The 69099-nt window shown below is 37.5% G+C and overlaps 10 protein-coding genes and 1 long non-coding RNA gene across 14 annotated transcripts in view; 6 read left to right on the top strand and 5 right to left on the bottom strand.

Annotated features, from left to right (window-relative positions):
• Positions 1 to 1943: 1943 nt before the first annotated feature.
• On the top strand, positions 1944 to 13517 carry LOC117634243 (trafficking protein particle complex subunit 8). 2 transcript variants are annotated; one of them, XM_034368238.1, is made up of 28 exons: positions 1944 to 2344; positions 2463 to 2557; positions 3184 to 3283; positions 3494 to 3598; positions 3782 to 3944; positions 4246 to 4363; positions 4450 to 4512; positions 4635 to 4715; positions 4854 to 4948; positions 5052 to 5202; positions 5394 to 5480; positions 6270 to 6389; positions 6460 to 6588; positions 6674 to 6771; positions 6879 to 7002; positions 7597 to 7704; positions 8679 to 8820; positions 9085 to 9195; positions 9322 to 9382; positions 9941 to 10016; positions 10133 to 10312; positions 10413 to 10523; positions 10876 to 11037; positions 11141 to 11299; positions 11497 to 11730; positions 11959 to 12132; positions 12382 to 12494; positions 12654 to 13517. In XM_034368238.1, the coding sequence occupies exons 1-28, from the start codon at positions 2182 to 2184 to the stop codon at positions 13195 to 13197; spliced, it is 3867 nt and encodes a 1288-aa protein (XP_034224129.1). In that variant the 5' UTR covers positions 1944 to 2181; the 3' UTR covers positions 13198 to 13517. The 2 variants fall into 2 exon arrangements, with proteins under 2 accessions (XP_034224129.1, XP_034224130.1); XM_034368239.1 differs by lacking the exons at positions 1944 to 2344; positions 2463 to 2557; positions 3184 to 3283; positions 3494 to 3598 and having other exon boundaries at positions 3829 to 3944; positions 4595 to 4715.
• Positions 13518 to 14339: 822 nt separating this feature from the next.
• LOC117635670 (syntaxin-121-like) lies at positions 14340 to 16050 on the top strand. Its single transcript, XM_034370006.1, has 2 exons — positions 14340 to 15323; positions 15507 to 16050. Exons 1-2 carry the CDS (start codon positions 14768 to 14770, stop codon positions 15929 to 15931), a joined length of 981 nt encoding a protein of 326 aa, XP_034225897.1. The 5' UTR covers positions 14340 to 14767; the 3' UTR covers positions 15932 to 16050.
• A 1408-nt stretch (positions 16051 to 17458) lies between these two features.
• On the top strand, positions 17459 to 19466 carry LOC117634705 (syntaxin-121-like). The gene is made up of 2 exons (XM_034368896.1): positions 17459 to 18123; positions 18881 to 19466. The coding sequence occupies exons 1-2, from the start codon at positions 17595 to 17597 to the stop codon at positions 19231 to 19233; spliced, it is 882 nt and encodes a 293-aa protein (XP_034224787.1). The 5' UTR covers positions 17459 to 17594; the 3' UTR covers positions 19234 to 19466.
• A 327-nt stretch (positions 19467 to 19793) lies between these two features.
• LOC117634522 (putative deoxyribonuclease TATDN1) lies at positions 19794 to 23686 on the top strand. Its single transcript, XM_034368666.1, has 12 exons — positions 19794 to 20020; positions 20152 to 20172; positions 20255 to 20355; positions 20469 to 20526; positions 20649 to 20692; positions 20818 to 20898; positions 21051 to 21121; positions 21241 to 21351; positions 21574 to 21656; positions 22292 to 22508; positions 23087 to 23170; positions 23433 to 23686. The coding sequence occupies exons 1-12, from the start codon at positions 19999 to 20001 to the stop codon at positions 23497 to 23499; spliced, it is 960 nt and encodes a 319-aa protein (XP_034224557.1). The 5' UTR covers positions 19794 to 19998; the 3' UTR covers positions 23500 to 23686.
• Positions 23687 to 23909: 223 nt separating this feature from the next.
• On the bottom strand, positions 23910 to 26067 carry LOC117636038 (33 kDa ribonucleoprotein, chloroplastic). Its single transcript, XM_034370465.1, has 4 exons — positions 25500 to 26067; positions 25299 to 25400; positions 24870 to 25181; positions 23910 to 24592 (listed from the first exon to the last, which is right to left on the bottom strand). The coding sequence occupies exons 1-4, from the start codon at positions 25941 to 25943 to the stop codon at positions 24341 to 24343; spliced, it is 1110 nt and encodes a 369-aa protein (XP_034226356.1). The 5' UTR covers positions 25944 to 26067; the 3' UTR covers positions 23910 to 24340.
• Positions 26068 to 26629: 562 nt separating this feature from the next.
• LOC117634830 (nuclear transcription factor Y subunit A-10-like) lies at positions 26630 to 32650 on the bottom strand. 2 transcript variants are annotated; one of them, XM_034369077.1, is made up of 6 exons: positions 32371 to 32650; positions 31368 to 31699; positions 29024 to 29115; positions 28839 to 28907; positions 28034 to 28174; positions 26630 to 27551 (listed from the first exon to the last, which is right to left on the bottom strand). In XM_034369077.1, exons 2-6 carry the CDS (start codon positions 31624 to 31626, stop codon positions 27147 to 27149), a joined length of 966 nt encoding a protein of 321 aa, XP_034224968.1. In that variant the 5' UTR covers positions 31627 to 31699; positions 32371 to 32650; the 3' UTR covers positions 26630 to 27146. The 2 variants fall into 2 exon arrangements, with proteins under 2 accessions (XP_034224968.1, XP_034224969.1); XM_034369078.1 differs by lacking the exon at positions 32371 to 32650 and adding an exon at positions 32248 to 32330.
• A 14602-nt stretch (positions 32651 to 47252) lies between these two features.
• Positions 47253 to 48320, bottom strand: LOC117635366 (MADS-box protein SOC1-like). Its single transcript, XM_034369696.1, has one exon. The coding sequence runs from the start codon at positions 48318 to 48320 to the stop codon at positions 47253 to 47255; it is 1068 nt and encodes a 355-aa protein (XP_034225587.1).
• Positions 48321 to 57144: 8824 nt separating this feature from the next.
• On the bottom strand, positions 57145 to 57912 carry LOC117633448 (agamous-like MADS-box protein AGL80). The gene has a single exon (XM_034367066.1). The coding sequence runs from the start codon at positions 57901 to 57903 to the stop codon at positions 57226 to 57228; it is 678 nt and encodes a 225-aa protein (XP_034222957.1). The 5' UTR covers positions 57904 to 57912; the 3' UTR covers positions 57145 to 57225.
• A 2971-nt stretch (positions 57913 to 60883) lies between these two features.
• On the bottom strand, positions 60884 to 61570 carry LOC117633437 (agamous-like MADS-box protein AGL80). The gene has a single exon (XM_034367049.1). The coding sequence runs from the start codon at positions 61555 to 61557 to the stop codon at positions 60946 to 60948; it is 612 nt and encodes a 203-aa protein (XP_034222940.1). The 5' UTR covers positions 61558 to 61570; the 3' UTR covers positions 60884 to 60945.
• Positions 61571 to 64245: 2675 nt separating this feature from the next.
• Positions 64246 to 66816, top strand: LOC117633453. Its single transcript, XR_004586662.1, has 3 exons — positions 64246 to 64489; positions 65378 to 65441; positions 66545 to 66816. It is a non-coding gene; the product is annotated as an uncharacterized LOC117633453 (long non-coding RNA).
• A 134-nt stretch (positions 66817 to 66950) lies between these two features.
• Positions 66951 to 69099, top strand: part of LOC117633452 — a 4740-nt gene continuing 2591 nt past the window's right edge. For both annotated transcript variants that reach the window (XM_034367071.1, XM_034367070.1), the window contains exon 1: positions 66951 to 68409. In XM_034367071.1, coding sequence (XP_034222962.1) covers positions 67014 to 68409 — 1396 coding nt within the window. In that variant the 5' untranslated portion in view covers positions 66951 to 67013. The remainder of the gene's footprint in view (positions 68410 to 69099) is intronic.

The raw sequence follows: 69099 nt of genomic DNA, 5'->3' as shown, positions 1-69099 counted from the left end.
GTCCGAAGAAATACATTTTTTTTTCTCTATTTTTTTAATAAAAAAATTCCCTATTTTTTAAATACATTTTTGTCAATTTGGTTCTTCTTTGGTACATTTGTGAATTGAGGTTTCTACTGATAAGGTCTTAATAAAATTTAATTGTATTAGAAGGCTTGCATTTCATAGATTTAAACATTGAGGTTCCTTATTAAAAAAAGAATTGAAAGAAAACCCCAACTTCTAAGAGAGAGAGAGAGAGAAAGAGAGAGAGAGAGAGAGAGAACGCTTTGATTCTAGGGGAATGTCAGATCTTCAATGTTCTTATGCTTTTAGTGAACCTATGTCGATCTACTCTTCTTTTGGCAGATCTATTGTCTCATATATGGGCTGACTTTGGTTGTGTCTCATCTTGCAAGGCTGCTCTTTGAGGTGTTGCTACTTGATCATGGTAGATCCAGTGTTCATTGGTGCATTGAGGCAATGGATTAATTAGGTCGCGCTCTCTATGTCATGCCCCGAAGGAAGATTAGCGGTGATTTGTTTTTCTTTTGCTGACTTTATTTTAGTTTTTTTTTATTTTGGTTTAGTTTGTTCAATAAAGTCCAAAAACTCTGAGTTTTCTGTGTTTTTATGTCTCATGATTCCATAAACTTAGTGGAATTTGTTGGGCATTCTTAGTCTCTTTAAGAGCGTCATGCCGGTTAGCAACTAGTTTTTGTCTTTGATCATTGGACTAAATTCGAGGAAATTATAGTGGTTGAAACACATTTCATAAAGGGATATTTGTAGAAATGTCACCTGAACTTATACATCTGTTTCAATTTGTCACCTTAAAGAAAAATTTAAGCCAAATGTCACCTTAAGTTTTCAAAATTCATGATTTATCACCTGACTTTAACATCATCTAATTTTCCATCCATTTTAAAGGGTATTTTAGTCTTTCCAAACAAGAGGGTTTACATAGCTTTATATTTAAATTATATAAAAAAGATGGTTTACATATTAGAAAGACTAAAATACCCTTCAAAATGGAGGGAAAATTGGATGATGTTAAAGTCAGATGACAAATCATGGATTTTGAAAACTTAAAGTGACATTTTGCTTAAATTTTTCTTTAAGGTGACAAATTGAAACTGATATATAAGTTCGGGTGATATTTCTACAAAAATTAGAAAAGTTATTTTCGAGTGTGATTCTCTTCGTTTCAATTTCTCAGTCATTGAGGAAGTTTTACCCATAGTTACTATATTATTATTGGGATTGCTCTATTGACAATATGTGTCCTTTGTACTTTTTATTCTTATTGATCTAATAAATTTCTATCATATTTTTATCCAAAAAAAAACCTAAATAGTTTATTTAATGTCTAGTATACTTATTCATTTTTTATCGTTAAATATGTTATATTAATCATGTGTAAATTAAAGCACGTAGTTATGACTCGTAAATCATAATCATGAAGGAGTAAGTTTTGAGAGGGGGAGGTGTTGAAGTTTTTATTGGAAAAAGTTGGCATAGGTTTTTACAAGCATGATCAAGAAGATCTTTTGACTTTCCATTACACATAGGCCATTTGATTTACTTAATATTCTCTCATTTTCTCATTCCAAATAGTTTTCGTCGTTAACAAAAAAGCACTATCCAAATGCATTTGCCTATACTTTGGCAAAAAGAACATTGCCTATAAATTTACCCATACAAGATACCAACCATCAAGTTTTGATATTCATAACCTACATTAGGGTCTTGGTCTTTCCTTAAAAATAATCATTGGTAATTGATATCTGATAGAAAATTGGCTCAAATGAAAGCTATAAAAGAAGAAGGATTTTATGTGACCTGAAAAATTAACATGGGCTTATCCACCGTCAAATCCAATAAGCCCAAATACATGACCCAAATACGAAAAATTAAAATAAAATTAAAAACAGCCAGCTAGCTCTTTACGACAGTCCATACTAGTACCCACAAAACGAAGTCGTAGCTTTTCTCATATGCAGATTCATTTTTGCAACGAAGCGCTCCTTCTCATCAGCTCTCATTAATCTTCCATCGACGCCCGGGATCTGAGCGAGCCAAACCCCGCGCGACTCACCCCGAGCCGCATCGACCCGGTGAGTGGCTCAGTGACGTCATTGAGCCCGAGTTGAGAGGGTCGTCGTCGTCGTCGTCCTCACCCAATTTCAGAGGGGAACAAAAATGGTGGATCCGGCGAATACGCCACTTGGCAGAATGCTGTTGGACGAGATCAGTCCCGTTGTCATGGTGCTCCGCACACCTCTCGTCGAAGAAGCTTGCCTCAAGAACGGCCTCACCTTCATTCAAATGCTCAAGCCCTTCTGCTTCTTCAACAACATCGACGGTGAACACACCACACTCTTTTTCACTTTTCTGCTAATTTATGCATTTACGTATATGTAATTGTATGTTAGGGTTTTTTCGGGTGGAAGTTGAGACTCTTTTGTTTGGTTTTGGTGCAGTGCCCGTACGGACGGCGAGTGATCAACCTTACCGGCTTCAGAAGTTCGGGTTGCGGTTGTTTTATGAGTCGGATATTCGGCAACCGAATTTGGAGGTAACTTTCTGATTGTCTTGTTGAGCTGCTGTGAAAATGCGGGAACTGAAAGAAAATAAACCGTTTGAATTTAGGATTTTCGTTGGAATTTGGGAAACCATAAACCTTCACTTCAGCTGCACTATGATTGTGCGGGTAGTTGAAAATACCATTTTGACTAATGGGTATGCCCGAAGCCTAAATTTTTTAAAGTTAGTTTCACTCAAGTTTTCTGGGCAACTAATTTGACTAATGGATATTAGTAGGCTTCTATTTATAAACATTTAATTCGAAGTTTGAAAGTGCGAACATCTAGGAGAGATGGAATAAGGAAAAGGGAGAAAGAATGATTGTAATTGTAAAGATATTTAAGCTCAACTTGAAACAATTACAAGTTGAACTTGTTAAATGTTATATGTCCCTTATTGGCCAGTTCAATCTATCATGTACTGTGTTACTGTCCACCATGATATGTTTCTTCCATGAAACAAGGGGAGGGGGGGGAAGAAGTGCCCTGTTGAGGTGTAGGTGGATTTTGGTATTTGAATATTAGATCCATTGTTCATATGTCGTTTTATGGCTCAGATTAATTTTCTCTGGAGTTCTCAACTGTCAGAGCCTGAGATATATTGTTTAATCTTACCTAGGTAGCCAAAGAGAGGTTGAAACAAGTCATAACCCAGGCTGCAGAGAAAGATCTTTCTGAATTGTGTTCCGACTTGCCTCAAATTAATAATGCAGTGTCCAGTAAGTGATATTCGTTATTTAGATTCGTGGTTGAGCTCTCAAGGGTGTTGTGTTGAATTTTAAAAAGTTGTTATTTTATTTTAAAGAAATGATTCAGCATTTATCTTTCTAAGACTATCCTATGCTTACTTGTATAATTGGAATTGAGACGAATTTTTTGTCGTTTACCGGATCTGCAGTTTTAGCAGTGATTATGGTTTTCCTTTGCAGGATCTGAAAATGAAGTTTTACCATCATGGTTTCAGTTTTTCAACAAAGAGCTTGTACATACTGTGTCTTTTTCAGACCATGAAGCTTTTGATCATCCTGTGGCATGTAAGGTGTTGAAACTTAAGAAGTACCTATTATCTTGCTTATTTAGTTACAATTTAATGTCAAGGCTGAGCAAGCATGGTCCACGCTATCAGTCATAGACTCATAGTTCTTAATATGATATTTTCTTTTTTTGAGAATTAATTGCCATAGAGTTGTAAGTTTCTTGTTTGATTTTACTTGCAGGTCTTGTAGTAGTTTCTTCAAAGGATGATCAGCCTATCAACAGATTTGTTGACCTCTTTAACACCAACACGTTACCCTCCCTTCTTACCAGTGGGGCAATGGACCCAAAGATTTTGAAGCATTATTTGCTAGTGCATGATAATCAAGATGGCCCTTTGGAGAAGTATGTATCTTTCCTGGCTTTCTAATCATGCTAGAAATTGAATTAATAATCTGCATAGCCATGAAATAAGGAATAATTTTGATGTTGGTTTTGTTCTCTTTGCTAAGATGGACATTTTGTTTCTCTGTCCTTGTACTTCTTTCTACTCTTTTTTGAACAACAATGTTGTAACTTTTCTACTTGACAAGTTAAACGTGTTGATAAAAATGGATAAGAGTTCTAAGAGAAATTGGAACTTTAGAAAATCAAAGGTGACATCCATGGAAAATTGATATTGTTAGAGTCTTATTTATTTTTGCAGGGCAACTAAAATTTTAACTGAAATGAGGAGCACCTTCGGCTCTGACTGTCAATTACTATGCATTAATTCTTCTCAAGATGGCGTGGTTGAACATCAAGATTATCCCTTGGTGCTTTATGTAATCTATTCTCTAATACTCAGATCTTACCTTGTTCTTCACCGGTTTGCTATAGATATATTACCTAACGGTATCATTATTGACAGAAATCTGATGATTTACCTAGTCAACCTCTTCGTTGCTTCCTTAATGTTGACGATTTTAATGAGGTAAAGTGCTTTTCATTCTCATTAACTAATGTTCTTACAATACTATTTAAGGTTGATAATTCAAATTTTTTGCTTACGTCAGAATTTTGATCATGATATCCAATTTGTACAAACTGGGACAGATAAAAGATCTTATGCAAGATTTATCAACTAAACACATTATTCCTTACATGGAGCAAAAAATTCGTGTGCTCAATCAGCAGGTATGTATCTCAATAATATCACCTTTAGTTTTTGGGAGTATTTTACTTTCCGGTTTACAGTCTGTCTAATCCTTTCTTTTATATATGCACTTACACACATATTAATTATTTTTTTTTATCCAATTCTATGGTTTTCAGGTTTCTGCAACAAGGAAAGGTTTTCGGAACCAAATAAAAAATCTATGGTGGAGAAAAGGGAAAGAAGACGTGGTGGACTCTCCCAGTGGCCCTACGTATGCTGTACAAGAGATTTTATTTCGTTGTTGATGTGTTAGTGTGTGTTCCTAATTATGTCCCTTTATTCTTCTAATATGGGTTTTACATTCCTTGTTCTAGGTATACCTTTAACTCCAATGAATCTCAGATTAGAGTTTTGGGTGATTATGCCTTCATGCTACGTGATTATGAACTTGCATTATCGAATTATCGTCTAATCTCCACAGATTACAAGCTTGATAAAGCCTGGAAACGCTATGCTGGCGTACAGGTGTGTTTAATTTCTTCTGGGTTTTTTCCCCTAAGTTTAAATTTCCTTTTTGGATTTCAATTTTACCCATCTGCTGACATATCCTTACATTTGATATCTCTCTCTTTCTCTTGTGGCTGAAAAGTCTATATTTTGTTTCGTGAATGGTCTCACGGCGTAACAAATCTGACTTATCTTATTTTTTATTGCAGGAAATGATGGGGCTTGCGTATTTCATGTCAGACCAGTCAAGAAAGGAGGCAGAGTATTGCATGGAAAATGCATTTAATACCTATTTAGTATGTATTTTTCTCCCCACTTTCTAATCAATTGCCAATTGTTTCTTTGAGGTTTGAGATTAAGAATCTTTGCTCCGCCACCGTTCATTTGCAACTGAGACCAAGTCCAAGATGTGTCACCCCGTAATAAAAGCCCTTGAGAAATAGGTATCACATAACCGAATGCCTTTCCCAATCTCAAGGATAAAACTTTAGCTAAAATCATATAGATGCTAGTGACCAAACTTATAGGTCTATGATCCATGAAATGAATCGATGAAGTTTTAAGAATCAAGCATATTTTAGTGGCATTAGTGCTCACATCACAACCCCACTCTTAAAATACTCAAAGTCTTTAGTTAGATCATCTCTAGTCACTACCCAGCAATCTTGAGAAGCTGTCATGGAAAGACCCATCCAACCCAAGGGACTTATCCCTTCCACAATCAAACATAACCCTCCAAGTTTTGTCTTCCTTCAAAGGCCTTGCAACCAATATGCACTCACCTCATCACTTGGATACCAACCCTACCCATCCACCTAAAATCCAACTGTCTCGTCCATAGTGTATAACCTCCCAACAAAGAAGCGGCGTACTTCATTTACAATTCCTTCTTTGCTCTCAATGAGCATCTCAGGTTTGCATGTGCATGAATTGTTCTGCAGGTTTTCTGGAAGGAAATTTTGAAGTACTGTTGATTTATATTATAATATCCACTTGCAGCTTCTTCCCCATATTTCCTGCCTTATTTTCTTCTTTCTGGTTGGACTCTGCGTAACTTATTACACTTGTCATTGGTGTTCAAGCAGAAAGTTGCACCATCTAGTCAGCAAAACGCAACAAGGTGTGGTCTTTGGTGGGTAGAGATGTTGAAGGCAAGATATCAGTATAAGGAGGCTGCCACTGTTTACTTCCGTGTTTGCACTGAGGTAATGTTAATTTTTCAATATAGTGAGTTATTAAGACTCGTTTTCTTACTACTGACTAATTCTTTCTCAGGAGCCGCTACATTCCGCTGTAATGCTTGAGCAAGCATCTTATTGCTACTTGTTGTCCAAACCACCTATGTTACACAAATATGGATTTCATCTTGTTCTTTCTGGTGACCGTTACAAGAAATGTGATCAGGTAGCTATATCTCTAAGTTATGCAAAAGTAACTTGTTTAAGTGTTGCGTCTTTTGAAGAATAGGTTTTTGCCTTTTGCTCTTCAGATCAAGCATGCAATTCGCACTTATAGAAGTGCCATGTCTGTTTATAAAGGAACTACATGGAGCCATATCAAAGACCATGTTCATTTCCATATTGGACAGTAAGTTGTATGGACTTAGATGCAGCTTTAGTTTGTGTATAATTTTGTATGCCAACTTCTTGTTTTACAATCTATAGAGTTTTTTTCATACAATTTCTGTGATTCAGGTGGTATGCTCTTCTTGGGTTATATGATTTGGCTGCAAATCATGTGTTGGAGGTCCTGGCCTGTAGTCATCAGTCCAAGACAACGCAGGAGTTATTCCTGAGGGACTTCCTTCAAATTGTTCAGGTCAGTACTAGTAATCTTTGTATTCTATGCGTAATAGAGAAGGTAAAAGTGCAAAGTCCTTAAAAGTAACTTGTATTTGCTCTGATAAACAAACTTACCTTTCATCTGCTAGCTCTCTAGGTCTAGTTTAGTTTAGCATGAATTTTTATTTCCTTGACCTACATTCAGAATGAGTTAATGGCTAACATATATTTAGTACTTAAAAAAAATGTACGGTATTTTCTTCTCATCCCAAACTATGGTGGGCATAGATGTTAGGTAGTTCCTAACTGTTTCAGAAGGCTGCAGACACCCAAAGCATTTGTAAAGTTAAATATGATCCTGACAGGTAACAGGAAAGAACCTCTCAGTCTAGACATCCATTGAACTGTTCAAGTTAGAAACAAAAGTATGGGTAACTTCTTTAGCAAAAATTAGTAGACTGCCCTATTTTATGTTTTACTTTTTTACGTTGGCACTTTCTGCTTTTGTTCTTTTCTGAGATTGAGCAATCTAAATTTCTCAAAAAAAATTTAAGCAATCTAAATGACTACAACGTAATCCTTCAGCTAGCTTTTACTGAAAACTGACTGAGCTTTCTTTTGGATCATGTAGAAAACAGGGAAAACATTTGAGGTATTAAAGCTTCAATTGCCTGAGATCAATATCTCATCTCTTAGGGTCATTTTTGAAGATCATCGGACCTATGCATCATCTGCAGCTGTAAGTTGTATTATAAATTCTTTTCTAGTTTATAAATGTTCTATTCAATGCCCCCTCTTTTTCTCTGTCTCATTTCTTCATAATTGTATTACTTCTTTCTCTCATTTGATGGTGCTATTAGTAGGCTTGTAAGTTTATTTGTAGAATATGAGGATGATGTTCTTATTGTAAATAAGGGTTACATATATATATATATATATATATATATATATATATATAAGGATGATGCTGTAGGAATATGTTTGGTACAACATTTCAGTGAAACAACAATTGTTGGAAATATGACAGCTCTTGTAAGCCTCGAGTGCTTTGTAATGTTAATGCATATGTGTTTTGAGGCTTTCTCAAGGTGCATGCATTCATTCATTCAATGATGCTGTTGTACCTTATTAAGTCATCATGTATTTTTATTGTGACATATGTTGTTGTCACTTTATGTGTTCCTTTTGTGATGGTGTAGAGATTGCCACACTGTACGACACAACAAATAGAATTGCCTGAATGTGTCGTTTGACATGCATGACTGTTTTAGCGTTCTTCTGCTGCTGCAGTTCATTGTAGAACCATTGTGTAACTCACACACACACACGACATGGTTGGGTAAATGTCTATGGATGGTTTGCAAATCAATTTCTTATATTTTTACTGATACATAATACTTTGTAGCTTTTCTAAATTGTGAACTGGTTTTCCCGGAACTTCAATAAAAGAATTTTGAGAGCACTGTATATGAAGTTCTAAATGTGGTAAACGTCATAAGATGCACTAATGAGCATGGATTACTTGTTGAGAAGTCATGTAAATTGTGCTATGGTCATGGTCACTGATTATGTGATCATACCTTTTGTATTTGTTCAATTTCTATTTGATGCTGATGAGAAGCATTTCTTTCTCATGGACTTTCTTGAATGACTTTTTAAGTTGGTTTAGACTGCGGATTGTAATTAGCATTATTTTGTTCCAAAACATTCCAGGCAAGTGTCAAGGAAAAAATATGGGTCTCCTTAGAGGAGGAAATGATTCCAAATTTGTCAACTGCCAGAACTAATTGGTTGGAGCTGCAATCAAAGCTTATACCAAAGAAGTACAAAGAGTCGAATGTTTGTGTTGCAGGAGGTATGGAGGTGACTGAATATTAAATGAAGTTGCATGATTGATTTATATAACAAACTGCGTCCTTCTTAATGGTATGTCTTTGTGGCTCATTGCAACTGTATGATCTGCTGATGTCAACAATGTACTTTGGTGCCTAGTGATTAAGTAATGAAGCACATTCTTCTTTCATTCATATGGAAGAAGGAAAAGCTGTAGTAAGTAGGGTTCTTTTACACTTCATTGAGATACATACCCTAATATTTTGTTCTTCATCACCATATGCAGAAGCTGTCAAGGTTGATATCGAATTCAAAAATCCGTTGCAAATCCCCCTCCTCCTGTCTAGTGTATCCCTAATATGTGAGCTTTCAGAAAACTCTGATGAAATGCAATCTGGTAATTCTCTCACTCTCTTTTTCCCCCCAAACGCCACCACTACACCAATTTATCTGTTTAAATTGATTATTTGTAAGTAGTAAGTCCTTGTCACAATCATAGACTGATCATTTCTTTATGATGCAGATGCAAATAGCTCGATGGCAGGGGTTCAGAATGATGGTGAATCAACTAAATTAAACCATAGGTGCGTACACAATTGTTTATAATTACTTCCAGTCTTTTCAAAGGCATTGGTGAGGCATCTGATGTTTCCTCTCCTTTTCTCTGTTGGCTATACAAGTATCTACCTGTAGAAAAATTCTAATTCGGTCAGTAATATGGCTGACTGCATGCCTCTATATTTGGTCCCCATTTGCACAACTGGTTGCTTTTTAGTACGGACCGGTTTGTTGTGTTTGTAAAATGAGTTTTGGCTTTGCCGAATTTGGGCCTTATATTGGGATGATATTAACATGCTATATTGCATGTTTTTAATGGGTTCTAGGCTGCCTCATGGACTTCTAAAGGTGGGCCTGTTTGCTCTTAAACCATAACCAGTGTATATTTCTTATTTTAAAACTTTGAGGCCCAAAGGTATACTCCTGAATGCTTTGATAATTGGGCTTTGCCTTGCAGGTAGTAAAACACCTCAATCACGCCTTTGTCTTTGAAGAATTTCTTACTTGTCTATATCATTATCCCTATTCCAGTTCTCATCATATTTGCACCCGCTAAGTTGGATTTTTTTGCTGGAGTTTTACAGGGATGTAAACTTTGAGAGTTCTTTATTTTCTGTGTCGGATGTTGGCTTTTCATTAAGGGGAGGTGAAACAACTGTGGTGAGTACTTCATTTGAGTTGTCAAAGTAATGCCGAACAAAGTGTTAATATCATCTTCGCGGTAAATTTTAAATGCTTCTGGAATTCTGCTCATTGACAGTTCCTGTTACTTTCAGGTGCAACTAACGGTTACGCCTAGAGTAGAAGGCATTTTACAAATTGTTGGTGTAAAGTGGAAATTGTCAGGTTTTGTTGTTGGTTTCCATAAATTTGAGACTAACCCTGTGAAGATGATAAGAAAGCGAATACAGAAGGCTAAGCATCATAGTGATAATTTAAAGTTTGTAGTCGTTAAGGTGCTTGCCCTTGCCCCTCCTTTTTGTTCCACCTTCAGATTTGCAATGTAAACTAAGTTTGGGCATCTTTTCCATCTAACTATATTCTTTCCGATGTCAGAGTGTACCAAAGCTTGAGGGTGTCATTCATCCACTACCCAAAAGGGCATATGTGGGAGATTTACGGAATCTTGTGTTAGAGTTGAGGAACAAATCTGAATTTGCGATTAAGGTATGGGTTTTTTTTTTTTTTTCACTCTATGTTCTCAATGATGATCCTTGGTTGGTGGTTTGTCCATGTATGTTTCTGTAGAATGTATCTTGCAGTGTGTTAACTTTTATGGATAGTTTCTTTTCTTATCATTTAGGAGGTAGTCTAGGTAGTCGGCTTGAACTATGTTTGATCACTTTGAGTTGTATTGTTATGTAGATACCGTTGCATGAGGTAATGATTACACATTATTACATTCATGCTCTTGAACAACAGATATACCCTGCTCGCCTTTATGTCATGCAGGGGTTAACTTTGTGTATTGATGCATCCAATGTGTTTATTGTGCTTATATGGCTTAATATGCTTGCAGAATCTGAAAATGAAGATTAGTCATCCTAGATTCCTGAATATCGGGAAGCGAGAAAGTTTGAACATAGAGTTTCCTGCTTGCTTAGAAAAGACAAATTCTGATCATTCTGGTGTTCCTGCTAACCCTACTGACGTTTCTCATTCCATGTTTCTATTTCCCGAGGTCAGTACCATTTTGTCCTGATGTTTATCTTTTCATGATCTATTATGAGTCTTTAACTAGGCATTATCTGGTCTTATGATCTTTATCTCTTTCTATACTTCAGGACACGATAATTCAAGGGGAAACACCATTATTGTGGCCTCTTTGGTTTCGGGCAGCTGTTCCTGGGAACATTTCCTTGTGCATAACTATATATTATGAGATGGGAGATATTTCAAGCACCATGAGATATCGCACTTTACGCATGCATTACAACTTGCAGGTGTGTGCATCAATATCGATTGTGAAAGTTTCTTGATTTGGTTCACTTTTCTAAGTATAATTTGACTGTTTTCCTATTATTGTGAAGGTCTGAGTTATATTGAGTTGGTGATTTACACATTCCTTTGTAAATCAATGTAATATTTTCAAATGAATGCCTACCTTCAAATATGTTAATTTTAAAATTCATTTTCATAGGTATTGCCCTCATTAGATGTGTCATTCCAAATCAGTCCTTGTCCATCAAGATTGCAAGAGTTCCTTGTGCGCATGGATGTTGTCAACAAGACAAGCTCAGAGAGTTTCCAGGTTCATCAGTTGTCATCCGTTGGGCACCAATGGGAAATCTCATTACTTCAACCTGTTGATGCCATCTTTCCTTCACAATCTTTAATGGCTCATCAAGCGTTGTCGTGTTTCTTCATGCTCAAGGTTTGTGCGGATGCAGATACTGTGGTTTCGTCTTTTTATATAATTGTTCTATGTGACTTGCCATTTGATTTACATTTTTGCATAACACCTCACAATAATTGCAATGTGGTTAAGAAGACCTAAGGGTCTGGTTAATATATAGAATTGTATTTGTTTTGACATCAGCAACTTAAGCTCTTATTTTCCTTTCCCCCCCTTTATTCTAATGAATTACCTTTTTGGATTCAGAATCATGGCAAGCCATCAACTTCTGAAGATGAGATATCTTCTCATTTCCGACTTCAGGGAACTGATGTGAGATTGGGTACTCAGGGCAGTAGTGGACCACATTTGGATATAGCTAGCTCTCCCCTGGCAGATTTCCACCATTGTGAAAGACTGCACCAAGAAATTTTACATAAGGTTGATAGATTTCTTGCTATAACAGTTCTAACATCTTTCTCTGTTCAATATTACTGATCATATCACTTAGATTTGGTTGTTTCCTGAATCATCATGTCTTGAAGGGGAACTAAAGTGCTGGATAATAATTAGTCCTTGTTGATTGTGATTTGGGCATCAGACGTATATGACCCATTAATATGCTTTTGTACATTATTGATGCTTTTCGGCATTTAACCATATTGAGCTTTTTCTTTCTGTGTGGATCAGGGAGACACCAGTACAGTTGACTTCATATTGATTTCTCGGCCTCTGAAGAATGACAATAATCCTGTGGGTTCTGATCCATCACATCTTTTTTCTCATCATGCATGTCACTGCAGGCAAGTATTGTTTCAATATGAAAGGTTTTGATTATGAATCTGAAAACTATCTTGTTTGTTTTTTCCTTTTCTATCTTTCGCTATCTTTCTTTGCTTAACTCTTATTTCCAATTTTAAGGTTATGTTATGCTGACATATGTTTGGCCGTTAATTGTACAGTACTGCAAGCACCAGTTCTATATCATGGCTAGTTGACGGACCTCGAACCATATATCATGACTTCTCTGCTCCTTTCTGTAAAATAAATCTTAGCATGACTTTATTCAACTCATCGGATGTCGTTGCGTCTGTACACATAAACACCTTGGACTCCAGTACTAGTGATAATTTAAATGATGCAACTCCAGTTCAACCGGCCACGTCTTCTGACAACCAAGAAGGGTGGCATGACCTCTCCTTAGTGACTGACATCAAGGTAACGTCTGATGTCCTTAAAGTCCGGACAAGTAAATCAATGCCGGTGGAGAGTGTCTCCCCGTTTATTTGGTCTGGGTCGAGCTCTACCAGAGTCCAACTTGAGCCTATGTCAAGAACTGAAATTCCTCTTCAAGTTTGTGTATTCTCTCCCGGGACATATGATCTGTCAAACTATGTTTTGCATTGGAATCTTTTACTTTCTAATGATCAAGGAAACCGTGATAGAAGATCGTCTGGGAAATGCGAGGGATATCCCTATTACCTTACAGTGCTCCAGTCAGATTAAAAATTTTCTTTCATTTTTGCTTCCTTCCCTATTCTCAATTATAGGAATCACGGGTGTACTATGTTATGTATCTTTGGCCTGTAAGTTGTTATGTTTGTGTATCTTTTGTTTTTCTTCGTTTTCTTCTTTTTCTTTTTCACCAGAATAGGAATATTATGAAAGGCTTAGGAAAGGTAGGAGATGAAATGAAATTGTTTTATGTTCTCTGAATAATAATAGCAATGAATGTTTAATTGGTGTATTGCCAAATTATTGTACACGAATGTGCCATTTTGAATAGAAAAATATGATATCTACGCATTTTCATGCGTATTTTGTTACTCGGAGAAATGTACGCTCGGTTTCTTTAAGTCGGTGGATTGTTTATGTTTTTGGCCAAATGAATCTTTTTATGCTGCACTTGTGCAAAGACTTCCTTAGGAGTAATGCACGGGGTTCATTGTGATCCCTAAAAAATGTTCTTTTGTGTTTGAAAACTGTCTTGGTAGTTGGTAACCAAATAGAACCAAATAAGATTGCAACCTTCCCCACAAAAGTGAGACCATATGAAGTCAAAAAAGCTTATTTTAAAATAATATTATTTAGGAAGGCATCCTTTTAAGTCCATCCATGCTTGTATGTTCCATCTACAATCACATTCCATATCGCAAACAGCCAAATGGGAGTTTTGTTTTGTCATGCAGACAACGAAACATCATAGAAGACTAAGGCCGAATGAAGACGGCACCAAGTCTCTTGTTTTAGGAAAATATTTGCAAGCCATCCCTCTATATGTGCGCGTAATTTATTTTTTGTGCTCTTCATTTGGATGGAGTGATTCCAAATCGGGGATTTGGATGACATTATGAGATTAAATTGTCTGTTTAGATTACTATAATTATGTATCCCAATATTTGAATAAGAGGAAAAATGAAAAGAAAGAAAAACAAATACATTTCAAATTAATCCTTACATATAGTAATTTCAAATTCATTTTAAATGTACTATCTTATTATTTCAAATATATCATCGTTGAATTGTAATCTAATCTTACAATTTAACCTTATAATGTCATTCAAATCATAGAATCTGCGAGCCAATTAATTAACCAATAATTAGGATAGGAGTTCCCTAATTTCCTTCTTTCCCACACAAACAAATCACAATTAACATTCAAATTAATCGAAGCCAATTTTCCCAATTTCCTTTTTCCCTCACGCGTTTTTTAGTCCCAAACAAGTAACAAGCCCAATTGCTGCAGAGTCATCATTAGATTCATAGATAGGACTGGGTCTCCTCTGTCAAAGAGACAGAGAGTTAGTTTACCTTCTAAGAAACAACCTCTTTCATTTTCAAAACAAAATCCACAACACCGCGTCCACGTCTCTACGTCTCTTCTCTTCTCTCGTCCTGCAGAAGAAGACTCAGACACCTCGTTGACTAATTACTCCTAAACCAAACACCCCTCTGCCCCTTCCTCTTCAAAACCTCACCAGATTTCGTCTCTCCATTTACTCCCATTCTACTATCCATTCAATCGGATTTCGATTTCCATTTCGATTTTGATTTTTGGATTTGAGAAGCAGCAGCCATGAACGACTTGTTCTCGGGCTCGTTTTCGCGGTTCCGGAGCGAGCAGAACACGAACGACGATCACGTGATCGAGATGTCATCGGCGGGGGCGAGCACCGGCGGCGTCAACCACGACAAGTTCTTCGGCGACGTGGAGTCCGTGAAGGACGAGCTCAAGGAGCTGGAGCGCCTCCACCAGAACCTCCAGTCCTCTCACGAGCACAGCAAGACGCTCCACAACGCCAAGGCTGTCAAGGACCTCCGATCTAGCATGGACGCCGACGTCACCCTCGCCCTCAAGAAGGCCAAGGTCCTCAAGGTCCGCCTCGAGGCTCTCGACCGGTCCAACGCCGCCAACCGGAGCCTCCCCGGCTGCGGACCCGGTTCGTCCTCCGATCGGACCAGGATCTCCGTCGTCAACGGCCTCCGCAAGAAGCTCAAGGACTCCATGGACAGCTTCAACTCCCTCAGGCAGAAGATCTCGTCCGAGTATAGAGAGACGGTGCAGCGCAGGTACTTCACCGTCTCCGGCGAAAATCCCGATGAGAAAACCCTCGACCGCCTCATCTCCACCGGTAAGGGCAATCCGTCACTTATTTTTTTTGCTCTTTCCACAATTTCTTTCCTCTAAAGAATTTAGACTCGAACTTGATGCAAGTGGGCGGATTCACGGCGGTTGCCAACCGGCCTAATCCACGTCTGCCCCTTCTTAAAATTTTGTTGCTTGATTTATAATTGGATTTTAATTAATTTTGCAGGAGAGAGCGAAACGTTTCTGCAGAAGGCTATACAGGAGCAGGGGAGGGGCCAGGTTCTGGACACGATCCATGAGATCCAGGAGCGGCACGACGCCGTAAAGGACATGGAGAAGAATCTGCAGGAGCTGCACCAGGTGTTCCTGGACATGGCGGTGCTGGTGCAGGCGCAGGGGGAGCAGCTGGACGACATCGAGAGCCACGTGGCGAGGGCCAACTCGTTCGTGAGGGGCGGGACCCAGCAGCTGAACAAGGCCAGGTTTTACCAGAAAAACACCCGCAAGTGGACTTGCTTCTTGATCATTTTGCTGCTGGTTATTGCGTTGATTGTTATTCTGAGCTTGAAGCCCTGGAACTGGAACAATGGAAATAATAATAATAATAATAATAATCCCACGCCTTCTCCACCACCACCAGCATCAGTATAGGAGAGACTAGTTTTGTCACATTGATTTCATATATATTTTTTCTTTATATTTTTTTGAATTGGTGGTGTTCATTTCCTCCGTAATTAAATTACATGTCTTCTGGGTATGGCTTGCTATTTTCTTGGGGTGTTTATTATTTATTTATTTACATCTTCTATTTTCTTTTCATTATGCACAAAATAATAATGAGGTTGGATTAGGTGAAACAGTGTTTTCAGTGACAGATGTGAGTGTAGAAGCTTCGTGGAGTTGTGGTCAAATGGGCAGAGCCATATTGACTTTAATTTCTTAACTTCAAGGATGGGGCAACTGGGTGATCAATCAATACCTTTGTGAATGCTAATAAATGTAGCAAAATAGAAAGAAAAAAAAATAAAAAATAAAAAAATTAGACAGCTTTCAACATTTTTGTTGGTTTAGATTCTGAGAATTTAGATGAGTGATAAATTGGTACCTAAATTAATAAATATCAACGTTAGAAATGGTTCAAAAGAATTCATCTGTTGGATTACTGGGCATAAGAAAACGACTTGAGCTTATAGTTATTAGTTTAATGAATACAAGCGATGGTCTATTCATTAAAAAAAAAAAAGGGGTATATCCAATTCAAAATTTTAATGACTTTTATAGAATTTAAAAGTTGGGAGATATTTTACTGAAAAAAAAATTTGGAGATATTCAATTTAGATTTTTAAAGAGTTTATAAAAGTATAGTGATATTCAATTGTGACTTTTAAAAAATAGTTAAAAGTATTTAGTTTACGAACCCAAAACGAAATTGTGAACGCTAATTCCACATCAATTAAAAAAATTACAATTTATAAGTTCATAACCATCAAAATGAAATTTAGACAGAAGTCACAAAACTATGAGCAAAACCATATGGGGATAAGTGAATCCCAAAAAGGATTTTGAACTGAGCTTACGTCCCAAAAAGGATTTTGAACTGAGCTTACGTCCGGAGCAAAACCAGTTTTTGCACATATTTTATCAAGTACAAAAACCCGGTTGTTTTATCACACCTTGTAATATTAAAACCAACTTTTAACATTATGTTCTTTGTCAACCGAAGTTGTTACGAATAAACTTTTAAATTATTGGAGGAGGTCGGTCTAATTTTGTACACAACTTGGATCTTCCTAAATTAATCCAACTTGCATACATAAACACACATATAAATATAGGAAAATAAGTGTCAAATAATTCTCAATGTAATGGTACTTTTCTTCTCAATATTAAAAAAACGTGTTTATTTACTTCGCATCGCGGGAACAAAATAGCCAAATGAAACCTTCAGAAAATAATTATCATGGGACGAGGTAGATTACTTTTTAGGATTAACTAGTCCGCACAACAATAGTCCTGAATTGCTCCAAATAGACACTAGAAGGGTGGAAAATACATGAGTTCTTTCCTTTGGCTGCTAAAGGAACGTACTTGGTACCTGGTACTTGGGATATCTTTGAACCCTTCAAAGTTAGAAGAAGTTCATCAAACGCTGCCAAGACTTGACCACCAAGTCAAAAACGACTGCCATAAACCATTCTCTGTGCATAACATCCCCAACACAAACCAAAAAATTAATTTGAACACGCAGAAACTCAGAGAGAGAGCCACCACCAATTTCTGAGTTTCCAATCATTTCCATAGCCTCCCGGAAGAAATGAACGACTTGCTCTCAAGCTCCTTCTCAGGGCCCTCGCCGGACCACCATGTCATCGAAATGACCCCTTCGAAAGGTGACGACCTCGGCAAGTTCTTCCAGGAAGTCGACGCTGTCCAGAGCAAGCTCGACGAGCTGCAGAAGCTCAACAAGAGTCTTCGGAGCTCCCACGAGCAGAGCAAGACCCTCCACAACGCCAAGGCTGTCAAGGAGCTCAGAACCCGCATGGACGCTGACGTCCACCTCGCCTTAAAGAACGCGAAGATCCTTAAGGTGAGGTTGGACGCCTTGGATCGGTCCAACGCCGCCAACCGGAGCCTGCCTGGCTGCGGCCCCGGATCATCGTCGGACCGGACAAGGACATCTATGGTCAACGGGCTGAGGAAGAAGCTCAAGGATTCTATGGACAGCTTTAATGACTTGAGGCAGAAGATATCGTCTGAGTATAGAGAGACTGTTCAGCGTAGGTACTTCACCGTTACCGGAGACAACCCTGATGAGAAAACCGTTGACCTTCTTATCTCCACCGGTAAGATAACAGTTCCAATACCATATTTTGTCAAATATTTGAATTTACAATATTTCCTTACATAGCTTTGTCTTGCCCGTTAGAAAATAAAGTTTACCTTTCAACAAAGGTTGGCTGATCAAATTTAGTCATCAAATTGGTTCACTAAATCAAATGAAAAAAGTTATTAGCCGGGCGTATCTCACATCACGTGACATGTTGATAAAGTACGTCAAATTCACCCTAAATTATCACATGCATACTCATGTAGAACGGTCAGAGTTTTTTTTGTTTAAAGAAAAAAACATTAGAACATGAGGAAACTGTCACACCGTAACTTAATATTACAAGTCCATTCATATTATAATATATGTATTTATTTGTTAATACTCGAATATAAGTTTATGACGTCAATTATGTTATTTATTTACATTATAATATATGAATTAGTAATTAATAATATGTAACTGTGTGAGCATAAAACTAAAAAATTTGTCACGAAATTTGAATTTGAAACCTCTCTTAACATTGGGAAGAAAGATATAACTAACGAATAGTTAGTTAGTACATATATACATATATTGTTAGAGTTTATATATTTGTAAATACAGTTAGTATATAATTTGGGTGAATTCGATATTTCATATCAACATGTCACATGTTACATGGTACAACATCTTACTTGTTAGAAGTCATGATTGAAATTTAAACAATTGATACAACGCCACGAGCAAAATTATATGCTTTAGAATTAATTAGATGCAGCAACTACATGCAGGTGAAAGCGAGACATTTTTGCAGAAGGCAATCCAAGAGCAAGGAAGAGGGAGGGTTCTGGACACCATATCCGAGATCCAAGAGAGGCATGATGGTGTGAAAGCCATGGAGAGGAATCTGAATGAGCTGCACCAGGTGTTCATGGACATGGCAGTTCTGGTGCAAGCTCAAGGTGAGCAGCTGGACGACATTCAGGGCCACGTGGAGCGAGCTAATTCGTATGTGCATGCCGGCAATCAGCAGTTGCAGAAGGCCAGGTTCTTGCAGAAAAACACCCGAAAATGGACCTGCTATGGCATCATAATCTTGCTCATCATCGTCGGCATTATTTTGGCCTCAACGCTGCCTAATTAAGTACATAGATCATCGTCTGCGTGCGGTCGTCCATCTATACTCTTGTTTTTATTTTCCCATATATATATATATTTAATGCTGGAGGTGCTCTCTATGTATATTGTAAGTATATTTGATTTTTGGATGGGATATTTGTATGATATGTAGCATTTTTCTCTGTTAAAGAATTTGTCTGATCAATTTTTTTTAATTTCCAACTAGTTTAATAGAATTTTGTAACAAAGTATTCTCCTTACGACCACTTCTCAAAAGAGTCATTTTATTTATAAAATATTATTGATCACATTGTTAACCACTTCTTGAATAAAAATGAATCTCACCGGTATGAGTGGAGGCCACTTTTACATATATATATGGAAGCTAAAATTATAGTGACTGCATTATTTACCGTATCTGGAAACAACATAAGCCTACTTCACCCTCTAACCCTAGATCCCCCAACTCCAAACACCAGACTTGGGAACTAAAGCATCAAACTATAAAATAAATAAAAAAGTTTATATATTGAGGCACTATGTTGAGGGTCAATCCAACCGTATGATAATATTGAACTTGAACATATTCAAAGCTCGATTGTTGAAACCCTGACCCGAAATGGGCCTAAACAGACCCAATTGTATTAGTTTATAATTATGACCGATTTCTGTTCAGAATTTGGGCTCTAAACCAGACCAAACCGGAGCTTTCCTGTCACAAACCAAAAGCAAAACGAGATTTTAGTAATATCAGCAGGTCTTTCCTTTCCCTCTCGCTATCAGCTTGGCTATGGCGACAGTCCGCATGATAGGCAAGTAGCTCTTCCAAAATCCTTTCTTTCTACGTCAATACCTTCATTCATTCATTCGCACACGCAGTTAACAACTCTCTCTCTCTCTCTCTCTCTCTCTCTCTCTGCGGTTTTGGTGACACCAAATACAGATATAGCCGTCAACTTCACAGGTGAGGCATTTCATCAAACACTTCTCATACCATTTTGGCTTCTTAAATTCGAGTATCGAAACTGAATTTAAAACGAAATCAGATGGCATGTTCAAAGGAATCTACAATGGGAAGCAGTGCCACGTCTCGGATATAGCTACGGTTTTGAGCAGGGCTTGGACTGCCGGCGTCGACCGCATCATCGTAATTCTCTTTCTCTCTTTCTTCTTTTATTCTCTTTTTGAGCATATAATAGTTAGCTAATTATTATGGTTTAATGCGCTCTGAAATTAGAATTAGGCTTATGGATAATGTAGGTCACTGGTGGATCACTTGAGGAATCAAAGGAAGCTCTAACAATTGCAGAAACCGATGGTTTTTTTTCACTTGCTCCGTTTTGTTGCGATTACTATATTGTTGTATATAAATATCATTGTCAAGTTTCAAAAATGTATCTTTTGAGCAACAAATGTGGGGTTTCCTCTGGTTTTTTGCAGGAAGGCTTTTTTGTACAGTTGGTGTGCACCCAACTAGATGCAAGGTTTGCTCATTTTTATATCATAATTGTGTGGAAATAGTTGAAATGTACATTTGTTTGATTTTGGGTTTGGATTATAGATGCTTGTGAGTGAATTAGGCTTATTGTGTATTGTGTATTCTGTTTAGGAATTCGAAGAGAGCGGGGATCCAGATAAGCATTTTCAGGCCCTTTTGTCATTGGCCAAAGAGGGAATAGAGAAAGGAAAGGTATGCCCCATACCCAACGGCCCATTCTATTTATCATGAAGAAAATAAGGCATGCACTATCAGGTTCTTAAAAAGAGTGGTCTGTTCAGATATTGATATCAGGAAGTAATATATTTTATGCTGCTTAATTTGTTCTCCCTTGTGTTTGTAAGGTGGTTGCAATTGGTGAATGTGGATTGGACTATGATAGGCTTCAGTTTTGCCCAGCAGAGATTCAAAAGAAGTATGTGGTTTCTGAAAGATTTTCTTTTTCTCCATTTTCTGCTTGTTCCCTATTACTTTTCTTTCGATCAAATGGTACATTCTGTCGTTCCCATCATTTTTCTGTATTGCAAAATCTAGGTATTTTGAGAAGCAGTTTGAATTAGCACATGCCACTAAGCTGCCCATGTTTCTGCATATGCGTGCGGCTGCTCCAGATTTTTGTGAAATTGTGGAGAGAAATAGGAGCAGGTGAGAATGCTGTGAGCACCATAATTCTATAATCAAAATGTGCTTTTTAAGTTATCCCTATTTATTTTCTTTCTTTTCTCTTTTTAAACTTTCGCCCACCCTCAAATTCCCTAGTTCTGGTTGACGGGGAAAGTAGAATAAAACTGAAAAAATGAGTTGACGGGGGAAGCAGTGTCTGTGCTTTGTGCATGAACTTGTTACATTTCCTCTGCTATTTCACAGATTCAGCGCAGGGGTGGCCCATTCATTTACTGGTAGTGCAGAAGATCGTGATAAACTTCTTTCCATCAACAACATGTATATAGGTGAAAATGTTATTAAAAATAGCATATCTTAAAATATTAATCTGTCTATCCCTGTTTAAGTTTACGATGTCTAGTTCGTTCTCTAACATTGTTTTAAACTGAATTTCTTTGAATATGATATATTCAGGTTAAATATGGAAAAAAGGAAAAGAAAATAAGATGTACTATGCCTAGAGGATTTCATAAAAGTTGATGGTTAGGCATGGCTTTTGATCGGTCAGTTTCTGCATTTGTTAGTCGACTCCAATTCTCCAAAAGAGGGAGAAATAAATTAGATGAAAGGATGAAACAACTTTGGGGCTTTATGAGAGATCAAGATGACCCCAATGTAGGCCAAACTGGGGGTAGATGCAAGAACAGATGATGGATGTCTTAAATCCCCTTAATAATGTAAAAAGACATGCTGCTAGTCTAGATTGATTTACCAAAAGGAGTGATATTGGGGTTGAGCAGAAAGTTAATGTTTTTGTATAGAGGGGATTTTGATTTGAACATTTACTTTTTTAGTAGGATCAGGAAAGTCAGTGTCCTATATACTGATTTCTCCTCCATAGTTAAACAACACCTTCTGTTACATAATGAACATTTTATGTTGATTTAGATGGGGCTCATGAATACCTTTTTGTACCAAACAGGTGTAAATGGTTGCTCTCTGAAGACAGCTGAGAATCTCTATGTTGTGAGGAGCATTCCTATTGAGAGGATGATGATTGAGACAGATTCTCCATATTGTGGAATCAAGAACACAAGTGCCGGGATTAAATTTGTAAAGTCCACTTGGCCTTCTAAGAAGAAAGAGAAGTACGATCAAGAGTGCATTGTTAAAGACCGCAATGAACCGTGTTTGGTTCGGTAAGTGGAAATGTTTTTCTACCACCATACCATGAACTTTTTATTTTCTTTTATTTCCTTATGTGAAAAAAAGAAGAATAATGAACCTGTAATGTGTATGCAGAAAACTCTTACAGCATGAGTTGAACTGTTATACTGTTCAGTGAAAAGTAATTTCACCTAATTAGAAATCATATACTGCTCCTGTAAGAAGTCCCAGTACTGCATAGTTTTTACAATAAGATATCTAATAATCTTATGTCACAAGGTGTTATATAAGAACTGAAGGTGTGTGATGTGTCTAGTAGGGAAATTATATTTGTCAGATGGAAGTGTTTTATAATGGACTACCCATGTATTTATCTTTGGTGGGACAACCTTACTGTTGGGAAATGTGAATATTTTACATTCTTGTTTGCCTCAATATTGCATTCTAGATCTTCTGTCTTCTCTTTCGTAACTTGACATGTAGTTTGACCTTGGTGATTTCAAATTCTATGTCAACAGGTGTCTCTTGGCATGTTCCTTTCAAGTGGTTTTTGTTTTAAGCTTCTAAATTATGTATCTGCTTCTTAATTCAACATGGTTGTTGTTTTCAGGCAAGTTCTAGAGGTGGTAGCTGGTTGCAAAGGAATCAGTGAAATAGGTCAGCTGAGCAGGACACTATACCACAACACTTGCCGGTAATTTTTCTTGAACTTTTTGGACTGTCTGCATCTTCTTTAGATGTGTAGTGGACCTCATGGAGTAAACTCGTAGCTCTCTCTGCTGGAACACCAATTCACATTGTATGGCAGATTTTATGAGTTTTGTCAGTGCAACCTGAGCATGATCAGACCGGTAGTTACATCCCATATTTGCCAGTAGAGTCTGTCGCTGTGGTGCTTTATTCACGGGTCATTGTAAGGTATGAGGTTTGCTTCATAACATCTTACTGTTGTGCAGGGTTTTCTTTCCTCAGGACTTGGATTCTGCAGCAGATTCTCTACTTGCTGGTCATGACCCTCAATGATAAAACCAAATTCCTTCCCGCCGAAGGTTATTCAGTTCCTCTTTCATGACCCTCAGTGATAAAACCGTTCTGTATTTTATTTACCAGCGACCTCCAGTTATGAAAATAGAGGATTCATTTTATTATTGAGTTGAGGATTTATCAAATATGTTTTAGAGATCAAATTATTTATTCTCAGGCTGTATTAGTAAACTCATTGTCGTTGCTTTCAAAAAGCTCTACCAGGTTCTAACATTCTCGCAAATAAAATTAGTTAAAAACATTGATGCACTTCCATGGTTAACAAATTGAACTTTTAAAAAGACTGAAAAAAAAGAAAGAAATCCAGCCGACCCAAAAAAAAAAAAAAAACACTGGCAGGTCGTGGACATGAACTGAAAATGGAAGGGGACTTATTTTTCACGTAGCAATAATATCAATTTCAAATATTTTCCTCTTTTATATATAATGTAAAAGAAATTACATTATTAATTATAATTCATTATCAGTATACGACAAGCGTATCAATGCACTAATTGAATGAAAGTAAAAATACAGGGCCGATTAAGAGCTGGATTCTGCCATTGTTCCAGGACCTATAGCCACTGCCTCGAACATCAGTTTTTGTGGCACAAAACTCGTACTGGGCAACCTCCTTGTGCCTACGTTAACTGCATGCACATTTGCTCTACAACCGTATAACTCTTGCTCTTACCAAACAAAAAAGAAAACCATTTTAACTCTCGAATTTGCCTCATACCAACTTGGCAATTTGCACACAGCTGTGGAAAAGGAACAGGATATTGGAGCAAGAATAAACCACATTCAAGCACCCACTCCTCTTCAATAATAACCCCGGAATTCAGAAGCTAACGCTAGAAGAAATCAATTCACTGCTGCCAGCATCTTCTGTCTTTGTTTCTGATGCTGGGGGAGACACCAACTCGCTGCTGTCTGTGTTGTCTGCCGTTGTTGTTTCTGATGCTGGAGGAGAAACCACTTCACTGCTGTCTGTGTCTCGTGCAGTTGATTCTGACGCTGGCGAGGAGGAAACAGAAACAGTCCTAGCTCTTTCTGCAGCCATATTTAATCGCAAAGGCCGCCCATCAACCTCCTGTTTTTCAATTCCACACACAAACAAACGGATTATTATGGAACCACAATATCAATCACAAGGATCAATTGCCATTACTCATTTGGTACCCCGTACTAGATCGCATTAGACCTACTTGTGTTGTCAGACAAATGCTTATGCTGCCATTTGAGTGTGAGCCACACATGCGGGCAAGAATCAACTTGATCAATGGTTCATATTCAGAGTCTGACAACATAAGTCAGTCAATTCCTTCCTATACCGCGTACCAAATGAAGGGTTAACAAAATTTTCTTACCACTTCATTCATGGCAGCAACAGCAGCTACTGCAGCCTCATTAGTTTCAAAAGTGACAAACCCAAAACCTCTGGATCTTCCAGAGCCCCTCTCATATATGACCTTGGCACCCAACAGCCCTGGCTGCCCTTCAAAGGCATCTTTGAGACCCTGTGAAGTCAGGCCCCAGCCAAGGTTTCCAGCATAAATCTTATGAGGGCTATCTATGTACACCTTGAACCCACTCCTTATGCTCTTGGGTCCCAATATTTCCCTTTCCCCTCCTTTTGGCACTTCTGGGAAGTTCACCTTCACATTTCTTCCTCCTACTTGCTATCAAAATTGCCATCATCACCAACAAATAAATTAAAAAATACATAAAACCCCCCTAAAAAAAAAGATATTGCATTCAAAAATCAACTAACACAACCAAATTTGCTTGATTCTTACAGAGCCATCAAACATCCGAATGGCCTGTTGAGCTTCCTCCAGAGTTGACATTGTAACAAACCCAAATCCCCTGCTCCTATCTGTGACTCTGTCATAAATAATCTGCAACAAAATTCAACAAAAACCCACAAACAAAATCATCAAAAATTCTACAAACCCATTAAAGCAAACAATGGAAACACAAAGAAGAAAAGCTCAAACCTCTGAGAAAACCACAGTGCCTGCCTCACCAAACACCTCAGCCAGTTGGGTTGAAGTCAAAGAATAAGGCAAATTCCCCACATAGAGCCTCCCAGCGTCATTGTAAGACGCTACCTTTGGCTCTTCCTCTCTTTGTTCTTGTTCTTCTTCCTTTTCAATGGGTTCTGCTTCTGGCTTTTGTTGTTCTTCACTTTCACTGTCTTCTTCGACTTCGAAACCGTCGAAGGCCGCCAAAGGGCGGCGAAATTGGGTGAGAGAAGAGAGGCGAGAGAAGGTGGAGAAATGGGCTTTGAGCTTGAGGGGTTTAGGGGGTTTAATATGTGGCGGGAAGTGGCTTGGGATTGGGGTGGGTGAGTGGGGGATTGAGAAGTTGGAGATTTTGTTGCAGAGTGAAGAAGAACAAGAAGTACTTGTAGAAGCCATGGATAGAGAGGAAGCTAGCATTGTTAGAGGAAATGGTGGGATTGAAAAGTTGGCTTTCGGTTGGGGAAGGTCTTCAAGTAGAAGACAGGGGAGGGGCTTTGCATTTGACTAAGATTCAGCCTATTGGCATGGATAAGGTTTGCTCTGCTTTTTGGATTTTCATTTGATAATTTAATCTATATTTTGTTTTGTTTGGGTTTTTTTTTCCTTTTCTCAGATGGTTTAGAATTTTTCTTCTTTGAATGCAAACGATAATCTAAACTACACATTAGGAAAATTTCTCACATACACTTCAAAACTGTCATGAGAATTCAAACATAAATCTGTAAGTTAAGACCCTTTTTCACTGAGCTAAACTGTTGATCAAGGACCTAAGTAATAGATGGAGATTTCAAAACTCCTCATTGAAACAAAATATCATTCAAAAGTTGTTCATATCGAGATTATGTGCTATTATTGGGCAAAATCATGCATGATATTTACCATTTGACTAATTCGTTTGAGGATGTTTGAGGATGCATGGCATTCGCCATTTCACTTTTGAACTTTTTATTTTAAAAGATGGCAAATCTAGTATATTATATTTTTTAAAGGTGATTGAAAGGTGCTGTTTTTCAATCAATGAGGCAAAAATGCTGTCTTACAAAATGATGAAGTGTTTCCTCCCTTGAAAGTCAACTGGCAGAAAGAGAAAATAATAATAATAATAATAATAAAGAGGACATCCATGTTCTTAAGATATAATACATTATTCTTCCAAACGTACATACAACACAACATTAAGTTATACATTACACCAACCCAGGAGGTCAAAAATCCAGATACTAGATATTAGAGAATTACACAACAATTTAGCCTGTTTTGTTTAGATCACAAATGCATACCAGACTCTCAAGTTCTTATTCAGACTTATGGGAAGAGAGCCATACATATAATATATTTATATTCATACATAGTCTACTGGATTAATTTTATGTAGCTTCAAGGTTTTCGCTAGCCACCCGAACGAGCAGGATGATTGCATGGAATGGCAGGAGAACCTATCCGTACATGAGCCAAGAATGAGTTGCCTTTGATAGCAACCAGATGGGGGCGGGCAATCCTAGAACCAAAAGGTGTTGCAATAACCATAACAGAAACTGCAACAAAAGCTTCTCCATCTGGTTGTGGAATAGATGGGGCTAGCGCAACAAGTTCGCACCAACCCCACCTTTTCCCTTGCTATCAAACTTTGAGGTTGCAGCAGTTATCTCCTGCTGCAACCCATTTGGTCGGAATGACCATACCACGCACACTATCCATCACGTCTGACAGAGAGTGCACAGAGGGACGGAGATGATTGATGGAAAAACGATCAAGATCTCTCCTAGAGTACACGCTGGTCACCTCTGACCCTGATATGTTTGAACTGCTGCCATTCGTTTCCTTTGAGGAGTTTAAGGTTCCACTTTCAGATTGCAGGAGTTCAGAACTATGAGAACCAGAGTGCCTAAACAGCTGTCCATCACCAACTAGCGTCCCTTCAGTTCTGTTTTTCCCATTGTTCATAGTTTTTGTGTTCAGAAAACGACCACCACATCCCCTTGGTCGACGCATTGCATGAAGATGGCGTGACTCATGCATATATGGCTGTATAAAGAAGAAAGATCATAGGTCATTAAATAAAAGAGAAAAATCTTTTCCTCAGATGTGCAATTTGGTTTTGAATCATATATCCTATTGGAAATTTGGTAAAGTTGTCATTTTACTTATACCTATTTTATAAAATATTAAAGCTGGTCAAGTTTTTAAACTCCCTTGAAAACCAAAAAGATCTTGAATTGAAAAACCAAATGAATAAAGACATCCACCCATATCCAATAGGCCAGGCCAAACAATTGGGTGGATGGATGACTATCAATCCTAGAATTCCATAAGTAGCTAAATTATGTTGTTTTATCTGTCAACGAGAAGCCAAGAATCTAGGTGGCCCAAACTTGTCACTTCATATTTCATGTAACACATTCAGATTTTCCATCCAGTGACAGTAATCAACTTTGGAATACCTTTATAGCAATCACATTATATTGATGTATCGCCCTTTCAGATAATGAAATTTTGAGATATCATACCTTACGAAGTGCAGCTGCTCTGTTCTCCATGACTGCCTTGGCACGGGATTGTCGGCGTCGGATGATCCCATGGTATTGCTTAGCATTTACATAGATTGGTCCTTCATCGGCAGTCAAGTTCAGCGGCAGCATAATGCGCCCCTAATCCATTGCAAATGGATGAGTATGTGCATTAGTAAATTTGCCAAACTTAAGAACATATCATGAAAAATGTAGAGCAACAGCCAAGCAACAACAAAGATCCTTTGAAGAGTAAAACTCATATATACAAAACCTGCATAACCTTATATTTCCCTGATGACATTTGAAACCACACTTTCAGATGTATGAACAGTTACTGACTGATAATGCGGCTTCAATTGGCTCTTTTCTTTACTAATATTTAGGTGGAATTTTTCTTTTGCTTCTATATAAGGTTTCTTATTATTTTCCTTAAGAAATGAATTCTCTGTTTGTCTTGACATTGCTTAATTTTTAATCAGAGTAAAATATCAAAGACAAGCAGAGACGTGCTAATTCTCATGCTCGTTTACAGACAGGGGAACAAAGATAGATTTTCAAAGTTAATCCTAAAAATGGTTTCTAGTTCTCACAACTATAGTATCAGGAGAGACAAAGATGAGCTTGTTTCACTACGAAATTAATAGAATGAAACTCGTACTAAAACAAATTCTATGTAAAAGATAGAATATTCTAAAGTTAAGAAGAAAAAAAAAAGAAAAAAAAAATCTCTTTGCAAGAATAACATAATTGCAATAGCGTAGATCCACATACAAAGAGGTAGGCGAAATGATAAAAGACTCACCGAAATTTGAGGTCCATATGTTGAGAAGAGTCCATAACATTGATCCATATATGGATATTTTGCACAGATCTGCAGTTCAAGTCCAGAACAAAGAACCAAGTAATAAGCAAGAGTCACCAAAACCATATTCACTAGTCTAAAAAGTTATTAATTCAAAAAATACAAAAAAGAAAAGAAAGGCTTACCATAGGCTGGCTGAATCCCAGCTCAAAATGAGCACAATATTTTTGCGGAGATGATTGCAGGGAGATTGCTGCCTCGGATTTTTGACCATCCCCTGCAAATTAACAATTAAACTCGACTGAGAAACTACTTTGCTGGTTAGCCATGATTGAACAGAAGTGCCCAGGGTATGAAGAGCTTTTGGGTATAAAAACCTTTCCAAATAACAAAAAAGAGCTTTGATAGAAATTAAAACCTCTATGTGCATATTTTCATATTTTGGGTATCAAAATTTTGTTAAACATATTTCTGTCAAGATGATAATCAAATTAAGTCTACAACCAAAGATATTTCCAAAAGAATGAAAACCTGGGTTTCATTGGAGAAGGAAATTATTTTAAACAAATTGTTTTCCCCTCTACTTAACAAGGGCTTGTGAGGGAGAACAGAAAGTTTTCAGTAAAGGCATTCTAGTATGTTCTAATACTATTGTCAGAGAATAGTATTATCGTTTATTTATCAAGTAATGTCTACATACTGGGATGTCTACTCAGCAGGTGAATCTTCAAGAGTTTATTTTCTACCCCAGTAGAGGTACTGCAAATTAACTTCCCACACTTCTACAGATATTTTTCTATATTTGTGGTCAATAGTACTGGAAATGACCCCCAGAATGCTTCTAAAACTAACACCCAACCTTTGTACTAATTGATTCAAGTCCAATGTTGGATACTCCCAAGTAATGCTGTTACCTTGGACCTAATCCCTACAAGGCAGCTTTGGTGGGCGTTTTGGAACAGAAGCGTGTGAAACAAAGTAACACAAGCAAACTTTAAATAGGCTGCTCATAAGCCTCACCAGTCATCAATGCTAAAGTCCTCTCCTCCCCTGGGTGCCCTTAAAGGTGTCATGTACTTCAAATTTTCCACTCCCTGATTACTAAATAATGATTACAATCTAATAACTTCTATTTTAAAAAGAGCATGGTTCTTGCTATCATTTATTTTGTACGCATTGTTTCCCTGTACAACCAATTTCATCATTTTCATACTCTTTCCCTAGCATTTTTGAGAATTGGTAATTACACTCCAACGGAAGGTCCAATTCGTTACATCCTCTGTAAATTAGCACTGGACTAGATAGTTCAACAAACCAGACCAGATCTTTTGGGGAAGAGAAGCCCTTCTTTACATTTCCCATGCATGATGAAGAAAACAACTTCAACATTTACAGGACAGAGATGGGTACTCAGGGTATACAGTGGCACCATTCAAACCATTTGATATGACAAATTAAATTTTCAAGAACCAACTTTCTAAATAACATGTGCAATATGTTTGATTTACGTTACGAAGAATTTTGGATACCAAATAGATGTGGGTGCTATGACCACACAACTGTGCCATCTGTTAATGCTTAGTCAAACTTCAAACAGAAGACGGTTATTCATTTCATGAAAAAGATGTTCCTTTTGTGATGTTTGTCTATATCTACTTTAACAACTAAGTCCCATTTTGTTGTTCTTACTTCACAATAAGTCAGTTACACTGTATTGCCAGTTGGCCACTGCTTATTTTCCATCCCAAGGTCCACTAGTTAAACTAAACAGAAACGTTTTTTCAATTACTGCAACTATACCACATAAAGATTCTTTCTTATCTTGAATAAGAACTAATAGGAATTTGCAAATAAAAAGGGTACTGGAAAAACCATTTTCACCAGCAGATGAAAACCTTTAGGGCTAATGCTCTGATCGTCATAGCATAGGTACTGTAATGTGGTCCTAAAACGAGAACCATTCCTATTATCTCAGTTCTGGTCTTCCACAAATCTTTTTAACTAGTTATAGTTTGTTCTTTTTTTGCAGCAGTACTGTTATCATCTATGATGTTTAAGCCACTTATCAACAAACTCACATGAAGCAAAATTCACCTTGAGGATGTCATAGAAAGATTATTGTACCAGCTATACTATCTATTACGTATTAAGTACACTAACTCTCTTCACACTATATGACTAAACCTTTACTTCCACATGCAATTTGGCTACAGAAGGTTAATCCTTCATCGCCTTCAATTATCAGAAAAGGGGCTATATCCTCCAACTTTTTTACACGAAAACTTTTCCTGACCCCACATTGTAGCTTATTTCCAATCAGTTTAAGGTGAAAAAGGAAACAAAGAGATACCTTCGTGACGAAGGATGCAAACCTTATGTCAAAGGCGTAAACTGAAATGAAGATAAGGAAGCCAGAAAATCTTTTCTTTTCCCTTTTAAAGTCGCTAAGTAAATGCTATAAACCAAACAACTAAATAAAGAAAAATCTTTTGGAAAAAGAGATACATCAAAAGTAAAGGAGGAGATTACCAGGAAAGATAGTGAACTGATTTGTGTTCCCTTTATCGAGTCCTTGTTCAGTACCTCGCCCTGTAAGTTTAGTGGCAGTGAGTTGGTCCCCACTACTGGGGTGTTCCATGGTAAAAGGTTTAGACTGGCCACAGGATTCTCCATAAGACGGTTGAGATCCGAAGGCACTCCACCAAGGTCCTGACAATGCTGATGACAGCTGCCCCATGGGATTAGTAATCCCTTCATGTTCCTTGAAATAGACAGTCTGCATAGCCATATTCTTTCCTCCAAATTTAATGATCCCAGCAACAAGTCTTAATTAGTTTGAACTCGAATATTCCATATAATGCCTGCAAATTCAAAGTTACTGTTGAGAAAAAACCAACTACGCTAGCTTTAGCAAAAGAAGAAAGAAAATAAAGGACAGAAATGTATCTATTTGGTTAAAATCCACCAAAGATCATACTTTTGTTCATATGTAATTAATTAGCGAAATTTATTGAGTTTCTGCTCGATTTACAGATGCATCAATGAAGGGTGGCGAGAAAAAAAAATTAATGGGAAATGAAAGAATTAATAAGCATATGCAACTAAAAAGTTCCCTGATAACGTGAAATGAAACTATTAGAAGATGAAAGATCATAACTTTTCCAAAAATTATTTTGAGGAAAATAAGAAAAGAATGTCTAACTACCCCATATGAGCTTCCTGCTAGTATAAGCAGAAAACAAGCTGAATTTAAGGGGGGAAAATGGAAAATTGCGAGAGAGTGAAGAAAAACAAGACACACATAAACCAAGCGAATAGATAACAGAAAATTATCAGCAATAGCAGAAGAGTAGAAAGAGCTCAACCAAAGAAATAGAATTGTGAAAGATATAAGCAAAAATATAATTACCCAGAAGAGAAGCAACAATCACGTCAGCAAAAACCAGAAATCACAGCCATAGAAGCTAAATAACAGCAAGAAAAGAAAGAAAGACAGCATAACGCCAAGTCAAGCTAAAGATTCTGAACAGACCCTTTTAACAGTGAGGTTGCTGAAGAAGAACCCAATTGCAGTGCTTGAAAAAGAAGTGAAAGCAGCAGCTGAATTTGAGTTTTAAGCAGAAGCAGAGAAACCCCACTTGCTAGGAGCCATGTCGGTACAATTACAAGCAAATCAGAGCAATGGACACAGAGAGAGGGGGAGAAGGAAGGAGAAAGACGGCCGAAAGAGCGATGATATATGCGCACAAGTGTAATGGAACTACACACCAGCGGCCAATGAGCTTTGGCTTTCATGCAACACCCCTTTGTATTATGTGCAATTGTGCCATACTTAATACTATAAAATTACATACACATTCTCTCTCTCTAACCTCTTTGTTTATTTCTTTTTTTAATAATAATATAATACTTAAGCTTTTTTTAAATTAAATTAATTAATATTAATTATAATAATATACTAAGTTTTTGGGGCCACTGTTTTCTTAATTTTTCCCAAATTCAAAACCAAGGGTGTTGAGATCTGTTAGTGAGAGGGTAGTGACCACAAAAAACAATACCAATTGACCCCAAAAGATAAAAAGCGCTGATGGTGTAACCACCCTATATCCCTATCTAAATGTCTTCTTTTTTTTAAATAACTTTTTTTAGTTTTTTTTTTTCCTTCTTAAGTTAGGAAGAGGGAGGGAGTTTTCTCACAAGCATTGCTAATGTGCCATGAAACTACTGGTTTACAAATCAAAATCCTTTTTCATTGGACTAAACCCGTTTGTGTTTTTTTGTCATATACGTTTGGGAAGTGGTGACACTATTCACAATTGCCCTTTGTTTTTACTAATACAAGTGCGTTGCAGATAAGTTTAAGAACAAGATTGATAAAGATAAGCCAACAATTAAGATATATAATCTTATAAGCATAGGACTTTACTTTTGGGGAGGTTTCTTTTTTGGCCCTAGGTTTGCTAACTCAAACATTTCTTACATTTCTAGGTTGGCCCATCGAGTCATAGTATGGATGGGTTGGGATGTTAGATGGATATTTCTTTAAAGTTTTTAAATTTTATTCTTGTTTCATTTTATTTCAACCTTTTCTTTGTGTTTTTGCCCTTCTTCTCCATATGAGAATACAAAGTTATTAGAACTAGTGGGATATTATAAATGTGAACGCAGTAATATGCCTATAGAGATTACCATTGGTGAGCTATCATCAATGTGAACTCAGTAAGATTATGATGGTCGACCTAGAACTTATTGTTGACTTCAAGTCTCAAAGCCTTAATTTTGCCCACTTCAAAGTTGACCTTTGGCCAAAGGGTCTAAACACCAACCAATTAGTGAGTTAATCTCGCAATTTGCGTTTATGATCAGAATCATTCATTTTTAAGGTCACTCACGCAATAATCAACCAAATTATAAAGTACTCATTGTGTTAAATAAACAAAAACAGTATTTTTCATAAGCATTAATCGTCGTGACAATTAAATGGCTAAACAATTCTCAATTTGATTTCCTTTTTTGTTTTTGTTCTTGCAGGAGTGCATTTATAAGATCAAGTTATAAAATGGCCCCAAAAAAGTGGTTAATTAGTACCTTATTAACTTACTAATCAGTTAGGGTTTGAACTTTCCAGTATGTACATATATATAATGGCAATGTTCAATCTTACCTAGCCATATAACACATTTGGACACTATCATGAATCAACATCACGCATTTAGACATGACACTACTTAATCAATGGTACTTATTGATAGCATGTGAGACTATTTAACACGTTAAATTATTGTGAGACTATCAATATCAATAATTAATGAAGTTACTTGAACGTATGTTCAATATGGACAATGTAAGAAACCATCACCACATAAATGTATTTGTATGTGTGCATGCATAAGTTTATGTTGCTTGCTCCAAAATCAATATGTAGTCTTAATTGAAAATTTACCAATATAACATATCAGACAGAATAATACGTCATAACACTCGATCGATCATAATACTTCGAAATTGCTATTTACAGTCACAAGTGTCATTGTTGCCAAATCGATGTATGCCACATCATGTTGCTCATCTGTTTCATTTCCTATAAGATTAAGGTTTGTATGTTGGGTAACAAGAACACTCGATGAGGGTCGTGACTCGTGAGTGTCACTATCATGCTTAACCCTATTTAGTATCTCAAAGTTAACTTCAAATTTTAAACTCTCTATTTATTAATATGTAGTTTTTTGAAAATTGTATCTTGAGCTTAGCTCCTGTAGCAAGAGATAAGACAAGGTTGGCATAAGTTTTAGAGTCAAGTTCCGCAAATATTTTTCTCATTTTTTTTCTTCTTTAAAATCATAATTTAACTATCAATTAACAAGGTATTTAATCTTTTAAATAATTAATATTTAAAATTCATACGTGAAAATTCAAGGTGACTAATAAATGATGGTACTAGATAATTAAGGGATGAGACTTTTTTTTTTTCTTCTGGAATACAAGCGATAGTCTAAACTTTAAGGGGAGGTTGGATTTCTCTCTCTCTCTCTCTCTCTCTCTCTCTCTCTCTCTCACACACACACACACACACACACACACACACACACACACACACACACACTACCAAGGTGTTATGGGAGTTCGAACTTGAGACCATTGATCCGTAAGTTAAGGTCATTTTTCACTAGATTAGACCCGTTGACAGAAATGAGAGTTTTTAGTTACACCCAAAATTACATTATGTGTATATCTATAAAATAAAACAAAAGGCCTCTATGGTTAAATATATGAGGATAGTAAAAGTAATATGTTAAGAGAGACATATTTCACCAAACTACCGCGAGTTATTCACTCACTCCCTCGTGTCACCCTCGTACTCCAACTACAGTGATGAGCAATTCTATTAAATTCATGGATTGTAACAAAAAAATATACACAAAAAGTAAATAATAATGAAATTTAACGCATGCGGAGATGCTAGGTACTTATAATTTGTGTTTTAAACTTTCAACAACAGAAACAAAGTATTTTGAAACGTGTATACAAATACTAGTCTACGTCACAGCATGTATTATCATTCTCTTGAAAAACTAACGGATATTTATTGATTGTCCTTGAACATGTCCAAACCATCATTATGGAGTTCACTCAAATTTTATCTCCAATGAGTGCTACTTTAACCTACTTACGTATACGTATACGTATGTGATCATTCAAATATCCCTTTTTGTCTTTTCATTCTTTTATTTTTAATTTCCTAATATCACCTATACTTAGCTAAACTCATTACGAACATTTATCCTTACACTTGAGATTCTAGGTTAAATTCCATTCGTTCACCCCATATTATTTACTAATGTTTATACTCACACATTAAGGAAATATAATGAGTTTTATATTTTGTAATGAAATATGAACGATCATGTTTTACTGTGTCTCTCTCTATTTTGAAAGTTTATCTCGTTTTTATATTTGTATCATGTCATTTTTGTGTTGTGTGTCGATATTTATTCGCCATAATATTAGAAAAAAAATTATATTATAAATTGAGCTGGAGTCATGTATTACATTACATGTGGAAGGAACCCCAAAAAAAACAAGAGTCTACTAGTCTTTTGTTTTTTTCTTCTATAAAGTGGTTTGGAGTGGGAGAGAAGTTAATTGCATTGGGCAATCATGCTCAATTCCAAATGGATAGAAAAGTACGAAAAGCAAGTACACATTTAAAAAGTATACAGTTAGAGGCATGCTATTTGCATATTGTAAATTGAGATGGGTGTATGCATTACAATATGCTATTTGCATATTGTAAATTGAGAGGGCAACAATGATTAGACACGTCAACAACGTTAATGCCTCCAGGCTTTGAGTTTGGGCTCAATAGGAAGCCGGCCATGTCCCCTAAAATGTTAGAATAAAGTGGAGAGATAGAGACTCTACCCCCAAAAAAACTAAATATTAAAAAAAAATAAAAATGGGGGAAAAATGGCTTTCTCAGCCATTGAAAATGTGCATGCACACCAAGTGCATGACCAATTGACTCTATGATGAGTACATGACACATGTGCGTGCTGCCCTAATACAACTTAATTAAATTTAATTAAACCCTTTTTTGGCTGTGTTTTAGGCCGGCCATGCAGCAGACGTTGGATTAGAACAAATTAGGGTTAATTAGGAGGTGCCCCGTGTTTTGCTTAGAGGCAAAGCTCGTTCATCATGTGACATCATCATTTTCAGTGTCGAGTGCCCCTTTCAGAATTTCAATCTAATTTTATTTAATTAATGTGCAGAGCCATAAACGTGAATGATTAACAAAACCCTTCTTTTTTACTCTAGCAAAGCAATCAAAGGTCAAAATTAATATTAAAAATTCAAAAGTATAACAAGAATTATGGTTTGGACCACAAGAAATGTTTGATGAAGATTTCTGCACAGTCCTTGTCTTGGTAGCTTTTGAGTTCTTCTTGTGAACATTGACAAAGGATATACTTAATATTATTTAGAAGACTCATCAGAACTTGAAGAAAGTGATCCTAATATCAGCAAATTAGTTTGCAGAAAGTGATTTTATGTGAAGACCCGTATTTTAAAATACATATAAATATATATTGATTATATTTATATGTGTAATTATTTTGGTATGTATAAATTGTTGTTATACTTTTATATTAATTATTATGAATACTATTATAATAATACTTATATATTTCTATGTTTATGATAATATTTAGTTTCTTTGGTTTGTTATCCATGTATTGTTCACCTCATGCATATTAAATGGCTGTGTTTAAAGGTGTAGTAATCCTATTACATTTACAACACCTCTTGCATGAGAATGTTTATTGGTAAAAATCTAAAAGACTAGGGGGAATGGATCTTAGATAGAGTTGAATGTTTAGTATATCTTTTAAATAACATGTGGCAGTTTTTCCTTACTTGGTTTTTTGACGTGCAAATCATTTAGGCCAAGTTTTATTGTTTGCAATTTACTATTTCACTTTGCTTTACAAGTGTCATTATTTATGATGACTAATCCTTTTGTAAGCATGAGCTGGTGAAACTTGGAGCAAAAGTCTTATCTGTTAAGCCACATATCCATTCACCAATTAAAATCAACTAGTTGCCGCCTTTTAACTACTATAAATAGGAATCATTTGCTTTGATTGTTTGAATGACATACATGGGAGTGCATGATAGAACAAGAAAGTGTTAGAGAGAAGAAAGAAGAGGAAAAATATTTAGTGTTGGTAGAACAACAGAGACTTTGGAGGAACTCAAGGTGTTGGATTGTAGAGTTATCTTACGTTGTAAAAACATTGGAATCAAGGTAGGGGTTTCTTGGGGGCCTTTACGGGGATTGATCTAATTAAATTTCGTGAGCTCTATATTATGTGTGATATTGTATAATGTTCTTGATATATGATATTTACGTATTGTGAACTATTTGAATTAATGTTGGCATAATTATATCATGTCATGGTAATTGGTTGGAGTTGTTGGATTGAGAAAATAATCATGGAAAAGAGGGTAATGGAAATACTCTTTTGTGTAGTTGAGTCTAACTCTTGGCAGGTACCAGGTTCAGGGATCCCACAGTGTACATAGTTTTTATTGGGTGATTTCGGATTGGCGAAAGGGAGTTAGACAAGATGACTAACAAAAGGAAAATTATGGGATGATTGAAATGGGTGTTAGTTCATATAAATGGGCATTCGGGACCAAGTGGTATAAGCATGGCATGGGACGTGCAGGTCTGCTTGTCTAGTTATATGGATTAACGGGATTAGATGAAGAGCATTCATGCATTAACATTATTAATGTAATATTTGGCTGTGTGATTGCATATCACTTAATTTAGTTATATCAATCTGCTGTGATAAGGTCTCATGTCCCTACTGAGCTGTGGTAGCTCACCTCTCACCCTATTTAATTTTTCAGATGAATTAGTGGACAAGAAAAGGACTAAATCAGTTAAGGCTAAATAGATGAGAATGATAAGAGCTTTATTTATTTCTTGTAAAGTTGTAAGATTTTGAAGCTATTTTTATAAGAGAAGTTTATTTTAAACCCCTATTTTGTATTTCTTTTTATTTTTATTTTCTCACACACCGGGCACGGAATTCTCACCTACCCGAGTCCGGGGCGTGACATTTTATCCAAACAAAATGTATATATTTATATATGCATGCTGCAGCCGGCAAGCAGTCCAACAGCTTTTGCTGGTTGTTGTAAGTTCGAGATCATATTTTTCTCATTCGATAAGTGTACTTGTACGGCCTAGCTAGGATTCAAAATAAAAACAAAGTTTTGTTTTGTTAAGGAATAAGTATTATACCAATAATATTTCTACCGCTGTGTTTCCTATTTTTCATGTTATGAACAGCTCATACTCCAATAGAAATAATAATAATAAAAAATTACAAATTATTTCCAAATTAATTATTAATCTTGTCAAAGCATATCAACTTTTCATTGTCAGTACCTTGATATTGTGTGTGAGAAATCCTCTTTTTTCTTGTAGTTTAGACTATCGTTTATATATATAAAAGAAGTAAAAAGATGAACCCTAATATGAGCTATTTGTGTTGTGTTCAACTTGATTTCAACGTGAATACAATAGCACCCAATCTAAACTTTGCAGGTACATATTGAGTTGTGTCCAAAATTTGGTTCCCTGATTTTCAATTAAAGAAAACAAAATGAAATGAAAAAACAAGTATGTGATTAAACAAGAACATTAAATTACATATACAATCCATGAAGCTTCCAAAATAAGTTTTTGCACTTTCATCATCAAATGTATTAAAACGTGTTGAAAAATATAAGTCTTACAATGGAAACTTGATTAAATAAAATATGACATATAATAAATGGTTCAACTACTCATATCACCAATGAATTTAATGATAAAATCTCATACCTATTGGGCTTTGTAAGTGGTTAAGTTGGGGACAATATCGATGTTGTTAGTTGTGGGCCGATGCCCCGTTTCTTTGAAATTTAAAAAAGTATCAAAGCCGAGGCTTGAATATTTGACTCCGTTGTAGAATTGGCTTCATGTGTGGCCTACTATGTAATGGTCCCATGTGAGGGGACATGTTGAATAATATAAGTCCCACATCGAAAAACTTGACTAAATAAAATTCGACATATAATGTGTTGATAATAGTAGGCCGCTGACCTGCCTCTCTGAAATTTAACATTATCATATCAAAAGTGCAAAAACTAATAAAATATGTTAAGTTTACATTTAAAATGATTAACATTTTACTACATTTGATGTGTTAACATAATTATAGACAAACATATAATTATGTTAAGTTGTGTTAACACAGATTTTGGAAACCCAAAGCAAACTAATACGATGGGCACATCCTTCTTAAAGTTTTCTATAATGTAGTTCAACAATTGGAATTGTCTTTATTTCATGAAATTTTCAAGGGTTATTCGTGCAAAAAAAAAAAAAAAAAATCTAGACCGGAATAATCAAGTGAAACAAAAATGTGGACAATCAAGTGACTAAACAAATTTTGATTTATCCAATTTTTTGTATGAATAATCTTTGAATGAGAATCTAAAAACTAAATGATTTGGACCATTGAAACATAGCCTAGAAATAAAATGTCCTTACTTTTCTTACTGAACGGAGAAAATCTTTTATGTATAATGTATGTATGTATCGAGTCCTATGTTGTCCAAAACAATAGAGTTGGGCCAAATTGAGTCTTTTTTTTCAAAGTAAAATTTTGAAAATTGAGGGTCCCAGGGCTTGCTTCTTCTGGCTCCCCTCATGGTCTGGCCTCGAATTAATTTTTATTTCATTTTTTATAGAGACCAAAACTGTAGACACCATAGAAGAACTTCGTTCAAAGGATATTTAAGAGTAATAGTCCTCGAATTTGTGCCCGATTCTTAATTTGGTCCTTTATCATATACATGTTCTTGGACTAATCACTATTTTAACCTATTCCTTTCCCCCTAGCTTTACCATTGTACTTAAACATTATGGACTTGCATTTAAAATTAGAGCACAAATCTGTAAATAATGAAAAGAACTTTATAATTGATTTTAATACAGGATTAATCCTAGTAAAACCCGATCATGCCTGTTCTTTTTTTCTTTTTGGTCAGAATCATGCATGTTCTTGCAGGTAATTTACTAAGGATTTTGGTACAGGATTCATCCAAGTAAAACTCTTATTTATTAAAATGCCTCCTGTGATTTTTAAATAATTTTAGTTTGCCCCATGACATTTCAAATGACTCAATTTCCTCCATGACCTTCCATTCCGTGACCAAGGTTGCCCCATTCTATTAATTTTCAGATAAAAATCGTTAAATTGGCTGATGTGGCATGAGCATTTTGATAAATTTAACTATTAAAAATTAAAAACTTCAAATTAAATATAAAAAATGCTTGAAATTATTTTAAATAGGTAAAAATAAAGATATCTCTTCTCTTTTTTTCTCCCTCAATCATCAACCCCACCACCTTCTCCCTCATCTCAACCAGCCCCACTGCCCAACCAACCCTAGCAACCACCTTCCCCCTCCCCATTCCTCTGTCAAAACAAAGGTACTAAAAAAACCCAACAACCCTTTCTCTCTCTCTCTCTCTCTCTCTCTGTTGTGGAAAGCACAAACCCAACTCGCCCTCCGCCCTCTGTCTTCTCTGCCCTCTCCTCCTTTCTTCGACATTGTCAAACCCTAACCAACCATTCTCCCTTTGTCTCTCCTCCCAGTTCTCTCTTTTTCTTTGGCAGCTACTGAGAGAGATATGGACTGCCACATATGTGAAATCTGAAGTCAATTTGGAGTTTTTTTGTGTGGGTTTTGAGCCTTTTGATAATTGGGGAGAGAGAGAGAGAGAGAAGGGAGAAGGGAAAAGGTGGGGTAGGGTGGGTTTTGGCTGGGTGTGGGTTGGCTGATGATTGAGGGAGAAAAAAAAAGAAGACATTTTTATCTTTATTTTTTACCTATTTAAAATAATTTCAAACAATTTTTATATTTAGTAGTTAAATTTATCAAAATACTCATGCCACTTTAATTGATTTAACGATTTTTATCTAAAAATTAACAGAATAAGGCAATATTGGTCACGAAATAGAAGTTTAAGGAGGAGATTAAGTCATTTGAAACGTCAGAGTGTAAACTAAGACTATTTAAAAACCAAAAGAGCATTTTAATAAATAAGTCTTTAATTAATTATGTATAAGAGAGAGAGAACCCTGGTGGCCAAGAATGTCCTAATTAAGTCCCCATCATATTTTCATTTTCCTTTTCCTTAAACTTTTGCTTTACTTTTTTACTTTTGTCCCGACGTGATTAAGTCAACATTTGGATTAAACCCATGATTTGAAGGATGAGACAAGCTCCATTGTCCTGGCCACACATTCCAAAGCTGGAAAACCAAGAAGTTTTGTTAAGACTCATTTTAGACATCAAAATTTATTTGTTTTGGTTCTAGAATTCACCGTATTTTAGTTCAACTGTGACAATGAGCGAGCAAGTCGAAGTCTTTAGAGAGGATGGTTGGTAGGGCAGGGGACAAGAACAACCTATTTTCATCATAAGGACGTCTCAAATAACAGCTACACCTAATCAAGAAGGGAGACTTAGTCCTCATGGTACGAACGTTGATTATTATCAACCAACGGACTGAGCGAAGTTAGGAGAAAGACTTCTATGAAACGGTAATAACACTATCTTGCTATTTTCGACCAATAACGTTCTGACACGCATGACAATACTTTCATATGACATAGTATTATTGGTCAGGGATATCAAAATAGTGTTATCCCCATTGCAACTAAGTTTTTCTCGGAAGATAAAGTCTAAATGGCCCCTACGTCATTGAAAAAGTTATATATACACAATTTTTTCATTTTAGTTTTATTAGCATCAATTTCTTTATGTGCAGGACCATATTAAAACGTTTTTAAAATGCATATATATAATACACATGGTTAAAGTTGTAATTAACTTCGTAATCATTGATGTTTAAGATTTAAGCAAAACTTTTATAATGGCAGCTTTTAAAGTTAATGAGAGTAGTCTGCATTTGTGGGTTGATAAATTGTTTCTGTGCTTGTAATTGATAAGAAACTTGATATCAAATTCTGATGTGAAATTATTCATAGCGAGATAGGGCCAAAGGGATAACTTTAAATTAAGAAATATAACTTTCGTCACAAATACACATTTATTATTAATGGCTCAACGACATATCAATTGTTTAGTACTGAACTGAACTGGTGACTCAACGTCATATCAATTATTATATATCAATTATTGTTTGAGTTTGGCATGACATTAATACTGTAAGGTATCGTACGGTTGCTGATCTCAAAGTTGTAAGGAGAGAAAAGTACTAATCTTGATTTGCGAGAGAAAAGTATGGTTTTCACCTTTGCATTCTCGTGTTTAAAGAGAGCTAGGATGTAGAAATTATACATTATCTTGGTTAAGCAGGAAATACAGAGGATCAAGTCCTCTCTTTCTTAGTCCCAAACCCTTAAACGACATCGTTTTGAACACAAGTACGATATCAGTATCGAAATAAAAAAGATAGAAATAGTACTTAATAAGATTCTATTTTCGGAAAAATCTTCGTTTTTATCTAGAGTAAAAGCCATATATGCTCTTTCTTTCTCAAGAAGAATCTATACCTATATAATTGGAACTTCGACCTAATTTATTATTTGTCAACCCAACAGGCAAATCTCATTAGATATAGTATTTTCTTCCATGAGTCATGACCATACTTTTTCAAGTTTCTCAGAGAAGCTATAGCTGGCTGGCTCTCTAGTCTTATAGCTTCTCTTCTCTCCTCAATTATTCAAGAATCTTGTTAGCCAAATAGTACGTACGTAGTTAAAGGTGGTTAATAGCATACTAGGGCCACCTCCTCATCGGGAAAAACCAAATTATCCGACAAGCTCCTCACTAAAACAATTATTTTACTCTTAATGAACAAACCCTTTGCAAATTCTCTCTCTCTCTCTCTCTCTCTCTCTCTCTCTCTCTCTCTCTCTCTCTCTTCTTTTCTGTTCTTTTCTGTTCTTTCTCCCACTGTTGATGTTGAATTGGGAAACATCTAGCTCCACCACTCAACACTGTTATATGGGGTGTGACGTGTGAGGCGTGGCCATTATATATATATATATATATATATATATATATATGCAGCACCAGAAAAGGGAGCCATGCTGGCTCACCACAAACCGTCCAAGTGGAAGAATCGTGCGACGACACATGCAAAAGGTGGACTGGTGTTTTTGTGCCTGTTAGATTTGCATTCCACATCATCCTGTGCCAAGCTTTTGAGCTTCTTTTAATCCTAACCCTAGTAAACACCACCAGGGCCTGGCGTCATTTGGATGCATGTGGGGGGAGAGAGAGAGAGAGAGAGAGAGAGAGAGCTTTATTTGTTTGTGCACGTCTAAAGGGTTTGCTTTCTTGCATCCACAATAGGCTCGAGTGGACACGTATAACATGTTTCTTTCTATTATTTATGTTTTTGTTAGTACAAGCGTGAATTGGAATTCATAATAGCCCTAACAAAAACTTTTAGCTTCAATTATGAAGAGGTCGAACGTGAGTTAATTTAGTGTTTTGAAAATGATAGTCATAGAAGGGATGCGAACCAAAATGGAAAACGACAAGAGAACTATTCAAACTTATATTAAGGTCACGCTTAGTGATTCGGATTGAAGTGGACTATTTCAAGAGCATTTTCAAGGGAGATGTCAAACACCAAACATCAAATTTAAATTTGATAGCTGATGTGGCAATTTGACATTTACACAGTTTTACACTCCACCTGATATGTCAAATAAATAATTATTGTAACAGTCAATTCATTTAAGATAAAGAAGGAAAAAAAAAAAAAAAGAAGGAAAATAATAAATAAAGTAACAACCAGTTGTCTTTAAAAAATAATAAAATATGCATTGGACATCTTGCTTTTGGGATGTCAAAACTTACTGCTGAACCTCCAACATTCATTCCACATCAGCTTTGACAATTCGGTTGGAGTGATGTGAGATGTTATTTCTAACCGTTAAATGTTTATGTGACACTTTTGACATATCAGTTGGAGATACTCTAATTAAATTGGACATAAATGTCTTGACCGTTGTTTGATGAACTTATAAATACTGAGATTGAACTTATTAAATTTAACAACATCCCAACATATTATATCTTGTATTAGTCCCATATAAGAACAAACAGTCCAATTCAGTCCAAGTCGAGTCACCGAAGGATCAATATTGATTTGGATGAATTGATTGATGGTTTTCTTGACTAAAATATATTAAAATGAATGATGATTTCACTATGTCATGGTATATGGTATAAAATAGTTGAATGGTATGCTTCGTCCTTGGCTAGAAAGTACATAAAATCATAACTATCGCTTAGTGATAGTGATAAACAACATGGAATTTTTATTTATAAAAAACCTTTTTGTGGGGGAGTTTTCATAAAAGACACATTCGATTCAATTTTTTGGAATTAGTATGCAAATTCACTTCACTTATCACTTACTTACTAAGGCCAAGCCGCCAAGGTGTCAAAGTTACCAAATCAAGTTGATTAGGCAGAAAAATGGATGCTTTTCCTCACTTTTAGCTAAATAACAATAATTAGTGAAAAGTATTATAGGGTGGACGAAATGGGATTGGCACTAAGCAAGTGGATTAGCGTTTCTTAAGCTTTGTCTTTCCCAAGTAGTGGTGATTACACATCTCCTGCATGATAGTTAATTAAAGGTAAAAAAATCATTCAAAGAATCTTCTCCAACTTTAAATAATTTGAGGGTTGATATTCTTTTTTGGTGAATGGAGGGACCAATTTGCAAGTGGGGAAGTTCCTGATTTTTGTATGGTATTATAATAAACATAATGGAATTGTTATTCTCGTTAATTAGTGATAACATTAAGGTGGATATTATCATTATCAGGAGTTGGTGTCAGGAATATTGACATCAAAAACTTTGGTGCTCAACGATTGTCTTGCTATTTTGGCAAAGCTTATGGGTTTAAGACCGGTTGGTTTTGAATTGGGAACGTAGCCCAAAGAGTGAATGGAACAAAAAAGAGATTTTTACGTTAAAAAAAAACCTCAAATCAAGAAGGAAGAAATACTTCATGTAGAGAAAACTTTAATCCACTATATATTGGGAAGGGAATTAAGAACTTCTTCTCTCCGTAGCTATATGGAATAGAAAGGAAAAAAAAAAAAGGTTATCTATATCACTTTTCTAACATGTTCCTTATTCTTCACACAGTAGTGGCCTTAGGGTGGTGCAAGTAGCGCCACCGCATATGGCCCTTGATTTTTTAGGCCCCCGAAAAAAATTTTCTTTATATTATATATATTAATATTATAGAAATGATATATATACTTTAGCGTGCTACATATTATTATAAATGTGTATGACAGACTTGGCTTTATAGTGCATATCTCTTAATAGAAGGGCTTGTGTTCAAGTCTTATTGAAGTCATTCTACCTATTTTAATTATTATTTTTGCATTATAATAACAATTTTTAAATATTTATAAACAGAAACACCTTAAAAAAGGACACATCAAACTAAACTAACCAATAGTATATATATCCTATTGTAATAGTTTTAATTATTCAAATAAAGATAACATCAAACTAAACTAACCAATAGTATATATATCCTCTTGTAATAGTTTTAATTATTCAAATAAAGATAACAAATACAATGTGTATGATTTTTGGATAGTAAGGTTTGTCATTACATGTTTATTGATGATGACTTTTAGTTCTAAGTATTTTTGTATTAGATTATGTGAGGCCCAAATTTCAGTTTAGCACGGAGCCCTCAAAATCTCAAGGACGACCCTGACTCTACATATATGGAATATGTCAGAAAAGTGATACGAGTAACACTTTTTTTTTAAAAAACCAAATTTATTCACCAATACTAGAATCACCAAATTTATTCACATAATATAATAAAATTTCCTTAACAAGTAAAAGGGGCATGCAGGAAGTTTTTGAGTTTTCTTTTGAAAAAGTTCTCATAGGGGAGGAACTTCTTTTGTAGCCATAGTTCTTGGAGGTAACAAGTATACATTGGGTTCGAATTAGTGCCCAAGACAGCTAGGGTTCATACGAGAGCTGGTTCCTTTGCAGTTTATTTTTTCAGTTGAGCTTCATATTGAGTGAGTCTGGGCTTTTACTATAGTTTGGATAGAGTGATTCTACGGACACCCATTATATGCTCTATGGACACCCATATTCTAAATTTAAATGTCTATAATTTGATCTGGACGTATATAATGGGTACCCTCCAAATTATTATTTCAATTTTTTTTTTTCTTCAAACATTTCAAACGAGTACCCAAATTAGTAGATCACCTTCCGAGACATAGATGAGATATGGGTAGCCTGTTTCACTGAGAGCAAGAAATGAGAGATGGGCTAGAGAAGTGGCGGATCTAGCTGGGTATTGGGTAGGCTGTTTACTACCCGAAAATTTTCGAAAAAATAAAATAGGTATTAGGTAGCTGGTTCTATTACGTCACGTAACTATGTGTATCTTTCTATGTTTATTAATAAAATTTACTCGAATCGTCAAATTTAGTATGTAAGGTTTGCCTACCCGACTTTTTATGATTCAGTTTTGGTGAAGGAACATGTATCGAGACTTCATTTGACTAAGCTAAAAGAAGAAAAACACAGTAGTAAATTGCATAATATTACTATAAAATATAACAATAATTCATTAAAGATGAAAACTTTGATGCATTAATTTAAAAATGTGGGGGAAAATGGAAAAAAAACAAACCAAATGACATCAAACACCACTGCAGAGAGTGCATTAATGGGTGTGTGTGTTTTTTTTTTGGTTTCACAGTAAAGTAAGTTGCAATCCAAGGAGAGCATGGATTTTTTCAAGTTTTGGTAACATCATAGGGAAGCCCTGCATCACTTCCACCGTTGTTACCTCCAAACAATCCAGCAGGCAACCCTAATCCACTTCCCTTATCACCTTCGACGCTCAGCTGTTGGGGCACATGCCCTAGTCTATCACCATATCCAGCATTGGTTTCTCTAGTACCCCATCCAGTATTGCCTACAATATTATCCCCATAATAATGTGGAAGCATGTCATGCCTCATCTCACTTCCACCAGTAGACCTTCCTCCATAATTCACGTGAGGCATCCCCAAATCAGTTCCATAATGCCTAACACTGCTACTCGAACCAGCAATGTTATGAATTTGCTTGGGAAGCCCTAAATCACTTCCGCCATAGCTGTAATTGCCTTCAAAGTTCACGCTAGGAAACCCTATACCGTTTGCAGGATTAACAGAACTACCAAAATAGGTATATTCGGGCAGTCCCATATCACTCCTCACACTACTGCTAGCTCCAACAATGTTCTCCATTTGCTTCGTCTTTTCCTTGTGCAGATAATTAAACAAAGACTCTGTAGCGTTCCATTCATCATTATGTGGAGGAGCACATGGTGGAACATTAGGATCCATCTCTTTAGTTTCGATCCGTTTCTCGATCTCTTTCATCTTATCCTTCATAAAAAAAACCAAATCAGTTAGCTCTCTAGCGTGAAATGCATCTAGTGGCTTACCATTTTTAAGAATCTGGTGCATGATATAATTCATCTCCATCTCATTGTTCTTCTTCTGAATCTTCCTTATTTGTTCTTGTATTTTGGCTGCACTATCCTTGAGGTAAGTCTCTTGGTTCGTCATCTTCTTCCACCGCTCGAATTCCGGTATGCTGAGAAACCTTGCCAGTAGTTCTTGAACCACTGGGCGTTCAGGCCATACAACAGGCTCGTCGCTATCGGGCCCATAAACGATGATCAAGCCATTCACATCACATAAAATGGTCAGCTCTCTCAGTTTTTTCAACAGGTTTGCCCTCCTCTTTCTGAAGGTGGCTTTCCTAGCAGCATCATTCACAATCCATGCAAGTTTCACCTTTCTCCTTGTCATGGTTGATGACTCTATACTCCACCCATCCAAGCGTATTTATATCATGTATGACATTTGTTCTCATAGATACAGGGGTAGTTTGGTCATTAAAATTGTTACATTCTTTTGTAATATTTGAATATTTTGAGATTATATAGTGTTTCGTTAAAAAAAAAATTAACATTTTTAAGCACAAAAATAATTATCGAGAAAATCCTCGAAGAATTTTAAAGCCAAAATTATCGAAAGTTAACCTATGTGACACAAAATAAGCTAAAATTTCAACAATTTTTTTTGTCAAACATACTTCAACACATTTAAAACATATTTACATAAAATAATGACATAGTAAGTTTATTTTGCCAATTTAAAGGGATGAAATGACCATTTAGTACTTCGCATAAGTGCAACTACATATGAGAAGATTAACCAGAAACGAAAAAAATCTACAACTAAAAGTTAATCTCTCTATCGTCTTAGGTGGCCGATTATTTCCTTCTAAGTATTACCATTTTAGTCATATCGGGTGAAACAAGTGCATGCCTCAGCCTTGGGCGAGCAGTGAGACTTGCAAAGTATTTCCATTTTAGTCATACAAAATGGAAAATATAACCAAGATGGAAAATATAATGATGATACAGAAAATATATTGTAAAGTGTTTCCATTTTAGTCATATAAAATGATGATACAGATAAAATTATTTCTAAAAAAGGAAATATAAATGGACATTTAATTGGTATATATATTAGGTAGACAATTATTTACTCTTTTTTTTTGGGCCTATTAGACCTATTTTTAGTCAAGTATGAGCTGAATGTTTTTCTTTTTAAATAAATTAATTGTATTTTGGAAAATAAAATAAAATAAATGAATTTGTAGAACCAAAAGAGGGAATCACCCATATGCCCAATATAATGTGAGTTGTAGTTTTCTTTTTGTGGGTAAATAAATGAAATGTGTAACCAAGAGAGGGAAATCACTAATATGACTTGTAGTTTTTCTTTTTAGTATATATATGAATTGTGTGGGAACACATATTACGCCGGTCAATAAGGAGACGACACGTGGAAAAAGAATATTTCTTAGGTCAACTAATTATCCTAATTAAGAAAATTATCTTTGATTCAAGATAAGAATATATCCCTAAATCAAGGAACCAATTTCCACCAAACCTCTTGCAATAATTCCTATCTTTTTGGGTAAGAATAATCCTAACCAAATAAAGATTATTCTCCCAAAAACCTAACACACAAAGAGCTTATAAATACATGGCTACACCAGACATTCAAGGTAAATTTTTTTAACCCTAAAATCCTCTCTTGCCGCCACTCTCTCTCTCATCTCTCCCACATAGTTAAGTGCCATCACACACGGTTTCGACCACCTGGCTCTGTGATAGAAAATTTCATCCACTTTAGCTATTGTCGTATCTTCATCAAGATCCAATCAAACTAACTTAGACATCGGAGGGCCTTTGGCTAACACCCCCTGGGTGTTGTCTATTTACTCATATTTATTTCACATGAATCGAAGAAGAGAGAGAAGGAAGATCGAAGATTGAGGAACCAACTCGCGAATATTCCCTGTGCGGAAATTTGCTCAAACATATATTTGGTGCTTTCAACACCATGACTCCACGAAGTATGTCAAAAGATGTGATCGAGGTTGTGAAGACTCATATTTTAAACGGATAAAAGAATATATTTATCATTTGGATAAACTTGGATGATATTATCTTTTCAAGATATTTACCTTCTGGATGAACTTGAATGATCTTATCTTGTTAGGATATTTATCTTTTGGATAAACTTGGATGATTTTATCTTGTTAAGATGTTGACCTTTTGGATAAATTTGGATGTTCTTATCCTTTTAATATTGAAGTTTATCATATCCCTATAACCACTATAAATAGGAGCATAACCTTATAGTTTCAAAACATGAGAAATTAGAAAGAAATTTTGAGAGAAGACTGTTAAGAAAAAGAGTGGGAGACTGAGTTTGTGGATGCGGTGGAAAATTGGGAAAACACCTTACATTTCTAGCAAAAGTTTTGGTGTCAAGGTAGGGGTTTCCTACGGGCCTTTACGGGGATTGATCTAATTAAATTTCATGAGCTCTATATTATGTGTGATATTATAATGGAGTTCTTGATATTACAGTTTGGTTGACGTTCCTTGTATTGGTTGTTTATGTATTCTTAACTATTTGAACAATATTGGCATAATTGTATATACATTGGTGATGTTTTAAATGGTTACATTGTTGTGAGATACATGGGATATGTGAAAGGCATAATTATATCATGTCATGGAAATTGGTTGGAGTTGTTGCATTGAGAAAATAATGATGGAAAATAGGGTAATGAAAATAGTCTTTTGTGTAGTTGAGTCTAACTCTTGGCAGGTACTAGGTATCAGAGATCCCAAAGTGCACATAGTTTTTATTGGGTGATTCGGACTGGCACAGGGAGTTAGATAAGATGACTAACAAAAGGGGAATTATGAGATGATTGAAATGGGTGTTAGTTCATATAAATAGGCATTCGGGACCAAGTGGTATAAGCATGGTATGGGACGTGCAGGTCTGCTTGTCCAGTTATATGAATTAACGGGAGTAGATGAAGAGCATTCACTCATATATTATTATTAATGTGATATTTGGTTGTGTGATTGCATGTCACTTAATTTAGTTATATCAATCTACTGTGGTAAGGTCTCATGTCCTTACTGAGCGGTGGTTGCTCATCCCTCACCTTATTTAATTTTTCAGATGAATTAGTGAGCAAGACAAGAACTAAACCAGTTGAGGCTGAATTAGATTAGAGTGATAGAGCTTTATTTATTTATTGTAAAGTTGTAAGATTTTGGAGCTATTTTTATAAGAGAAGTTTATTTTAAACCCATATTTCGGCTTCGTTTTATTTTATTTTACTTTCTCACACACCAGAGGTGGGGTTTCCACCAACCCCTGGGTCTGGGGCGTGACAGAGGTCAACGCTATAAGTATGTCCCAAGTCTACTTGTTGAAGTGTATCATCCGTGGAACAGCTCATTGCCATTCATGCAATGGACCATCAACTTAGTGGGTCCCCTGTTGCCAACACCTGTCAAGAAGGACGTGATGATCATTCCCACCGACTACTTTACTAAATGGATAGAGGCCGAAGCTCTATCATCTACTAAAGAAGTTGACGTGGAACGATTCATCTGGAGAAACATCATCTGCCAGTTCAGCTGCCCACAGTTGCTGGTCACTGACAATGAATTGCAATACATCGGTGAGTAGATGATTAAGTCCACTCCATTTTAGTTCGAAGAAAGTTCAAGTTTTTTAAAGACATGTTCGAGAGAAGACCGTGTCCTAAGGGAGACGCATGAAGACATCTAAAACGTCCTAAGGGAGACGTACGATACCATCCAAAATCATTTTAAGGGATATGCAGGACAACTACAATGAAGCGTCCTAAAGGAGACACATGCCAAATAGACCACTGTCCAAAAGCATCCTAAGGAAGACGCATGACAACTACCAAAACGTCCTAAGGGAGAAGTATGCAACTACCAAAACATCCTAATGGAGACGTAGACTACCTGCCAAACTTCCTAAGGGAGAAATAGACAACTGCAAAACGTTTTAAGGCAGACGTAGGTAACTGCCAAAACATCCTAAGGAAGACATATGACACCTGCCAAAATGTCATAAGGGAGATGTAGGCAACTACCAAAATGTCTTAAGGGAGACGTAGGCTACTACCATAACGTCCTAAGAGAGACGTAGGCCACCTGCCAAAACATCCTAAGGGAGAAGTAGGCCACCTGCCAAAACGTCCTAAGGAAGACGTAGGCACTCCCCAAAATGTCCTAAGGGCGGTGTGGGCCACCCTCTACAACATCCTGAGGGAGACGTATGCTAGACTGTCAAAGTATCCTAAGGGAGACGCATGCCACATCTAGAGCATCTTAAGGGATATGCAAAATAGCACCTTTTAAGTAAGTGGTGGGTAAACATTCAAGCATCATAAGAGAGATACACAACCAAGGCGCTAGCAGGTCACAAGACCCAACAAAAATGTTGGTTTAAAAAACTAAAATTTTCATAATAAAGTGACCAACTGGCCAAAGTTCAACACAAGAAAGATGGACAACCAAGTCTAATGATTGCAAAAGAAAAGCAAAACTACAACATGGAAAAGATAAATGAAGTTTTCATATACTCTATTAGGAGAGCAAAGGTATTCTACCAGCCTGTGACCTCATCGGGTTTAGCTGCATCCTCCACGAATCCATCTACTTGATCGGGCATGGCCAACAACTCGGCCACTTGCTCGGCTACCTATTCAGCAGCTCCAGCTGTCTGCTATTCGACCCTCAATGCCGCATCACCAGCTACACCTCCTGGACATCGACTTCCTTAGCTACGAGTTCATCAGCTGCAGTCTCATCAGCCATCTGCTCTTCGGCTGCCTCTTTGTCCGCAACATTGATCTGCTCACCTTGAGTAGGGGGCATGTCAAGGCAGAACATCTCGACTTCTTCATCTTCAATGGAATGACAAGGAGCGACCCCACTCTTGCAGTCCAAGTAGCCTAACTTGTATACGTTGATAATGGACTCAGATTTGGATTGTTCAGCAACTTTATGATATGAGTCAAACTTAACCAGAAGTTTGTTGTAACTCTGGGTTATGTCCACATTCTTGCGTTCTAGACGGAAGTAAGCCTCATTGCGACCATGCATGGCAGTAGCAGAAGAGTTGAGCTCATTTTCTTTTTTAGCGAGGGAACTTTTCAACATGGACATGCTCTCCTTCATTTTAGACATCCTCATTTCATGACGGGTTTGCTCGGCCGAGAGCTTGTCGGTTAGATCAACATTCTTCTTCTCCAACACATTGAGCTGAGTAAAAGATAGGTCAACAGAAGACAATTCTGGATAGCCTCAAACAGCAAAAACTACTCCTTTTTAAAGCAAAGTGTTACTTTGTGTACGTTATGTATCTAAAGCAACGTTCTTGCCCCTTTACTATTATATATTATTTTCTTAGAATTATCCATTTTATATTGGCTTCTAAGGCATATATCTAACACATTACAGATGCTCTTAGTGGCATAATGCATTAAGTGCTGTAATTTTTTCTATTTTTAATTAGCATGTGGGTCCCATGATTAGCCTATTGCAATGAACTAAATCACACCATTACAAGTTATATTTTACTATTTTAGTTCAATTTCATGCAATAATATTGCATTGATCCTAACCATTACAGATGCTCTTAGACGAAGATTGAATAATGTGAACGTGTCATTATTAGCATTGCAAAAAGCCTAATAGATGAAATGAAAGTTGAATAACTTGCATGCACCAAGAAACCTGAATCTTAATCAGACCATTGTGAATTGAGTGGAGAATATGTTCTATATAAGTTATTTTCTATGCATTGAATGATACAAAGATCTTTAAAATCCATTTGGATAAATGGTAAAAGCAATTGAATTAAACTAAAGTCAACTTGTAGAAAATTTTCTTAAAACTGCAATTTTAATAGGAATCAAAAACTCAGTATGAATTATAAATACAACCGAAACTAAAAAAGCCTCCTTAAGAAACATTAAAAATTAAAGAACATATAAGAGAATCACTAAAAACAAAATTATTTTTGAATTCGGATTAATTAGTAATCAGCGAGTTTCAGCTTTTTAAAATGACTAAGACGCAATTCTATTGAAATCTCCTGCACCTCAACTATTAATAGTTTTCACTTGAAAACCGATACCAAAGCCTTGCTTGGCAGAGCTCTCAATAAGGAGAAAAACTTAGTTGCAACTGGAATAACACTATTTTTCTATCCCCGACCAATAATGCTATTCCACATGGAAGTATTATCACACGTATTATAACGTTATTGGCCGGAAATAAGTGGAAATAAGAAGGCTTGGAACCTTTATGACATATCTTAGAAATCTAAGTTGAAATCTATGAAAAAGGTTGTTCAAATTTATTTGTTATATCTGAAAGGCCCCGCCCCGAATTTTCCCAAAACCCGAGACGACTCCTTTGGAAATCCAGACATCGCCCCGATGCCGGGCCCACTTACTAAAGACCGAGACTTTCTGCCGAAATTTCGGCAGAGTCTCCCCTATAAATTGGACATTTCCCAAAATTTCAACATGCATAAAAACACATTTAATATCCCCAACTGGCAGCATGCACAATATAATTTCATGCAATACACACAAATGGCCTTCGGCCTTCCAATAAATCTTAAACAACTACCCGACAAATCAAATACCCCTTTATGACTAATAATAGTCCGCGGCTGCACCTAACAACCTTAGGCTGCCTACGTACCCTCACTGAGGGATCAAGCCACACGTAGTTCTTCCATACAACCCAATTTCACACTTAGGCGATACCTCATATCGTTTCTCCGTATTTCACATAATCTCCCCATACGCCGGTACCACCAACGCCACGTATGGGGCCTGTCAACACGCCGGATAACCTACGCCACGTGCGACCATGTCATACTATCACATATCTCCCCATACGCCGGTACAACCAACGCCACGTATGGGGTCTGTCTCAACGCCGGATAACCTACGCCACGTGAGACCTACACGTCATATCACATAACTCCCCATACGCCGGTACAACCAACGCCACGTATGGGGCCTGTCCCAACGCCGGATAACCTACGCCACGCGGGACCTCAACATCATAACACAATATCTCCCCATACGCCGGTACAACCAACGCCACGTATGGGGCCTGTCGACACGCCGGATAACCTACGCCACGTGCGACCTCAACACAATATCACAATATCCCCCCCATACGCCGGTACAACCAACGCCACGTATGGGGTCTGTCTCAACGCCGGATAACCTACGCCACGTGAGACCTGAATTTCACTTGGTGGTGCTTGTAGTGAATCCAAAATCCGGGGAGGTACCTAAGGTAGTGCGTATAGCACTCTAACTGACATTCTAGACTCTGTTGTACCCTTGTACATCCATATAAAACTATATAATAATTCTAATATTGTGTAAATCTCAACAATAGTCTAGCACCAGATAATCCCCCTGGGAAGGTGAGATTACTCCGGGAGACTCACGGTCAACCAAGGGTCAAACTATCCTAACCCTGGTCAAACGGGCCCACGAGGACCACGACCTCCAAACACCGATCCGAAAGTTCCTATGGGTTCTATAAGGTATAGGACACTTGTCCTGCAAGTTTGGTTTAGATCGGACGGTCGGATCGCTCACGATCGCACGATCTAACGGTTAATATAAAATATAAACTTTAAAATATTAAATAGGGACATCCGGGGCCCCGATTCACGATCCGTGAATTCCTACACGATCCTAGAAATACCTAGTTTAACATATATTATTTTCGGGGCCATCCAACGGTCCCAACCTATCGAACCCGGATAACGCCCAATAGGCGATATCCGTTCGATAGTCAAACGACGTCCGAATTGAGATCCGCGAAATCCTACGCGCTCGTGACGGCATGAGGACCTCAAAACTGGACAGAGACACGCCACCACCCTCGCCCACGCGCCGCCACACGCGCGGGCAGACCGGGTGTCCAAAGCGATAAAACTTCGCCGGAAAATCTTGGAACCGAGACTCCAAACTCCTACCCTAGGTAAAACACCCCATTTGGAGTCACTTTTGTTCTTGGGCAACCCCCAAAAAGTGGCCGCAAGTGGCCGATTATGGCGGCCGAAGTTCGGCCGATTTTCAATTCGAAAATCGAATTGGTTACGCTAAGAATCGATCTAATCCTACCCAACCATCAGCTAGAACAGGCAGAGAGGATGAATTTCCATACCTTGATCGCCAGAAATGGCGGCCGGAGGAGGGAGATCGGCGGCGGCGAAGTTCGGGCGACATTCGGGCGAAAATCGCCGTTTTCCGGCGGCTGGAGCGGCGGCCGATCTCGGGGGAGGGCTGGGTCGTGACGCCGAGGCCGAGCCGGTTCTTTTGGCACCGGTCCCGACCGCAGCCGCGGCCGGTGGCCTGAGATACGAGGAGAGAGAGAGAGAGAGCTGACGGAGAGAGAGAGAGATCGCGGGAGAGAGAGAGAGAGAGAGAGAGAGAAAAACCAGATTTTTTATAAAAAAATCCCATTTCGAAATATTTACGATTGTGCCACTGAACTTGTTTTGCTCGTAACTTCTTCGTTCCAACTCCGAATTGGGCCCACTACGTGTCTACGAACTCGTCTTAGTACGGCCTATCCAAAAATACCAGTCACGGTCCCAAACTCTCTTCGGTTAAAAATGTGACTAAAATACCCTTAAATAATTAAATAATTAAATAAGGGTTAAATTCGGGGAAATATGGGGTCGGGGCGTTACAATATCTTTGGAAATAAGTGTTTCCTTGAATCCACTCCCAAGGCGGTTTAGATTATGTGCTTAGCAATTAAGTCTCTAATGGGTTTCATTAATCCTTTAAACTTGGCGGGCTTTTTTCTTTATTTATGAATTCTGAATAATCATGAAGTGTTACTGTAATTTCTAAACCTTAAAAGAGTTTTGAAAGTATGACAAATAACTGCATGTGCTTAAAACTAAAGCAAATAAGACAATGACATAGAATTAAAAGCCAACATATTAATGTTCCATTATAGTTGAGAAATGGATACATGGATCAACCATGATTAGGCAAAGAACAAAAACTAAAGAAACACAACCAAATGCAACCACATGGGAAACAACAGAAGTCTAGAGAAGTACAATGCAGGTGTTCCCTAGATCTAATTTGATCTTGTTGTGATTGTTTTTTTATTATTCATCCTATCCACATCAACTGTGGTTCAAAGAAAGAAGCGATTTTTCTAGGTTTTCATAAGGAAGCCCAACATTATCAACGTTGCCACCTCCATACAACCCATGAGGCCAAACCCTATCACTTCTGAGTGCCTCCATTATTGCCCTCATGTAGTAGATGCCCCACTTTAATATCAACACCCATCAGTCTAAAGCCACTCTTTTCATTTTCTCCCATATTATTGCTGCTGCAGATGCCTCCAGTAATATTCTCATTTCGAGGGATATTAACAGCATTGTTCTCAATCTCCTTCCCCTTCTCTTTTTCACCAGCACCTTGTGGAACATGCTGCTCCAAAAGCTCAACCCGTTCCTGGATCTCTAGCATCTTCTCCTCCAAAAACAAAATGAAATCAATTAGGTCGCTAGTTTCAAATTCACTCAGTGGCTTACCTTCTTGAATTTTGTGCAAGATGTCTTTCATCTTCATCTCATGGTTCTTTTTCTTTGCCTTCCTTATTTGCTCCTCTATTTTGGCTGCCCTCTCCTTGAGATAAGCCTTTTGATCCAGCATCTTTCTGCATTGGTCTGCTAGTGGCAGCCTCAAGAACTTTTCAAGCAGTTCTTGCACCACAGGGCGGGAAGGCCACACGACCAGCTCGTCCTTTTCGGGGCCATAGATGATGAGGAAGGCAGACACGTCACATAAAATGGTAAGCTCATTTAATTTCTTCAGCAAGCATATCTTCCTCTTTCTATAGCAGGCCTTCCTGGACTTATCATCCTCTATCCATGCAGTTTTCAGCTTGTTATTCATGGTTGGTGTTGCTTTCTAGTTAGTAATTAAGCTATTTGCTACTTCTCTAGGCTCAAACTCTATCGTGTTCTAAATTATGTAACCCCTAGGGATTTATATATATCATGGACAGCTGAGATAAGACTCAATTTCCTTATATAGACTCTGACAAAATTGGAAAAATCAAAGAAGTCGGTGCAGGATGATGTAGGTCATTCATGCATTGGGAGTGAAAAAAATCTGTACTTGAATATTATCGGACTATGGTTTTTGGTAAGAGAATTTAATGTTGTATCTGGCAAATGTGAGGGAATTGGCTATCATTAATTTATAGGGAATGTGTTGAAAAATGCACATGAACAATTTGGAAGCGACATGTATGTTTAAGGAATATTCAATCAACTATGAAGCCATACAAACCTTTCATCGTCAAATTAGGAAGTGAAACTTAATAAGGAATGACACTATAGGATGAGAGGGGCCAGATTTTTGATTCCTTCCTTGGCTCTTACTATAAATTTCTAAAATAAACAACTTTGTATAATAATTTGTATGATTTACTCTTTTATTTCTAAACAAAAAGCTTGAAACTTTAACCTACATAAATTAAAACTCCACACAAAAACAAGGCTAAGAAGCTAGAAAAATGAAACAAAACCAAAGTACAAACAAACAAAAGAAAATATATGAAGTGAACATCAAGCAAGATAATAACAAGTCAATACCCTTATTAATAATATTATGATCAAGAGGATGGGCTGGGGGCTCCCGGAATGTGTTGATCTCTCTTTGAGGACTGTGGATGTTTGTGCATTCGATGACCGATACTAAAGAGCTAATCTCGCCTAATCCCTTGTTCTATTTAAAATATATATCAATACCCTAGTGCGTAAAAACAAGGAGTGATCATTTAGAAGCTTGGCTCACTCTCAGACAAGAAGCAATTCTTCCCATTAGTTGATGAGAGAGGGAGGTGATCGATGGGACAATGTTTTCTTTCTAATTAATTTCAAGAAGAGGCTGAGAGTTATCATTTTCATCTATATCATAAATCATTTGGTAATAAAGCACTTTGATTTCTGAAATTTAAAAAAATAAAATAAAATTATTGGGATTTAATTTAATAGCCTCATGCTGATGGGGTTTTCAAACTAAAATGTTGATGGCAGAAGGAGAAAACTGCTTAGGGGCTGGTGTAATGGGGAGGGGGCTATCCTTCCAGCATTCTCCCTGGTAAGTCTCTCTGGCTCTCTTCCACGGTGAGATAGTTCCACAATCTGCATTTCGAAAAGAAGAATGGAAGTATAAGGTGATGCCAGAGCTTGGGACGAGTTTTCTTGTTTGCCACAATCTCCATAAACCAAAAGCCTCATCTCTCGATGCCATCTCATTCTCATGATTTGAGCTTTTCATTTTTAAGTCTATTTAATTATATTCCTACAATTTGGAAAATTTGAAATCAAACATAGATGAATGTTTCCACAATATCTATTTTAAAATCCTAATTGAATACTACAGACTTGTATTTATTGTTTAAAAATCTTAATTGAATACAATGAACTTTTAAGCTTCAAAAATAATCTATTAAAATTCTAATTGAATACGCCCTCCTAAAATAATCATAATAATAATCAAATGACTAAATAATTCTCCAATAAATTGCTTTTTAAATAATTATCCAAAAAATAGACTGTTCCAGTTATATTGAACCAACTAATGTCATAGATTGGAAAGTTAATCTCCCTATACCCTCTTGGGTGGACAAAATATTTCCCTTTCTAATGTATTACACCGTTTAATTAGTCATCGCACTCAGATTCCCCCAATGCCATACTTATATACATAGCATGGTAATTGTTATTTTTCTACTATGGACTGAATCAAATATATGAGTTCTAGATTACACATATATAATGACTTGTTCCTTTTCAGATATGAACTTATTAATATCTGTTTCCGTAGTTTGTGATGTGGCCAAATTTTTCACCCAAATCCTAAAAAAATTAATCAAAATATACGTAACACGTAATACACATGCGTGTTCTTCTTGTTACGTGAGTTAGGCTATCCCTAATCATACAGTCTTTAAATAGAGCTCTAAAAATGGTGGATAGAGACCCATTTAGAGTTCCGTAGGAATATTCTAGGCTCTAAAAGTATTCCACAATGGGGAGATCTATATCCGAGGCTCTATATGAATTTTTTTATGATGTAATTTATTTTACATGTTGATTTTTGTTGTTATTAACTTAGTTAGTTTTATTGTATGTTTATGTTATGTTAGTTTTTTTTTTTTTTTTTAATGAACATTTCTACAAAAAATATATATATATATATATATATTTGGAGTGGTAATTCTAAAGGTAAATTATAATGAATTAAAAAAATAAAAAAATAACATTTCTACCCCATTTATAATTTTAAAAAAATTAAAAGAAACAACATAGAAAAATTGTAGTAATTCTAAAGGTAAATTATAACAATTGAAAGCAAAAAGAAAGGAAAAAAAGAGAGAGAAGGAAATATCAAACCAAAAAAAGAAAAAGAAAACAAAAAAACAAAAGGAGTAGAAAAAGCCTTTTATTTGGTTGCTATTAGAAGGAAAAAAAAACATTAAACAAAGCCTGATGTATGTAGGACCCGCTTGGGCTCTAAGGATTCTATCAGAGTCCATAGATTTAGAGACAACTCCGGTGGGGCTTTATGATATATGGCCCCAAGGAGGTTGAGCCCCATTTAAGGCCCCCATTAGGGATGACCTTACAGATTATGCTTAAAACTAAAACAAGACAATGGCACAATTAGAAAGAGAGATATAACTTCATTTAGATCCTAAGAAATTAATGGATACATGAAGCAAACACAATGAGACAAAAACAAAAACAAAATAAAAACAACCAGAGACAAACAAACAAATGATCAAACAACAACACTAGAGAAGTATATTCAAATGCATATGCTTTCTCTGATTTTTCAATGTGTTTTGGTTGTCATTTTATTTATTTCATCAAACTACATTTCAAAGTTGTTACCTCCAAATTACCCCATGAGGCACTTCCTCTATTACTCCTCACCACCTCCATTATCACCAGTGATGCTGCTTCCAATATCAAAACCCATAAGTCTGATGCCTCCAATTTTTCTTCCAGCAACATTCTCATGATCACGACCCGCCTGAGAAGAGACATCAGCTGGTGGAAGATCCTTCTCCAGACGCTCCATAATTTTTGAGATTTCCTTCATTTTCTCCTCTAAAAAAGAAGCCAGATCACTTATTTTACTAGTTTCAAGTAGATACATTGGCATACCTTTGTAAAGATCGTGCATGATGTCGTTCATCTCCATCTCATAGTTCTGCCTCTTGATCTTCCTCAATTGTTGTTCTAGCTTGGCAGTTGTCTCCTTTAGGTAAGTCTCGTGATCCGTCATCTTCTTGGACCGTTCTGCTTCTGGGATGCTCTGGAACTTTGCAATTAGTTCTTTCACCTCTGAGGGAGAAGGCCACACATCTGGCTCATCGTTGTCTGGGGCATAGACAATGGCGAAAGCACCCACATCACATAAGGTGCTTATTTCACTAACTTTCTTCAACAAGCTTCCCTTCCTCCTTCGGAACCTTTTCTTTCTAGCGCTATCGTTCTCTATCCATGCAAGCTTCACCTTTGTCCTAGCCATGGTAAAGAAACTCTATAATCTCTCTAGGATTGATTTCTTTAGTGCTCTAAACTATACCCACACAGAGCTACATACATAGCTAAAGCAGAGGAAAGATTAAGACTCAATGTCATTATTTTGATATTGACAAAGGTGGTAAGTCAAGGAGAGAAAAGACGCAGACGATATTGGTCATTAAAATTGTTCATTCACAGAAAGTAAAAAAAATATGTGTTTGGAGATTCTCGGATGTGGCTTGGTAGGAAAATTAAATTTTGCATCTGGCTAATGTAGGCAATTCTACATGTACTACTGACTTAAATGGTATGTGTTTTTAAGGAATGTTAAGTAATCTATAAAGTTACATAAAACCTTCGTCTGATTTTTTACTAAAGTACAAACTCATCACCCTATTCATATATAGGCCGTGAATCAGTAACACCACATGAAGATATTCTAGTAACACAATAGTTTCTCAAAACATTTATCGTTAAGAAATAGGAAGTGAAATTTAATAAGGTATGACAACATAGGAAGAGACGAGCCTACATGAAAGGTAGTATTAGAATGTGAGCATCCAATTCATAAGAACTATTGCAATGTTTCAAACTTTCAAACAATTCTTATTGGGTGGTGTGGGAGTATATGAGATTATTAGGCGTTCTACTTGGATAGCCTGCTTTGATAACATATTAGAATTTGAGTATTTCAACCCAAACTCAATTGACAATGGATGAAAATCCTGAGAAGCAACAGCCGACAGGTTAGTGTTCCTGAATAACAGGTCGCATTCTTGATGAGAGAAAGATTGTGTGGATGGTGGAATGCAGTCAGCGATTGGTCGATATGCCCAGATGGTCAATGGCAATTATGCCAAGACAAGTCTGGAGCATCATGCGGGAAACGACCTTTGGCTTGTGCTACATGTAACATCTTGTCCCGATATTTTTATTAAATTTCAAAATTTAAAAGTGAAATGATGGTTTTACCTTAGGGTTTCTAAGTGGTTTAGGGTTCACCTTTTGTTCGGGACTAGTTTTGAAAATTTTCTTCGCTCATTATGTAGAGCTCGTTCTCATGAGTTCATAGACACGTAATTATAGTTTTATAAAGGAGTTAACATTAACGGAAGTGTAGTGGCACAACCGTAATTTTGGAAAAGTCATATTCTTTAACAAGGCATGCCAGCTGGCCTAAGGGACGCCAACCATTTCTCTCTCCTTTTCTATCTCTTTCTCATGACCTCTTCCCTTTCTCTCTCATCAATGTACAAATTGTCGCCACTTTCACCACCAATTTCTTCGTTGTTCGACCACCCAAGCTGGTGCCACCACCCACAAAAGATTCCTCTCCTTCCCCTCTACTCTATCCACCCAGATCTGACCCAAACAACATTGGAATAATTCGGAATTGTAGAGCTTCGACCGGCAGTTTCCGGCCATCTGTGCTTCCTTCACCAAAAATAATCCCTAACCTCTCCTCTATCCTTTTCCCTAAATACCCAACCTCTTACCTTGTCTAAAAAGCCCAATCAATGGTGGAGAAATTCTAGGATTTTCTCGTCGGAAAACCTTCAAATTTGGACACTTCCAGCCACATCTGACCATCGATGTAGGTATAAAGTTTGCTCATCTCATTTGCTTCACCTTTTGGCATAGGTGGAGACCACTAACTTAAAGTTTCGTGGTCACTGTAAATCTACTCAAGTCAGCCGCCGAAACTCGTTGCACATGGGCCACCTAGTAACGGCCCACTTGGACCTATCATTCTCCTCACATCGTTCTGAGCATGACGGTATGTTCAGATTGGCAAGATTTTGTTTTTTGATCGACGATCAGAATTTTGCCTATTATGTACCGTTTGATCAGGAATTATCAAAAGTTCACTAATATTCGATCTTAAATCTAGCATTTTGGTGTCTTCGGTTGTTTCAATTATGGCTTAGTGCAAACTTATGTTCAATTAATGAACTATATACAATTTTGGGTTAAATGTCAAAATGGTCTATGTGTTTTACCATATTGGCCAATTTAATCCCTATGTTTAGGCCGAAAGGGGGTTGATGAACGGAGGGCACACGATAGAAGGGGGAGAGATGAAAAGGTGGCGGGAGCAAGATGGCGGTGGAGATCTGGATGTGGTGTTACAGATGGTTCAATGGGCAATGGAATGGTTGGTGAAGGGGTGTAGCGTAAGGTATGTTCTTGAAAGAGATAGAGTGATTGTGGGTGGGATCAGACATGGCATGGTGGGCTATTGTTAGGGAGGTAGATGAAAAAAGTTGAGGTTCCAGCCCAAAATCAATTGGCAATGAGGGAAGTAGCCCAACTCCTTATAAGCCCTTGCTATGTTTATCAACTTTCCAATATGGGATTTTTTACCTTCACATTCTCACACTGTAACACCCCGACTCCGAATTTAATTCCTATTTTAAATTATTTAAGTGAATTTATGAATTTACCCTTAGGGTAGGGGTAAATTGGTCATTTTCTTGCCCGGAAAGTGTTTGGGGCAGTGACTGGTATTTTTGGGTAGGTGGTACTGAGACGAATTCGTAGACACGCGGTAGGCTTGAATCGGAGTTGTAACGAAAAAGTTACGATCAAAACACTTCCAGTGGCAAAACCGTAATTATTTCGAAATTTGGGTTTAAAATATCTGACTTTTCTCTCTCTCTCTCTCTCTCTCTCTCTCTCTCCCGCGGCTGAACTCCCCCTCCCCCGTTTTGAATTTTCGCCGGAATTTCAGACGGCGAGAACTTCGCCGTCCGACCTCCGTTTGAGGCGCCGTTTCTTGCAAAAGCTTCATCTCTTCCTCCTCTACCCAGCCCACCCCTTTTCTCCGATCGAAAACCCGGCAAACGGCGGTGGCGACGACGTGAAAACAGGCTGAAACTGCCGACGTCGCCGGCGACGTTTCCGGCCATCTCGAGCTGCGCCGTCACTTGGAACAGGTAGCTCTCCTTCCCTTCTAGCTATTTCCTGGGTTGCGCGACGACCATGTCGACGGTGGTTGCCGGATCGAAGCCGTGAAGTTCCGGGTTAAAACCGTGAGTTTCCGACGCCGATTCCGACCACTTGCCGTCCGAATTGGACCTTGGTGTAGTTGAATAATGTGTTCCACTCGTCGAGTAGAATCTGTAGCCGGAAGGGTGAGCTCGGGTGTGGAGTTTTTCCGTCGCCGGAAATTACTCTACACACCCACGCGCTGCCGGCGCGTGTGGCGGCGCGTGGGCGAGGCTGGTGAGGCTGCAAATTAACCCGATGAGATCCTTAGGTTGTCACGAGCGCATAGGATTTCGCGGATCTCAATTCGGATGTCGTTTGACTATCGAACGGATTTTCGCATATTGTGCGTTATCCGGGTTCGATAGGTTCCGACCGTTAGATCCTTCCCGAATTAAAATATGTTGTTCTAGGTATTCCTAGGATCGTATAGGACTTCGCGGATTGTGAATCGGAACCCCGGATGTTCCGATTCAATAACTTAAAGTTTGTGTTTTATATTAACCGTCCGATCGTGCGATCGTAAGCGATCTAACCGTCCGTTTCGGACCAAACTTGCGAGACGGGTATCTTAGACCTTGGGGAACCTTTAGGAACTTTCGGATTGTAAAATGGAGGTCGTGGGTCCCGTGGGCCCGGTTGACCCGAATTGGGAAGTTTGACCGTCGGTTGACCGAGTGTCTCCCGAAGCTGTTCCATCGTCCAAATTGGGTAGTTGGACCTTAGAACGTCGCGTTCCTAATACACTTACTAGAAACCTGGGAAATTAGGATATTTAATTCAAAGTACTCGTTCGAAACGCTTCGTATTAATCTCGTGTACGTATTCTGAATTAGGTACTCCGACCACGCATACGCAGCAGGCGGGACCCTCTCAGGGTCAAGCAGCGTGGGACTACTTGTGAGTGGACTTTGTTTTCAAATCTTATGCATGGTTTTATTAATGAAAGATTTATGCATAATGTTTTAACGATTTATTGAATATATTATATTCATGGGTTGAATTTGATGTCTATATAGCGCTTTGGCATAGTTGGGTATCGAAAGTATATTTATATGGATTTTGGGAAATATTATGCATGATGTTTTAAATGGTATTTTTGGATATATTATTTATTCAATTGTTGAAAGGGATATTTTTATGAGGCATTGAAAATATATTTTGGGTTTAACATATTTGAGTATCTTGAGTATGAATATATGGATTGGAGGTTTTCTATATATATTTGGTTATGTGCGAGGTACTTGGGTTGTTGAGATGAGATTGTGGAAAGTGGTGAGTATAGAATGTCAGTTTGGTGTGCTATAAGCACTACCCTATGTACCTCCCCTGATTTGGAACTTGGATACGGATACTTGAGATACTTGGAAGAATCGGAACCCGGGGCATCCTTGACGGGATGTTGCTGTAGACCCTTGATTGGGTAGTCTGCGCGCGTAGGACTGATCACAGACGTACGGGTTTTGAGGTTATCGACGGTACGTGCTGGCTGAGAGTTGGTCCCCCAGTTGGACGGCTCGTTCCCTAGTCACATGGTGGATTGAGGACTCATCATGAGGACTCTGCCAGGGTGACTAGTCAAACAATCCCCCGGTTGGATTGTTTCCCCGGTACAACTAGGTGATGGTCATATTTATATTCTATATATATCTCTTATATTATATATTTATATATATAATCCATTCATTCATGTTTTTCGGTGAGGATACTTCTTTGCCGGTCGTGCCAATGGGTACGCTTTTGAGAGTTTGGTTGTGGGATTTATAAGTTTTGGATGGTGGGTTTTATAAAGCGTTCTTTATGGATTGTGGACTTGGCATCGAGTATTGATTTGTTTTTATATAGATATATAGATATATATATATATATACTTGAGTATGAAGGTTTTGAGATGCATGGAATTTCTTGCATGGTTTTCTAAACGGTGGGGTTATATTACGTTGGTTTACACTGAACTGAATTTATTTTTGTCCACTCACAATTTTCTGTTTTGCGCCCCCCAGCCAGTAGTTGACTGAGCTCCGCAGCAGAGCCGGATCGTGCGCTTCCGAGCCTTGAGCCTTCGTAGGACTCTTTCTTCATGTTATTTCCTTTGAACTCTGTTTTGTTGAAATTGAAGTTCTTAGACATGCTCTGTTATCGCCCTGTTAGGGTTTGATTTGTGAGGCCGGAGGCCATTTTATTGTAATTTGTTTGTTCGCTTTAAAGCATGCTGCTGGTTGGGATTGTTTTGTATTTTGATGCAGGTTGAATTCTGTTGGGTTTCTTAAATTTACAGGGGGGACTCTGCCAAAATTTTGGTAAAGAGTCTCGGTTGTTAGTAAGTGGGCCCGGCATCGGGGTGATGTCGGAACAAAGACGGGGTCCGCTCCGGTTTCCGGGAAATTCCGGAGCGGGTTCTGTCAGCTTGGTATCAGAGCATTAGGTTCATTTTCCTTCGACTTTCGCGCTTTTGTTGCGTTGTTGAAACTAATGATTCTATGGTTTCTTTTGTGTAGAATTATGCATCCTAGACGTCCTAGGACGAGGGGTGGTCGTATTCCGAGATGGGGAGCAAATCCTCCACCTCCATCTCCACCACCTTCTCCACCTTCATCACCTCCACCTCCACCATCTCCACCTGCCGGAGAGCATGATGGAGGGAATGACCTCGATTTACGACACCTGTTATCTCAGTTCACCCGAACCGTGTCTACAGCCTTACAGGGGAGACGAAATACTGAAGGCTCCGACATTAAGAGGGTTAAAGAATTGGGGGCGAATGAGTTTCATGGTGGTGCTGATCCTGCTGAGGCTGACGCTTGGCTTACAGATGTCGAGCGAATATTTGAGGTTCTTCAGTGCCCTGATAGAGATAGGGTTCGCCTGGCCGCTTTTCTTCTGAAGGGGAATGCCTACCACTGGTGGAAGGCAGTCCGCAGAGGGTATGCTAATCCTGCTGTTCTTACTTGGGAGGAGTTTCAGAGAGTGTTTTTCGATCAGTTCTACCCACATTCTTACAAGAATGAGAAGAAGTCTGAGTTTCTGCATCTGAGACAGGGTTCCATGTCAGTGCTGGAGTATGAGCACAAATTTAATGAGCTGTCCAGGTTTGCACCTGAGTTGGTCACCACAGAGGAAGACAGGTGTACCCGTTTTGAGGAGGGTTTGTGGTTAGACATCCAGGCAGTAGTCACTGCCAACACATATCCTACCATGAGAGCCTTGGCTCAAGCAGCAGATAGAGTGGCCAGGAAGTACAGTTTGGGAGCGGGCATTGGTAGGCGCCGCAGGGACTCCTCAGGTTTTGGTGAGCCAAGTCAGGGTCCATCAAAGAGGGGTGGATCCAGCTCTAATTCTGCTGGTAGTGAATGGTCGGGAGGACGTGGTTCCAGTTCAGGCGGTGGGAGGTCTGGCTCACGACCAGCTTGGAGCCAGCAGTCGGGACAGCAGTCGGTGACCAGTACAGCCAAGGATTTTTCGCAACAGTATAATGCAACCTGTCACGGTTGTGGGCAGACAGGACATCTCAGGAGGGACTGCCCACAACGTGGGCAAACCAGTGGCCCTAGCCGGAGGAGTGGAGTGTCATGTTATCATTGCGGGCAGACAGGGCACTATAGGAGTGAGTGCCCACTCCTTACTGTTGGTGGTACTGCTGAAAAGGAGACTTGGGCCCAACAAGGGCAAGGCAATAGAGGACAGGGTCAGACAGAGAGTGGTGCTTCATCATCTGCAGCGGGTTCGTCATCAAACAGTGGGGTGCAGTCCACTTTTCGGGGTAGGAGTGGTAGGAGCCAGAGAGGCCCGTCTGGACGCTCTACTACGCATGCCCGTGTGTTCTCGATGACCCAGCAGGAGGCCCAGGCCACACCCGACTTGATCACCGGTATGATCCTTAATTTTTGGTTACTTTGCACGTGTCTTAATAGATCCCAGGGCTACACATTCCTTCACTACATCTAATTTCGTACCATAGGCCAGTGTGAAACCGACACCCATGGCAAGAAGCTTTAGCATTTCTTTACCTACGGTGGGACGTCCTGTTTGCGGACATGATTATTAGGGATGGTGGTGTCCAAGTGGTTGATGCAGTGTTGGAAGTCGATTTGATCCTTCTCATGTTCTGGAACATCAACCTGTGGAGTTGAAGGAAGATTTGACATATGAGGAGCAACCTGTGTGGATCTTGGATAGGAAAGAGCAGATGTAGCGCCCCAGGTCTATTCTGGTAGTGAAAGTTCTATGGAGAAGTCAAACTATTGAAGAAGCTACATGGGAGCCCGAGGCTTTGATACCGGCCAAGTACCTTTAGCTCTTCAATTGACAAGTACGTAAATTTCGAGGACGAAATTTTTATAAGGAGGGTAGATTGTAATACCCCGACTCCGAATTTAATTCCTATTTTAAATTATTTAAGTGAATTTACGAATTTACCCTTAGGGTAGGGGTAAATTGGTCATTTTCTTGCCCGGAAAGTGTTTGGGGCAGTGACTGGTATTTTTGGGTAGGTGGTACTGAGACGAATTCGTAGACACGCGGTAGGCTTGAATCGGAGTTGTAACGAAGAAGTTACGAT

Source organism: Prunus dulcis, chromosome 7 (assembly GCF_902201215.1).
Source record: "Prunus dulcis chromosome 7, ALMONDv2, whole genome shotgun sequence".
NCBI lineage: Eukaryota > Viridiplantae > Streptophyta > Magnoliopsida > Rosales > Rosaceae > Prunus > Prunus dulcis.
Note: the sequence above shows the minus strand (reverse complement) of the source record. Positions and strands in the feature narration are given on the sequence as shown.

Excerpts from the sequence above, each read along its gene's own strand:
- LOC117636038 (XM_034370465.1), bottom strand. The coding sequence starts at position 25,943 with ATGCTAGCTTCCTCTCTATCCATGGCTTCTACAAGTACTTCTTGTTCT. Across the intron at positions 25,182-25,298 it reads TTCGGATGTTTGATGGCTCT|CAAGTAGGAGGAAGAAATGT; the intron begins GTAAGAATCAAG and ends CAATTTTGATAG. Across the intron at positions 24,593-24,869 it reads TTGCTGCCATGAATGAAGTG|GAGGTTGATGGGCGGCCTTT; the intron begins GTAAGAAAATTT and ends ATTGAAAAACAG.
- LOC117633437 (XM_034367049.1), bottom strand. The coding sequence starts at position 61,557 with ATGGCTAGGACAAAGGTGAAGCTTGCATGGATAGAGAACGATAGCGCT.
- LOC117634830 (XM_034369077.1), bottom strand. The coding sequence starts at position 31,626 with ATGGCTATGCAGACTGTCTATTTCAAGGAACATGAAGGGATTACTAAT. Across the intron at positions 29,116-31,367 it reads TCAGTTCACTATCTTTCCTG|GGGATGGTCAAAAATCCGAG; the intron begins GTAATCTCCTCC and ends GTTAATTTGCAG. Across the intron at positions 27,552-28,033 it reads GAGCAGCTGCACTTCGTAAG|CCATATATGCATGAGTCACG; the intron begins GTATGATATCTC and ends TTCTTTATACAG.
- LOC117634705 (XM_034368896.1), top strand. The coding sequence starts at position 17,595 with ATGAACGACTTGCTCTCAAGCTCCTTCTCAGGGCCCTCGCCGGACCAC. Across the intron at positions 18,124-18,880 it reads TGACCTTCTTATCTCCACCG|GTGAAAGCGAGACATTTTTG; the intron begins GTAAGATAACAG and ends AACTACATGCAG.
- LOC117634243 (XM_034368238.1), top strand. The coding sequence starts at position 2,182 with ATGGTGGATCCGGCGAATACGCCACTTGGCAGAATGCTGTTGGACGAG. Across the intron at positions 6,772-6,878 it reads GTTCATTTCCATATTGGACA|GTGGTATGCTCTTCTTGGGT; the intron begins GTAAGTTGTATG and ends TCTGTGATTCAG. Across the intron at positions 9,196-9,321 it reads CTCTGATGAAATGCAATCTG|ATGCAAATAGCTCGATGGCA; the intron begins GTAATTCTCTCA and ends TTTATGATGCAG.
- LOC117635670 (XM_034370006.1), top strand. The coding sequence starts at position 14,768 with ATGAACGACTTGTTCTCGGGCTCGTTTTCGCGGTTCCGGAGCGAGCAG. Across the intron at positions 15,324-15,506 it reads CGACCGCCTCATCTCCACCG|GAGAGAGCGAAACGTTTCTG; the intron begins GTAAGGGCAATC and ends TTAATTTTGCAG.
- LOC117635366 (XM_034369696.1), bottom strand. The coding sequence starts at position 48,320 with ATGACAAGGAGAAAGGTGAAACTTGCATGGATTGTGAATGATGCTGCT.
- LOC117633448 (XM_034367066.1), bottom strand. The coding sequence starts at position 57,903 with ATGAATAACAAGCTGAAAACTGCATGGATAGAGGATGATAAGTCCAGG.
- LOC117634522 (XM_034368666.1), top strand. The coding sequence starts at position 19,999 with ATGGCGACAGTCCGCATGATAG. Across the intron at positions 20,693-20,817 it reads TGCACCCAACTAGATGCAAG|GAATTCGAAGAGAGCGGGGA; the intron begins GTTTGCTCATTT and ends TATTCTGTTTAG. Across the intron at positions 21,657-22,291 it reads CATCAACAACATGTATATAG|GTGTAAATGGTTGCTCTCTG; the intron begins GTGAAAATGTTA and ends TGTACCAAACAG.